The sequence below is a fragment of the Paramormyrops kingsleyae genome, chromosome 25 (assembly GCF_048594095.1).
Source record: "Paramormyrops kingsleyae isolate MSU_618 chromosome 25, PKINGS_0.4, whole genome shotgun sequence".
NCBI classification, from domain to species: Eukaryota; Metazoa; Chordata; class Actinopteri; order Osteoglossiformes; family Mormyridae; genus Paramormyrops; species Paramormyrops kingsleyae.
This window is the reverse complement of record NC_132821.1, coordinates 10,177,753-10,239,290: the sequence shown is the minus strand read 5'-3', so window position 1 is coordinate 10,239,290 and position 61,538 is coordinate 10,177,753. Positions and strand designations below refer to the sequence as shown.

The 61,538-nt window shown below is 45.9% G+C and overlaps 1 long non-coding RNA gene across 2 annotated transcripts; it reads right to left on the bottom strand.

Annotated features, from left to right (window-relative positions):
* Positions 1-24,585: 24,585 nt before the first annotated feature.
* On the bottom strand, positions 24,586-26,639 carry LOC140582822 (uncharacterized). Of its 2 annotated transcripts, XR_011985599.1 has the most exons (5): positions 26,479-26,639; positions 25,907-26,078; positions 25,518-25,682; positions 25,012-25,395; positions 24,586-24,858 (listed from the first exon to the last, which is right to left on the bottom strand). It is a non-coding gene; the product is annotated as an uncharacterized lncRNA (long non-coding RNA). The 2 variants fall into 2 exon arrangements; XR_011985598.1 differs by having other exon boundaries at positions 24,587-24,858; positions 25,012-25,682.
* Positions 26,640-61,538: the final 34,899 nt, after the last annotated feature.

Here is a 61,538-nt window from a genome sequence, read left to right as displayed (position 1 = left end):
GTATAACAATCTGCTTTCCTCAGCAGCTACATTAGGTGCTCTGTAACAAACACCGACAATTAGGCATTTTGAGTTTTTAGCATCTAATTTTACCCATATAGCTTCTGCAGTTTTACTTATATCAGTAAGCTCCCTTGCCTGCAAGTTTTCCTTTACATATACTGCAACACCACCTCCCTTCTTACCTATACGGTCTTTACGGAACAACGTGTAACCATCCATATTATATTCTTGTCCATCCTTTTCTCTCAACCACGTTTCAGTTATTGCTATAATATCATAAGAGTCCGATGAGATAAGAGCCTCTAAATCATGAAATGTATTCCTAATACTCCTGCCGTTTAAATACAGACAACAAAGGGTAGGCCTATTACGGTGCCCACTTATAATATGATTTTTTGTGGCTTTCCGTTTCCCCCCAGTTACATACTTAACTAACCTCCCTGCCCCCTCAGTCCCTAGTTTAAACATTCCTCAACTACTCTACAAATACGCCTTCCCAGTACACTGGTTCCCCTCCGGTTCAGATGCAACCCATCCGGCTTGAACAGGTCCCACCTGTTCCAGAAGGTCCTCCAGTGCCCCATAAACCTAAACCCCTCTTTCCTACACCATCCTTTTAGCTACGCATTTAATCTCCTTATCTCTGCTAACTTAGTCTGACTTGCGCGTGGCACGGGGAATATTTCAGAGAATACCACCATGGACGTTCTGCTTCTAAGCTTATTGGCGACTTCTATAAATTTATCCTGCAGAACAGCCCTCCTACCCTTGCCTATGTCGTTGGTGCCAACATGCACCACGACAACTGGATCCACCCCAGCTGGGGCAAAAGCTTGTCCACACGACCTGGAAGGTCTCCTACCTGGGCACCAGGCAGGCAAGACACCGTACGGGACCCTCTATCACGTGTGCACACATAACTGTCTACTCCCCTAATAATTGAATCCCCCAATACCACAACCTCCCTCTTCCTGGGGGGAGGGGGCTCCTCAGTGCCCAAGGGCCCACCTGCCTCCCCAGTCCCTTCCGGCTCTAAAGCTGGAAGCACCTGAAACCTGTTAGACACAGACACCTCAGGTGATGCCGCCTCTGTAACGTGTGTACGCCTTTTCCTGCGTCTACGACCTACGGTCACCCAGCTCTCTCGACCCCTCTGCTCTTCATTCTCCCTCCTCCCCGCTAGTGGCGTACACACCATCTCCCTAAACGGCGTATTAACTAGCTCCTCTAACTCACTGTTGCATTGGATGAGAGCCAGTTGCTCCTCAAGGTCGCGAACCTTGACCATGAGTGAGTCCACTAGCTTACATCGCTCCCAGATGAAGTCCGATTGGACACTAACGTCCAGAAGGGCAAACATCTTGCAAACGCAACGCTGAGCCGGCCCCATAATTAACTAACTCACTATGACCCCGTACTCCCAGCCCAGTAAATTTATATAGTGTATTTAACTATAAAGATTAATTTGCGTAACGATAAATGCAGTAAAGTGCCGAGTACCTAAAATAAGTTATTACTTGTGTTAAAACGGAACTTAATTATTATTTTTTTTAAATTGTATTTAAAATTTTAAACCTGATAAATTTACTACTACTTACCAGAAGAACTTCTGCCTGAACCAAGTATGAACTAAAAACAAGGCAAAATCGAAGTTGCACTTGGGAGGTCGAAAAACCACAAAAACCCCCACACAGCAGGCTACTGCCGGAGCGGGAAAAAAGTGGAAAATGTCCTCCCGGCCCCGACTGGCGACCGAGCAAAGCTCAGGAGCAACTGTCCTTTTCCGGCGCTGGGTAACGATACCGACGTTAGATATTATTAGTTATTATCGCCCCGCGGGTGTTTGTTTCGGAGTTTAAATGCGTACAGAAAACGCCGCTCACGCGACACTCGCAGCTCAATGTCGGTAATAATCGCGCTGTTAATTAACAGACAGGACAGACAAGCACTCACGCCCACCGAAATAAGAACAATAAACAGAAATAAAACAGCCACCCACGTAAACAGGTAAAGCACACAAAACACTCAAAATATACGTTCAAAATACGTTAAAAACACTCCAAAAACAATCCCAAACAATCGCTGCAGCTCAACACCACTCTCTCGCAGCAATCAGTCAGTGCAGATAAACTGCCCCTGTCTCTTGTACCCTTTGGTTTTCTATGAGGCCTGTGATTGATCTTACTGGTGTCATTTCAGCAGCACAGGTGGTTATGTGAGCAGACAGCCGGGATGCCACCAGTCATTTCTGTGTGTACAGTCAGAGGGGTCTAAATACCCAGCTTCATGTATTACTGCAGAAGGTCTCAGTGCTTATCAGGGGGCAAGATCAGTGTTAGGGGTCAAGGCTAAACCTGGTTGTCTTTCACTCTGCAGCAGATTTGGAGAGCTAGTTACCCTCTAGCTGGTAGAGACTGGGGGCAGCCCTGGGGGCCTCACACCTCCAGGCTTGTGGTTTTGGTATCTGGTCCAGCTCTCTGTGGGCAGTTTGCATGGTCTTCCTGTATCTTTGCTGGTTTCCTCTCAGTTCTCCGGTTTCCTCCCACAGGTTGGAATGTTTTTCCATGTAAAGGGCAGCCAATAGCGACATTTTTGCCTCTCAGTGCATTCAGTCGCGCTACATGACACTTTTCTTGATGGTGAACGTGCCCTGTGTGCACACTCCCTGCACCCTTCGCGGTGCCCTCAGCAGTCAGTTCCCGCGTAGAGGAGTCTCCTAGCTGCTGGCGAAACACCAGCCTCAAAACCACATGATCTTCAGATCATTTCCTCCCTCTGTTCTCAAAATTAGTTTCTCTTTATTCTTAACTGACTGTTTGGTAGCAGCATTTGTGCGTTGGGTAGGAGGTGCAGGTGCATCTGTGTGTGATGGAGAGAGAGAGCTGGAGCACAAAGCAGCAAAATCAGGACTATAAACAGCACTGTCCCTCCACAGTGAGATGAGTGTGATTTTTAATTTTTTTTTGGGGGGGGGATGCAAGGCAGAGTTGGTGGTAGGTAGGTAAGCAGGTATGTAGGTAGGTCTATCTGTCTAATCATGTCTAATCATGCAATATCAAAGAGAAGGACAGCCCCAGACAATTGATTTCATTATTGTGATAACTCAAAAAGTATTTGACAGATCTATGGATAATAGATGATCCGTGACTGATTTAATTTTGTGACGAAGCACTCCAGGATTGAAGCGGTGTCACGTAGTGATGGCACATGAAAGGACAGCCATAGGTGTAGATTCAGTGAACCTGGTTACATTGAGACAAGTCGCCCAGTGTAGGGCTTTCAATAATAATGATTGTTGCATAGGTGGGAGGAGTGTGTGGGGGATACAGGTTGTTAAGGGTAGGGGTGTGTGAGAGTGGGGACATTGAGTTGGATTGTCATGCCTTATAGTCAGAAGCCCATGTCTTCTGTTGCCCTTGCCGTGGTTCCCCAAAGTCTCTCTGTCTCTTTAGTTTATCCAGATATTAGATATCTGACTCATACCCCTGCCATCTCAGCACTCCTGACTGTTGGCTTTGAATGTGACCATGACTGTGTCTGTGTGCAGTTTGCAGGCTTCCTCTGTTCACATGGCATTTCTCCAGCTTCCAGTGCCCTGCAATGGACTGACATGCTGTTGAAGGTTTACCTCACTTTACACTGTGTGCTTCCTGCATTAGGATCTAGATTATTATACTAATGATTAAACAGCAATGGTGAAACATACGGCTCTTTCAGGCAACAGTGATACCCAACTAATGTATAGCGTTTGTTTTTAAGGTGAAATGAGCTACAATTAAAAGAGAGCTGAGCGTATCGATTGGCTAACATTCCCACAGTGCCTCTGCAGGAGTCCTTTTAGACACCAAGTTCTGTGGTTCCAATTAGCACCATGAAGGTGCACAATGATATTCATGGGTACCATGGTCTGCAGCCAAATCACAATTATTTAAGACGTTTTCTAGATTTTACATGTCTGCAGTGTTGGAACACACAATACACACAATATATATGCGGTGGGGCAACTTTTGCCCCCACTGTCTAAAAATGGGGGCATTTGCAATATTTGGGGACACTCTTTAAAAATTGTACTTAGAGCACAAAGTTTATGTTTTATGAGAGAAGAGCCCAGATTAAAATGCACACAGTAATCAGCACCTTGTGCCAACATGAGTAAATAAGAATAATATTCCTATCAGGGGTTTTGCGAGGCTGAGACTGAAGCTTTACCCTTTGTTTCCGCTGAGAGACGTGCGGCGTGACTCATTTCCCCAGGCCTACAAATTATCTTAGATCGGCGTTCACGGTTTGAGATTCAGATCGAGCTCTAGGTAATTTTTTTCGAACTGGTTGGTTCGACTTTTAAGAAATTCAAGTTCTAATGAGTTTGAGAACTGAGGTACCGCTCTACTAATAAATACAAAACACAAAATACTGTACATGTATGAAGTAATTGCCAGTTTATTGGTAAAATATTTTTGTTAAAGCTTTTTAAATATTACATAATAATATGTGATATAAAAACCTGTGAGAATCCAAATACTATCTACAACTTCATAGAGTATGATACTCAATGCAGCCTCTGCAAATGTTTCCAGAATCTAGCCGGGGCAATTTCTTCTGATGTAGCAGCAGATCTCCATCATGATCTCCAAACTGCAGCTGACAGTGTGTGAGGAGCAGGAGAGAGATCTCTACTCAGTACCACTGTAATGAGAGACACTCACCTGTGAGCCCAGCAATGAGAAGAAATAGGAGCATCAGAGGATCCATACGTGTGTGTGTCACTGAGCCCAGATCTGTGTAGACTGACACTCACTTCCTCATCCTCTGTACCTTCACTGTCTCTGTCGTTTCTATTCTCACACACAGCAGACAGAGTGAAGGGGGAGTGGACACTTTAAACAGGAAGTGACAAAACCACAAGGCTGAATGTTTAGCACTTCAGCAAGACATAACATCCATCCATCCATCCATCTTCTATACCTGCTTATTCTGTGCAGGATCCTGATGGCCCACAGTCTATCCTGGAAGCTATGGCATAAGGCCGGGAATAACCCAGGATGGGGCAGCAACCCACTGCAGGGCAAACACACCATTCACACACATGCACACTGTTAGGAATGGCTGAGGCCCGAGGCTTCAGGAACCAGAGAAGGCCATGGAGTTCCAAAACGTGCAAAAATGTATTGTCCTTGTTCACAAAAGTGCACAAATACACAGTATTAACAACAACAAAATCTCAATCAAACAGGCTATACCCTAGCAGACCCTGGATCCATAACAACAATCTTTTAGCCCATTCTCCAGGGTTTATATAGATTTCTTAACCCCTCTCCTTAGGACAACTAATCTAACAATTATCATCCTCAAAACAATACATCCCACATACACAATTCGAAAATACACTATCCAAAACCACAATTTTATTAAAATTTATTCATAAAACCAACAAAGGCTAAAATATCAATTTTATTGTAATGTGCAAAAATCCCCTCCCCAACCACTTGGTTTAACCCAACAAATTGTGAACACCCTTCCCCTCCAAAATCACACAATTGTAATGGAAACACCCAGCTGGACAATCCTGGATCGAATCCATATCTACTACAAGGTAGAAGGAAAATACCAAAATATCATTTATAAGATATCCGCATCATGATCATCACTATGTTTAACTTAACATCGCGCCGACATCGGGGGAATATGGGCTCAAATGTTCGATGGTGATGTTTCTGCAACAGAGATGTTTGCCGATGGATTTTCAAGCACCGCGGAGATATAGTGCTAATGCATGTGTGCTCTCTGGGTACTGATATTACTTTAGTGTTGCTACTGTGAGCCAGACAATACGACTGTCTAATTGTACCTATCAGCGTACCTATAATATCACCCATTCATTGCGCCACGGTAAGGTCGGATGGCGTTACATCATAAACAGGAAATTAGGGGAACATGCTGCCTTTATCCATTAATATTTTCACGCAAGACAAAGGTAACGAGTCCGTTGAAATTTCAGTACCTTGCGTTTTTTAATTTGAAATGGTAATTAGTTACATTACTCCTTACAGACAAAAGTAGTGGAATTACAGTAACGCGTTACTACCAACATTCCTAGGTAGCTAGGTTTGCTAATGCTAAGGTTAGCAGTGCAGCCTTATGCTACTTCCTCTCGCAAGATAAGACAGCCTTACTGTCACTGTGCAAATACAATAAGATGTCTTTGGAGCAAGCATGTTAAGGATAAAACCACAAGTAAAAAACAATATGAAATAAAAGAAATATTCACCAACAGTAAAGAAGAACAAAGATGAATAAAATACTGGTACTAGAAGCAAAGAAACCAGTAAAACATAGTCAGAGAAACATTGGAAAGCTCGGAACAGCTGCGAATGTGCCTCCATCATTGTTCATAATTCTTCAGTTGACGTTGCTACAGTGGAAGAGTGAAATGGCTGAAGATTAATTACAGCCCTGCTGCCTAACTGTCCGGGGGTCAGACAGAGCAGAAAATAAACCACCGCGGGAACCTTTCCATGAAAACTATTAATTAAAACCGATACCTGTACGAAAAACACAACATCGCAATAAGTGTATCGACATATCCCTAGATTCTTAGGAATATTAGCACTACACCAAAATTTCCAACTGTGCTAAATATTCAGTTGTAAATCAAAACCACAAGTGAGATAAGAACGTCTCCCGCTCATTCCCCTCCATCAAATCTTCCACTAACTGAATGGGTCGCTTAATTGTCGCTATGAATTCTGGGAGTCTGTGGAAGGTCACGACCGCAGCTCTCGCGTTACTTGCTACCAGGAAGAAATTGTATTCAAATACTGTAATAGCGACCTAATAATTTTAACAAACGATCAAATTTTATTTAGATATATATATATATATATAAATCAATTATACAGACACGACCTGTATTGTGTCATTCTACATCTTGTTTTGATAATATATTTGTATTGCGTAAACATATTCGATATACAGCCCAGCCACAATTGGTTTCTTTGTCACCCGGAAACTTAGCAACTGTGTTGTGAGCGGATCTGCAGCGCTTTTCTCTTTTTAAACGTGTCTTCTAAATTTGCGGTGCTTCTATTATTTTTCCGCGCTTTTGTTAATGTACATCGTGTGTGTTGTCATTTGGTTAAAGTGTTTGACGACTTTGCAGCGCGCTGACACTAATTGGCCACAGTACCATAGCAACCGCATCATAACAATTGTAGTTGCACTTCGAGTTAATTTGATTTGAACATTCAAAGCAGCTCAGATTTGCAGCTTCCCAGCGAGAGACAAGACGTGATCGAGATGTCTGCCCTGAACGCCACTGTGTGCCTCTGGAGAATCGACTGGCTCCTGCCAAATGGGGCAGTCAGTGTCCGGATTGCTCCGGAAGACATCCCCGGTTCAGTTAGCCATGGTACGGACGGCAAAGTGATGCCCAGAATAGCTCAGCACTCGAAGAATGAAAGTCCAGAATAGGGTTGGCTGGTCTTGTTGAATCTTGCAGTCTGTGATAACTATCTTATTTTGGAACTACATGTCTTAGGATACTAGATAATAAAATGGTTGACTTTTAGGCAAACGGTGATTTGTTACCATGAAGCAGTAAAAATACGGGGCTCTTTTCGGCATGTCTGCTGTATTGTATAATGAAATCAGTAAAATCTGTCGCTGTGATGTGTGGATGGATGAAGTTTTAACTTCTTTTTTTTTGACTGGCTATATTTACCATAATATAAGCTGCACAGAAATGGTCCTCATATTGTTTTAAAGCTATTGTCCAGCTCTATAGGTTGAACAAATAATATGCCATCCCCATACGAATAATTACCATGGGTTATTAAAGTATTAAAAATTCAATAACAAAACACCTGTATTTCAAAATTGATAAATTTTTTAAATAAATCTAGCAAATAATGTCATGAACATCTCCAGAAAATTTGGTCTTTGGTTTTTACGTTGTTGCTGAGACATCATTACTTAATTATGTGAAATGTCTATCAAAACCACAGTTCCTTACAATGCTGTTAGCAGTAGCAGAATAGCAGTTAGTGATCAAGGCATGGTACAGGGTTATTATTTTTCATGACAACTTCAACTATTGCCAGAACTAGCTGTGGAAATATAATTTAAATGAAAACATTTCAAATTACTATCAAAATTGAATAAAAAGACAATATTGCCAAAGTAACTGGGGAAAAAAGAGAATTAATGACACAGTCAGAATAGTTTATTTTCCTCTTAAGTTTACACCTTTGACTAGACACTGGCCTACTAAAAAGGGCCTTCATTTGTCAAAAAGCCTGAACAAAACAAAAATAAATAAACTAGATTGGCTTTTATGCTACTAGGGCGAGGAAAGCATTTCAACATTGGTGTAATAATGCATAAGATACATCAGTTTCCAGTGTGTTTTTTCGCTGTTGTTCTGCATATCAGGGAATCTGTGCACTAACTGGTGTGTTTTTATAAGTCAAGTTCCCCTGTTGAAACGCAGGCGGCCCGATTCAAGACCAGCGCATAAGTCTCCCAAGCTTGCGTTTCCTGTATCCAATAAGATGGCAGAATTTTTCTCAATGTGCAATACTGACTGCCAAGTGTGATATCTGTGATGTATGTGATGTAGTTTTGTTGTAGAGTGACATAAGGATTCACTTGAATTAAATGTGCTGTCCCCTGTCTTTTTAACCCCAAAGGACGAACCAGCACCAGTGGTGGAGGCCATCGGAGGAAATGCCGCACTGGGCCGCCGGCACCCAGCTCCATCACCGTGTCTGCCGCCACTTCGTCTACTCCCTCCCCGGTGGCAACCAGCAGGGGTCAGCAGGGCTCAGGACGCCGTAGAAATACGGCGGGAGGCCGGTCAGGACGTAGAAATTGGCGTAAAAAACAAAAGGGGCCATTTACAAAAAATTTACAGAATCTAGTACGCTTCAGTAACTGCAAATTGGGAAACCCGTTTGACTCAACCCAAGTGGGTGAGAAGATCCCGTGTGAGGATCTCACCCAGAGTGACGACGAGGTTGCAACCATCCTGTGTCGCACTCCATCTATGTCAGAGCCTGAGCCTGAGCCCTGCTCACCGGCCTTCTCCTCCACTTCATTCTTAGTTCCGTCACCCATCCCATCCTCTTTTGTCTCCTCTCCATCTCCATCTTTTTTTACAGACTCTCCTCCTCCGTCACCACACGTAGTCTCACATGTAAGCCCAGCCCCACATCCATCTTCAGCTCCGGCCATGGTTCATCCCACCCCTCCGTATCAGGTTCCAGCGCACCCCTCATCTCAGCTGGTTACGGGTCCGACACCCCCATTTATGTCCCCTTCTGTTGTTTTTGAAAAAATGGAAAGATTCAATAAGTTGCATGACTATTATCTTAGCAACTACCCTAAAATGACCTATGAGGCCAAGTGCTTAACTTACCATTGGTGTATTCAGTTTTGGAGTGAGTTTTTAAATGCAATTTCCATCTGCAAGCAGGGGAGGGACCAAAACCTAGAGGCTCACTACACGTATGTTGACAATTGGGTTGATGAAGCTGAGGTGAAATTTCCTAATGATGCGCTGGACCAGCTGAGTGCCATCCCCGGGGTCCTGGAGTTGGCTGTGGAGATGGGCTATCTGTGTGATGTAAATAGTTTTTTATAGAACCTGTAAATAATTAGGTGAGAGATCTCACAAGTACTTAGGATAAGATAAGATTAAGATAGTTTAACCTTAACTTATCCTAAGTTTGTATGACATAAGATTAGAATAAGATAAGACTAAGATATAAATAAATGTGGATTATTTTGCATTTGGTTTGTGTCTGTGTGGCTATTTAAAACATTGTGAAGTTTGAAACAAAATTTGATTAGCTTAAATAATGATTGGTTAAACTCATGTACATGTAGAGAATTGTAGTGGACTTGCCATTGAATTAAAGGTTTCTTCAGTTCTCAAGTGCAATGCAAAAAACAGAGGGGCAATTCATTAAATGATGCAAGCACAGGGACATGATTTTGGTGTTAAACCCAAATTGCATGACCATTCTGCCGCAAATACAGGCCTTTAAGGTTAAAGGTGCCATCCAACTCTACTTTGAAAACTTGTGAAACTGATAAAGTACATGTTTCTTTGTTTTCTGCACATGCGTCCACCAAACGGAAGGGGCCTGAGAGTGGCATTAAGAGTCTGCAGCTGTATATTATTATTATTATATATATAAAATTATATTTATATTATAATATTATATTATATAAGCTAATTTCCTAGATCCTTAAATTTGCAAGCATAGTGGTGACATAGTTTCATGGACAAAGAGCAAGCCCTAAATGACCAACAGCAAGCAGTTATGAAAGAGGAAAAAGAGAGAAAGAGTCCGACGGAGTCACCACTAGATCCAGTACCAGGGGGGTCAGCCACGTTTCCGTGAAACGTGATATATTGCAGTTTCTTGCATCACGCTGGAACCCCAACCTCGCTCTTAGGTCACCTAGTTTAGACTGGACGTTTGCGAGCGGGACTCTGGGCAGGCGATGTGCTCGTTTCCTCAGTCTGTTTCGGACGCCGGCGTGTGTCCCACAGTGCTTCTTTGTTCGGCGCCGCGGGGTCATGCGGCCGTGTCCTTTGTTTGGTTTGTTTTACACAAACGTAAAAGCATGGACTATACCCCTAAAGGGAGGCCTTATTGAAATAATATGGATCATTTAAGGCCTGCATTCAAATATTACATTAAAATGACTAAATTAAAATTATTAAGTTTACCCATCTTTATCACTCTGCCTTAAACAAAGGAGACGCCTGAAACTCATTCCGGTCCATCTCCTCGGTATACAGAGTACACTTTAGATGGGCAGTAAGTGCATTTCCCTGCCACTCCAGGGAAGCCGGTGTGGATGTGCAGGCTAGCTGTTTGGTCCCTATTTCAGGTTCATGCGGCAGAATCTGCAAAGGCGCCCTGCTTGTAGTGAGTCTGGCCTTTTCCTCCTTTTCTCCATCTTCTTCTCCACCCGTTTCTTGGCAGCCTCCAGCTCCTTCTGGAAGAATTCTGTCTCTGCAAATTCATCTAAGGCCATTTTGGGGTTAGAGAGCCCCTCAGCAAAAAATGTTACGTTTGTAAACAAAAATCAGGTAACACTACTTAAGGCCATTGCTTTAGCAATTTATAAACACATTCATAACTAATAATAATGAATCTGTAAAGTATTAGAAACATGGCTATAATTATTTATCAAAAGGCATAACACATTATACCCATGTGTATTATGCATTATGAATGATTTATGAAGCTCTCATCTGGAATGCACTATAGATACCCTCATAATGCATTATGATGGTCGGAATAATACAGCTTTCTACTGCATTACAAAGGTATCTATAGTGCATTATAGATGAGAGCTTCATCAGGCAGTCATAGTGCATAATAAACATGGCAATGTGTTATGCCCTTTTAGAAATATAGCCGTGTTTATAATGCTTCATGAATGCATTATAATGCATGGTCAATGTGTTTAAAAATGACTAAAACAAAAAAAGATGTTACCAAAAATAATTTATGGTTCTGCCTGTGATGCTATCAACACTCAAGCTTTTCTGGTCAGTGCAATTTATAATTGTTCAGACAGATAATAGTCTACCATGTGAGCGATGCTCAGGTCACTGATCAACACAAGTTTGTCAGAAACGGACTGACAAGATTTTTTAACGTTATGACAAAAAACTATACACACAAATATGTAAAACGATCATGTCCATTCATTATCCCATGTGCCATTTTACTACAAGCCATGGACACATAGGCTATGCGGCAAACCTAGCTTCAGCCTCTTACCAAGTGAGCGATGCTAGCTAATTGGTGACACAAAATTACTATCAGTACCGTGGCGACAAGATTTTATCATACAACAACATAAAAACCACACACATTATCAAATAACGGTCATGACAATTCATTATTTAGTGCATAATTACAGGGAACGTATGAGAGACTAAAGTCTGTCAGTTCTCTCTCGTCAAACAAGTGAAATGGATGCTAGTGATAATGTTACTATAAGCGAGCTGTTATGAAAACACCTGGCGGTATAACTGTAAATTTATCCTGTAGTTCTACATTTATCTCAAACATGTCATTCTGACACTGATATGTCTTCAAGCCATCATTAGTGGCTCCCTCATCTGGCCTCAGTAGTGGTTGCATCCCAGAGCCACCAGCAGCCTGCTGGTCTTGGTGGCACCCCAGTGTTTGCTTGTAGAGGAGATGCTCAGTGGCAGTGATGGTGGGAGTCCCAGATGAGACAAGATGAGCACAGAGCTGTCCAGCCCATTGTTGCCAATGGTCACATTCTACCAGAATGCCCTGACACTAACATCCAAACATCCCACGGACCCCAGCTATCCACTGTAGGGAAACTGAATAAGAAGCCTTTACCTTGGGCAGAAAATGCTTTGTTTGTGTAGTACGTCTTAGTGACAGAGTAGCAATTTCAGAGGCCATTAAGTTGAAAAATATGCAGTGAAATATCTAATGATATCTGAACATTCAAACACAGCATACAATTCAGTTTGCAAATTTAAACAATTCTATTTAAAAGAACAGTTTAATTTCAGAGCCGACGGCCGTGTGACCATGAAATGAAATGCCGACAACATTCCTGGAGCCTTCAATTTAGCATACACAGTGCCCTCTACAGGATTCTGTCGAAACCGCATCCCCTTCAGCCTCGTTCACAAAACGTGCGAGTTGTTTTCAGCATACGTTTTTCTTTATAAATCCCAAAATCCTCTTAGATACGTACCTATGAATGTTTGGCATCTTTTTCGGTCACATGAAGCCTTTATAAATGAATTCCCGATTAATGCCTCTACATGGCTAGTGGTGTAATTGTATCATTAGAAACACATGAAAACATCTTAATTGCGTTAAGGTATGTAACGGTATAGTCACATGACAAAAGATAACTTCGTGACTTAGCAAACTGCATGTTCTTCATCTCCTCTGTATGGACCATAGAGCTGTGTATAGGAGAGTCTGGCAACACGTCACGTTTCAAGATACAGGGATTGCAATTCAATATGTTGCTATATTTTGCAATTTTTAAATCTGATGTTAGGAAAACTTGTCATAGTATAAAAAGCACACCACGTACAAATGGAAGAAATCTGAGTAAAAATGTTAACTTTTTTAAGGCAACCATAATAGGGGGCTCGATTTGCATTTATCACAGTCCCTGTAACAATCTAACGTCATATATATAGCACCACAACTATTTCAGAATCAGCCAACGGTGGTAACGTTACTAGTCTGCAGCGTACGTTGTGCAGGTTACCAAAAATGACTAGTTATTAAATACTGCATATAAAAGTAATTATAATGAGGGTGGGACTGGACCGTGTGTCCGTGAGGAGTTTCGACGTGTGGTGCACGGGTGCGGCGAAACGTGCTGCATCGATCAGCGCATGCTCCTCCAGCCTGACCTAGCGTGCCTGTGTCTTCTTGCACACGGGGCAGAGCAGGAAATGCCTGTTGGAAGTACTGCAGATTAAAAAAAAAAACAAAAAAAAAAACAATTAACAGTTATGTAACAGTCAAGGAAGTGTTACTTAAGATTAGATTTAATTCATGATTTTCAGGACCCATTCCAGTCATCATCATCAACATTGTTCATTCCTCAGTGGTTTGGATAAATAACATTTGCTTATCTATTGTCATCCTGATGGGTCCCAGACTGAGAAAAGTAATTTAGTAAACTACATGATCACAACTACTGAAACATGTTTACGAATTAGTTACATTTATATCAAGCAATACAAGCCCTTTGTGAACACTGCAAATAAAAAAATGGTATTCTACACTTTAATACCATATTTACTACTAACTTAAAGATAATTAGAATAAAATACTTATTTGTATTGCACTTTATATTTTAGCAATCTCAAAAGTGCTACAGAGAAAAAAATAGAGAGATAAAACAGGAGAATCTATAAAGTAACTTAAAATGTCTTTCTAAAACGATGAGTTTTTAGTAATTAATAAAAGTTGCTTCGAAATATTGTTTTCGTTTTGTAGTGGATGCAATTTAAGTTAACAATAGTAGTCAGTTTAAGAGACTTAAGCACAGTGTCAGTAAACTACATACAAGGACGAACAAGTTTATCCACAGTTTCTACACATTCAAATGCAATAATAAATTGATCATAACTTACGCCTTGGAAGCCATTCTTGACGAGTTGTTTGACAAAAGATGAAATCTTGAGCAGAATCTGGAGCTCTTGTCTCGCTGGAAGCAGAGGTAGAGTAACTGTACATGCGGAGGTCTCCTCTTAATATACCATTCTGACCGCGTCCCCCTCCCCCCCTCGTAGCCCCGCCCACCCCAGCCCCAGTGTCATTCTGAGGGACACTTTGAAAGACAATTTCAAAAAATGTAACTTTTAAAAAGGATAAGAACTGAATTTATATTTATAAATAAAGTGATAAATCCATAGTGCAGTTCTAAAACTTCTGCACCAATTCGCCACCACACCACAAATATATAGTGTATACTATAATATAAATTTACCCAAACAACAGATCCCTTATGTCGCTTGCTCATATACATTTGATTTGTGTCTGTGTTTGCCATTTCGAAATCATGTTGTGACTCTTGGGTGACTTTAATATAAGCTATTGGAGCTGTAATATTGTCCGTTTTACAATCTCTTGATTAACGTGGAAGATCGTAATTTAACATACATAGGATGATAATAAAGAATGTTTGCTTTCTTATGCGTCGGTCACGCTAAGCAACCGCAACGCCCCGCATACCATCGGAAAGCTACAGCGATTCTGAGCAATTGTAGCGGAGAAATTTCGCCCCGCCTTGGTAGGGGAAAACTGGCGGTTATTCTACCCAGCGAGACTAAGTAATGAGAGGATCTGAGTCCCTCACCCCGAGTTCTTTTAGTCCCAGTATTTGCGTGTGCAAATATGTTTTACCCGTCCTGCTGCGGGAGGGTGTTGGAAGGCAGGTTCAGGGGACAAAAATGGACACGGTGGCACCCTGAAGTATATACGTTTTCGGCCGGGTACCGATATAATCTGCCGACAACCCTGCACTCCCAAAACCTAGCACGTCGGGTGCGACGCCCCTACCCCCGGGTAGTTACACAATGTTTGAACGCATAAACCACCCTAAACACAAACGAGTGATTTATTGTAAACGGAAAGGTCGCTTCTCTTTCCGCTGTCCTCCAACCTTAAACAGCAAGCTATAAAACGGACGGCATGAAAGAAAATACTTCAGGCCACAGAGCTGAATTAGGCCCCGATGACGCAGAGGAAATTGAATAATTCAAACATCCCCTTTTTTAGCAATTCACCAATTTGTCCCGTTGTCATCAATAACAGAAAAAGACAGATTTAACTCAAAACGGAAAAAAAAGAAAGAAAACATCTCAGGGTTACACAGCAAAGCATAGCACAATACCAATCGTCATTCACCTATTCAAAATACAGTGCGTAAATGACATTAAACAAACACTTCGACTGCGCTTAATTACATCCAACACACACTTATGCATACAATTGTCCAGATCTGCAACTTTGCCGAGACCTTCACCCGATTGAGGAGAGTGAAGAAAAGGAGCAGGTTTACCAGTCAACGACGGAATGGGTCGAGATGAGTTGTAGGGGGAGGCCTCTGTATGGCAGGGGGTCGAAATCGCCCGCGTATACGCCCGTGTAACACAGCTCCGGGGCCCTGGATCTCAAAACCGGCGCGCGCTGCCTCCACTTCAGCACCGCTAATCCGGGTGCCCTCCTCCACGATATTCCCCAGCTCCTTCAGTTCCACCGGATGCCAGGACACGACTTAGACTCCCGAAGATGCCACTCGTCATACCCGCTGTCGTCGACACCACTCAAACAGCCCCTCCGCGTCTCTGTCTTCCGCTGCAGACCGAGATGGCGTCCGGCGTATGCACACCAGGCTGCCCGCCACGCTCTCCGCTTGGGATGGCGCAGCCCCAATAATCCCCAACTCCAACACAAAGGAAAAAAAAACAACAGACTTTCGTCCTGCCAAAAAGGAAGCCGGGCTCCAACTATACTAGCCGCAATTCCTTGTAAAAAAAAAAAAAAACTTCACGCGACTCTGCTTCCACTTCGCCCAACCGACGTTATTTTACCGCTCCCCTCACCACCAGAGACCCGCCCAGCAACGCTACTCATTAGATAGGCTAAGGCATGACCGCATGATCCACCGAGCCCAGAGACTAGCAGGAAAACTTTAAAATAAAAACTAGGGATCTTTATATCCGCTACACAATATTGGCAGTATGATCTAATTTCGATTTCGCCGTATTTACCCTGAAATTTCTGCATGAAATTTCTGCACGAATTCGCCACCACACCACATATATATAGTATAGGCTACTATAATATAATTTACCCAAACAATAGATCCCTTATGTTGCTTGCTCATATACAATTAATTTCTGTCTGTTTTTGCCATTTCAAAACCATGTTGTGACTCTTGGGTGACTTTAATATAAGCTATTGGAGCTGTAATAATTTATGTTTTACACTCCCTTGATTAATGTGGAAGATCGTAATTTAAAATACATAGGATGATAATAAAGAATGTTTGCTTTCTTATTTGTCGGTCGCGGTAAGCAACTGCAACGCCCCGCATACCCATCGGACAGCTACAGCGATTCTGAGCAATATTGCCAGTATGATCCAATTTCGATTTCGCCGTTTTGACCCTGAAATTTCTGCCTGAAAGCACTCGCTCACTAATTGGACCGAGCCAGCCTTAAAGGGCCCAGATCGCATTACTGATGGTACCACATATTGTTCTAATCCGTACTGTTGTGACACAGACATGACATACAGTGACTACTAATATTAGCAGGTGAGGGAATAATTAATAAAATAAAAGGGAATGATTCTATAAGGCTGTAACTAGTCAAAACAAGAACTGACTGGCGCACCAGCAAGGCAAGGCTACCTAATCGGAACAGATAGGGGGGGCGACAGAGAATATCAGCGGCCCCTACTTATCTTTTAGCCTTCCAGAAGGCCAAGAACAGTACGAGCCGGCTGGAACCATACATGTGGTTGTCACGTACACGGAAGGTACCGAGAAAGGGGGGGGATGCCCAAAGGGCTTTAAAAGGGATACAACTGATACATATGGCAGAGCCTCCTCCTGTACATGCTGAATGTATGTCAGACGGCCGCTCCCGGATTGCAATCTGTCAGACAATAAACCGGTGATTTGCAACTTCTCCCCGTGTCAGCTGTGAATCTCTTCTCATCCACGGACCCGGTGGAGACGCCGTGCTCCAACAATTTGGGGGCTCGTCCGGGATCCCCAGGAGATTCGCAGGATTCGGCTAAGTGGTGACGCGGCCTACTTGGACACAGAGAACTGCAGGGCCCAACCAGAAGAGGTAAGCAGAGCCTGTTATATCAAAATCTGCACATTGGATATGCCAAATTGAGCAGTTTGAAGTGTCCAGGGGCCCGTTGGTAAATTAAGATGGAGGAGAGGTTGCACGCACTGTGTTTATACAGTATACTGTGTTGTCTATGTGTTGTGTATGCATTGTGTCTAGGTATCGTGCGCAGAGAGATAGAACCTTAAGGAGCGGAGGGTACGGGACCCCCACAGGGAAATAGAATTTTAAGGAACAGAGGGTACGGGACCCCGCAGGGAAATAGAATTTTAAGGAGCAGAGGGTACGGGACCCCGCAGGGAAATAGAATTTTAAGGAGCAGAGGGTACGGGAACCCCCGCAGGGAAATAGAATTATAAGGAGCGGAGGGTACGGGAACCCCCGCAGGGAAATAGAATTATAAGGAGCGGAGGGTACGGGAACCCCCGCAGGGAAATAGAATTATAAGGAGCGGAGGGTACGGGAACCCCCGCAGGGAAATAGAATTATAAGGAGCGGAGGGTACGGGAACCCCCGCAGGGAAATAGAATTTTACGAGCGGTAGAAAAGCTGGGTGGGAGACCCAGGGAATTCAGGACCCCGAATTCTAGATTGGGAGGAGGGAATAAGGTCCCCCTCTCTAACTAAAAAAAAAAAAAAAAAAAGAAGGGGTGAATCAAAGCACCAGCTTGGGTGCAGTTGTACTGGTTTGTGTGTGAGCAGTGTTGTGGGTTCTTCCTGTCCTGGGTGCGTATCGCTTGCTCTCTGTTGGTTGAACTTGCCCGTGGCTCTGCTGTCACTGCTTGCGGTCTTACAGTTTGTCAGAACCGAAGGGGAGTTCTCACAGAACACCCCCTTCCAAGTTGACATTGCTGGAGATCGGGGGGGTTTCGGCTGGGAGCGGGCCTGTTTGACTGGGATTGAGCTTGTGGGACGTGCCCTGTTCAGGGGGGACACAACAGTAAGCTGCTTTGAATATAGTCTTATTATTTTAGAAGTTGTTGATTTATGTATTGGTGGTGTTTGTTAGTAGGACATTCGACTAGGATAAGGAGGTGTACTGAGTGTGGGTGGCTGAACCCACATCCGGAGGCAGAAGGGCTGCTAGACGAGGAATTAAAACAGTCAGGACTGATTAAAAATGGACCGCGAGTTTGATTGGGAGCTAGATGACGGGGGATGGGAGCCCCCGGAAAATGCAGTGTGGAAGCCACTAGTAAAGCAGATCCAGGTGGTGAAGGAAGCTATAGAAGGGGCAAGTGGTGAAGGAGATAAGGATAAGGAGGTAGCTGACGCCTGGGGGCGTATGTGAGCAGTGGTCCGGGGTGCTGGACAACAGATAGGAGACAGGCGCTCATTGGGAGAGCTATTGTGGAAAACGGAGAGAGAGCATGCTAGGCAGAGGGACGAAGCAGCACGCCAGAGAGCGAGCGCTTACAGTATTTCATGCAGAAGTGGGGAAAGTAATTACGTACGCAGTTTTGGGCTAAATCGGGGGAAGCCCACGTATACGTTCAACGGATAAGTTGCAAGTAAAGATGTATAAAGCAGAAATAAGTACAAAGTAGAAGAGATCAAGTTAGCAGGGGTATACATAGAGCATTTGTGCATTTCCATAAAACGTCATTGACAGTAGTGGAAGTGCGGGTTGGTAAATTTAGAACTTTGATAAATCTTAAAATAATGTATTTGAATAAAATATTGTGATTAATAGATTTTATGGATTATAGAGACTAAGTTTAGAGATAAAGGGTATTAAAGCACATCTTTGTGAGAAAAATAACAGTTTATAGACAAGAGGTTTTAGTATATGTGTGCCCGTAGATAATTGGGTGCAGTGTTAGGGATTTTAGTTAGGAGAGGAAATAAGTAGAAAATAAATAATAATAAAAATAATAATAAATAATTTAGAGCCACACATCAAGGTGAAGTAGCTACAGTCAGGGAATAGAATTCAAAAAAAAAAAAAAAAGAAGAAGAATAGAGCATGGGTTGACTGTGAGGAACTCTGTTAATTTTTAGACAGGAAAACAGTTCAAGTGACAGTAGAGTGCAGAAAAGCATTAAAATGCAGGCCCCGGTAAAGGCAGCAGAAACACCAGTACAGCAGTTGGGGAGAGAGCACCCCCTGCTTAAAGCGAGGATAGAAAAGATGTCTAAAAAGTGGGGGAATAGAACAAAGGCCCTGGTAACTAAGTGGCCTAAAGGGGGCACATGGGATGTGGCAGTGTGTGAGGAGATGGAGACTCTGATAAAGTATCATAAGGCTAATAAGAACACAGAAAGGCGTAAAAAGAAAAGGAGTGAGGAACTGGAGGTACTGAGGTTATTTAAAGCAAAGGGAGAGGCCTGGAGAAGGGAGCAGAAAGCCATGAGAAAGGCAATAAATGAGAAGAAGGGGGGTGAGAAAGAAGAGATGAGACAGGAAGAAATATGGCCACTGTCATATCAAAGTCAGTGTCCGTTAGTGGAAGCCCCCCCCTCCTTCATACAAGGGTCAGTTTCCAGTAATAGAGGGGAAGGTAGAGGTCAGAGGTGAGGTGACACAGAAGGATGAAGGAAGTAGGGAGCAGAACGGAACGGCAAGTTGTTTAGATGGATACAGGGAAGTGAGTGCATTGCTGCGGCAGGCAGTGCAGGAAGGACTGCGAGGGAGTGAGAGAAGAACAGAAGGCCAGGCATGTGGGCCTGAGAAACAAGGGAGTGAGATAAAGGTGGGGTACGGAGCAAGTGGTAGTAATGCAGAAGGGCTGGTGCATCTGCTGGACACCCCTAACCCTCCATCTAAAGCATGGAGTCAGTTTCAGGAGAAGGAGACAGAAACAGAGAGTGAGGAAGGAGTAGAGGAAGATAATGCAGATCATAGAATAGTGAGAAGCAGGAGGGCTGTGAAGCCCACTCCGAAGGTACACTCCGATGCTTCCGCTGAGGGTGAACGGAGCACAGACACAGTATGTGCCGTGGGCAGGACAAGATCTGGAGGGCCTGATTCTCAGACTCCCAGTTCTGGCAGAAGGGGCCGGAAAATGGATAAAAGCATTTGAGGAGGAAACTATGGGTCGGCTCCTGGCGATAGGGGACATAAAGGTGGTTCTGGCTTGCGTTTTGGGGTAGACGGTGTAGGATCACGCAGGCCCCACAGCCAGTATTTTATGGCCGCTGAGGGAGTGAGTCGGCCATGCCAAGATCTCCCTCCGTACCTCTTTGACCCAGGGCCCCTCTCCAGGAAGCCGGAGCCCGCATTCCAATGTTTATGGCCCTCAAACGGAGGACCCAGATAGTGGAAAGGGGGGGAGATCCTGCATCTCTCTGGAGTGGGACAAAGCTAAAATCATATGCCATCTATTGTGTATTTGATTGTGTGTTATCCTCACTATTAGTTGGCATCATTACTGTAAACTTGGTGGATGTGTATGTGTCAGTCACAATTGTCTTTTATTTTTCTTATGAATGTCCCATTGTATCTTTGCCACTTGGACAATTATATACATATATATATATATATATATTAATATGCACAGATAGGTAAACACTGGGGTTATCCAACCACGTGCTCACACCTCTCTCAGAGAATAGGGGAAATGAGTTTAAGTGGTGTAACCAAATAGGTAGAAATGTTTGAGCACATAGTTATTTAGTTAATAGAACTAAGGAAGGCCCCCACCCCTCACCAAAAGGGGGGGGGGAAGGGGTAGAAATGCGGTTGCTTATCTATGCCTTACAGTCGTAAATCAGAGATTCGCGCTCTTTTCCTGCCTCCCTTTGTCTGAAAGAGACTATGCAATGTATGTGAAAACTTGTGTACTGAACCCCTTTTTAATAGCCCGATTTGCTACATTTTATAATTTGGCAATGTATAATCAACCCTGTTCTTTTACTGAAGTAAAGAAAGTTACCCAAGCCATCCTTAATTAGGACACACTGTATGCAATGGGGTACAGCTTCAGTAAAATATACCTGAACTTGTCACAGCTGTGAGGTATGCCACCTAGCCATGTATTCTGTACATTGATGGCAATAATAAGCATGCACCTCATAAGAGGAATTATAAATTAATCAATGAAAATTAGCAAAGGTTTGGATCAAAGGTGGAATATCATGTTTGGTATCAATGTCATCCTAAATTATGTCCGAATATGAATCCGGGGACGGATTACTACACAATTGAACCTATCCAAAGCTAAATTACTGAATTAAAATCAGCACAAAATTTGGCAAAAGACCACCATAAATCTATGGTGCCATTCGGGGAGCCTGCAACCGGCCCCTCGGATCCAGGTACCAATTCTCATTGGGTATGAGTTGGACCCTGGGTCATGAATATTCATGGGACCCATGGGGCATAAAAACCTCACACCCAGAGAATCAGGAGGAGGAGGAGGAGAAGAAGTCATCGAAAAACGTCATCGAAAAAGGAGAAGAAAACGTAAAGCCTCCAATCCAAGACTGCGGGAGAAACTACGCGCGGAGAAGATTAAATCTACCATCGAAACTACGAAGCCTCTTCGCCGCGAGTTTCAACAAAAGACAAAGCTGATCCCCGCTGCAATCACGTAAACTCACCGACAACTCTCTAATAAGCAACTAGTACCGGCTGATTTACACTGAAATCTGGGTTGCCTGTTTAGATCCTAGGCTTGCCGTTGCAGAACAGTATTTAATCAAAGCTGATCACTGTTTCCTACTGTAAATCCATTTTCCGTAATTTCGTTATTGTGTTTGTATGTATTATGTTATGTTTAATGTTGGTCCTGTTTTAGTGTAGTAGTAGAATAAACGCATGCTGTTCACATTTTAAATCTCCCTCTCTGTGCTTACAATAAGTCACTTTATTGGTCTGAATCCCGTTACTGAGCTTTGAAGTCCCACTCGCGTCCTCAAGTATCGCGAGACTCTCTCTTTGGCCAAGAGCTGAGTCGCTAGGTTACAGAAAGAAGCTAACCCGGTGGACGGGCAGCTATCTTTAGACTGAGTAGTGATACCAACGAATGAATTCCATTCACATTCTGGACTTAAATCATCCAGATCTTTACCAAGTGGGACTAATATAAAGACTGTGATATCGGAACAACAACTCAAACCTAATATTCCCTATTTAATTGTGTATGAATTAATAATTAATTAATTCATAATCAATTCCCCTGAACATTGGTGGGAAACCATCCCCATTTGAGCTGTTCAATTCCTACATAATTGGTGGAGAATTGCGGGTACCGATTTAAACTTATTGTGAGCACAAAATTTAAACTTTTACAAGCAGACAGTCGAATAGGCATTACTGTTAACGGATTGCATTGGTTGACGATTGAGCGAACCGCAGTCAAAGGCATCAGAACGGAACTACGCGGGTTCCCTACTGTGCCTTACTAGTAGTAGTTTGTTTAAATTTTGCGTTTTATTTAAGCATTTTATTTTAGGTTTCGTTTTCTTAACTGCAGTAAACGCTTATCCTATATCTGACGAGATTCTCAGGTATAGTGCGTTGTTTCCAGGATAGATTCGGACGAGGTTCTCCGTCTCTAACATCCTGCCAGAGATCTCTAAATTAGCCAATAGGAATTTTTGTTACGAGGATCTAACCTGAATTCCATTGTGCTTAGACTCCCTGAGTTAAGACCGATAGCGTAGCTAACTATCCTCTTACTCATACGTTTGTGCCTGCTTTAGGAAAGAGCGAGCTTAACGCCACCACGGGCAAATAGCCGGAGGGTGTGTGTGTTATTTAACGGGAGTCTGGTGCAGAAAACCCGCCGTGGTATAAGCACCATTCGCGACGTGACGCGACAGCACATTCGCTGCTTGGATCCGTCGCCAAAAGGCAAGCGCCGCCTTGCTGTCGTAGTAAGGTTCAGAGGTCTTAAGCCGCGCACCGCGCAGACCATAGTGTGCTTGCATTAAAGGTCGATTTTCTAGCATTGGCAAACCAGCATTGTCTAGCGATCGCCTCGATTACGAGTGCCGTCCACGAACGCCACCGTAATCACATCTGGGTCGGATAAGGCCGCAGGCCTGCCCCGACCAATAGAGTCTGGCTGCAGATCCACTGAGACTCATGTCCACTGAGACGCAGGAAGTGATATCACGTCCACTGACACGCAGGAAGTGGCATCACTAATCCACTGAGACGCAGCCATAGATATCTTCTATTATACATCTTACTTTTAGTTCATTTAAAAATGGTTCGCAGTTATCACTTGTTTGTATGCATATACAGTCGTCCCTCGCCACTTCGCGGCTTCACTCCATCGCGGTTTTTTGTCTATTGATTAAAAAGTTGATCGAGACAATGAAAATGATACATCGCTACGCACCGGAAGCATCTTTGCTCTTCGTAATTAGATGTATAATAATAACAATTATAATGTCTAATATTTATTTTCTATTATTTTTTCTAATATTTTGGGTAATACGAGTGTAATTTTCATGACCTACCTGTCCGATCCTCTTGTGTGCCACGCCCCCTTATTAACCACATATGCAGCCCTGATTGTGACCAGTTGTTTTCAGTCAATTTGATTCTGTTTCTGTCAGTGTCTATAACCCCAGGTCTGTCGTTGACGTTTTGATGTTACATGTTCCTGTCCCGCATGTGGAGTGATTCCAAATAAATCCTTCAATCCTGACTCCTCGTGTCCCCGTTCCTGCTTCCCTGTCCAGCAGTCATAAACTATTGGTGACTAAAGGATGTTATTCCATGTCTAGAGGGCTCTAATAATGTTAAAATCCGTATTTAGAAGGTCGTAAACAGGTTTCCAATGCTCATACTACGAAAATATTCGATTTCTAAAGAATCCTATTTCGCGGATTTCGCCTATTGCGGGTTATTTTTAGAACGTAACTCCCGCGATTAACGAGGGACCACTGTATTACTAAATCATAGATTATTTTAAAAATAGTTTGTGCTTATCACATTTGAATTATACATTTATAAAAGTAGTTTGTACATATAATTAAGAATTGCATAACTTAAAATTTAATAAAATTGTGTACTTATCAAATTATATCACCTGTAGTCCTGATTGTGACTGTCAATGGTGACCAGATTTTTTCCCCCCTCAGAGTATTATATTGAAGCCTTAAAGACTGCAGAATTATGCTTCTCGCAGAGCTTTACTCCATACTTCTGTTATTCGAAGATAATGTAAGTGTTACATAAATAAATCACTATACATAGATAATTTGGCAAACATTTCTTGTAGTGTATTGATATATAAATTTGAACAAACGTGCAAAAAAAAAAAGTATATGGAACAGAATAAAAAGAATACAAATTTTTCCTTATGTAAACATGGCATGAATTTTAAGACCCATCCTATCAACGCAATTGGAGAGCAAGGTTTCCATGTCCTCCTTATTATTAAAAATAAACATGAATGGATCATTCCTGTTGTCACTTTGACCCTCCAGGACCTCTTGCGAATCCAGCACACGGCACTGCAGAGGTCCCTCATGATGCACGACTCCTATATGACATTGGAAGTGAATATCAGGGATCGAATAAGTTAATCAGGTGCAGCTGGTAATCAACAGGAAACCACCTAAGAAAAATGAGGGACACACACACACACACACACCACTAGCATTCTATTCTATTACACTTTGTAGAGCAGTCTCACCCTCGAGAGAGGCTCCAAGTTTGCTTTCAGCAGGTGTGAAGCTTCCTCAGTCTTCCTCAGTCCATGTCTGAGTAGTACAAGTACACATCATTTACACTACCAAGACATAATGTTTCAATATCTCAATGTATCAATGGTGAATTACCCATATATGCAAAACCTCTCCATTAGCTGAATGCACTACCACTGATGAATTAATGGAATATCACCTTAAAAAACCTCCCTGCTGAGCTTATTCTATATCTGACAAACCTCCTTCACTGCAAAGAAAGGGCACGTGATTCTGCATCTGAATGCATCTCAATGTAAAACACGATGCTTTCCATACATACTTTTCCAGACCACTGTTAGGCACCACCATTTCCTTATCCTTTGCATGTTAGACTGAATATAAAAAGACAAAAACCATGCATTCAGAATGTTAGAAAGGGCACCTTTTTCTCGTATAGATAACTATGCAACATTCTACAGCGTCGCAAAGAATATCTTCTTAATGACGTACTTACAGCAGTAAAGTGGAATGGTTCCCCCAAGGCCATGCAGAGTGCATACTGACAAAAACATCAATTGAAAGTATATCACAAGTGTTACACCCGACAATTCAAGGTGGTCCTTCTTACCATCAACATGAACACACCACAGTCCACAGATCCAATCTGTTTTGGAACATCCTGCAAAATACAATGCATGATACTAAGGACAGTTGTTTCCAATAGAAACATACGATGCATGAAATGGTACAACACAAATGGGTACCAAGGAATGCTAAATGTTAGTAAGATGTAGTTAAATAAACACTGTTCTGAGAACATATCTACTTCATACACCAGAGTTTAGGAAAATCCAGTTATGTTAATATGATTTTACAAACCAGAAATTCCTATAGATTACATACCTTGGAATGAAATTCCATTCTTTGCGTGTGAATCTAAATGCACCTGGGCTCGCAGTAACGTTGTCGGTTTAAACATCGTTACTGGGCACAAAGGGCAATGGAAACTATTGCAACAGTTAGCACATCTTGCTAACTGAGGCACGGCATTCCTTCGACAAATTGACCTGTGCATCTGTTGGTCAAAATGAAAAACAAAGCACCGTGAAAACGATTGTGTATGCATTTATGGGCTTTTGAAGGAGTTAGAGTACTTGAATGCAATTAAGCAACACAGCGATTTGAGTCTGGCTAACTTACATTTACTGTATATATGCATTTCAGTTGCATGAAAACACCATTCAACTGATCAGAGTAATCCACGCATGAAAATAAGTTATTAAGTTAATGTAGCAACAACCTAAGCACGAATTGTGTTTTATAGCAGCCAAACAATAGCGAACAAAAAAACAATTCCAACCGTTCTAAACATAACGAACAAAAACCATTCCACTTCTAAACATAGCAAACAAAGTTACCATCCTTCCTGAATAACTAATAACTGAACATATATAAACAATTAAAACTGAACTTACCGTTCTACTTTCCTTCGCCAATGTCTTGCTAAACAATGGACGCGCTGCTAATGCTCGTGAAAGTATCCACCAAACTTTATGCGTGACGTCATTTCCGGGCGCTCAGTGGACTTCCTGCGTCTCAGTGGACGTGAGCCTCAGTGGATGTCTGCAGCCAGACCCTTCTCGCCCCGACGCCACTGCAGGGGTCACAAACGCCTCCCACCGAGGGAGTAAAACCCCATAGAGCCTCTAGTGGGCCGGCCTGGAAGTACCACGCCATTTTGGATTGCGCCTCTAGGCGTCAACCATAGAAGTACAACGCCATTTTGGATCGCGCCTCTAGGGGTCAACCATAGGAGTGCTACGCCATTTAAATTGCGCCTCTAGTGGTCAGCTCCGAAAACACTGAATTGGATCCAACGGCATTGTACTCTGAGCAGAGGTCAACCATAGGACTACTTTTATGTAACTTGGTGGCATCTAATTAGTTAATTGTTACACAATCAACTTGTGTTTATGATAAATTAATTAGAATCTCATTTGATTTAATTTTACTTTTACTTTCCCTGTTTCATTTTAATTTGGGCTTTTCACATTTTATGATTTTAATTGCTCCCTTCCCCCACACAAGGACTTATGCAAGGGTTGAATTAAATACATAAAATCAATAATAATAAATCAGTTACTTGCCCTACCACCTCAGGCAGCGGTTGGGGTTCTGAGTGTGATCAGTCAAGCTTTTCCGGTACTGGGTGTTTACCATCCGCTCTAATTGGTGGAGCTTGTCCGAGTTGCTGCTGTCACTGCTTGCGATCTTACAGTTTGTCAGAACTGAAAGGGAAGTTCTCAGCAATTGGATGCCCAAAAGCGCGCCAGCTGGGCTGCACCCACTGACTCATTAAGGGCAAGGTTGGCAGGTATCTCGGGAGGTCATTACAAGTTTGAGCAGGACCTCGTCTAGGGCAAAGTTCAGGAGAACAGCCCTAGCTTGGACTCTCAATCGGTTGGGTGACACCCGAGTGCCGTTGCGCCGTCTCTTGTTCGAGTCAGGGCCAGGCAGTGCGCCCAATAAGCTGAGCCCCACCTGGGTTGTCTCAGTTGTGCGTACAGAACACGCCCTTTCCAAGTTGACATTGCTGGGGATCGGGGGAGTGGGAGCCGGGCTCGGGCCTGCTTGGCTAAGATTGAGCTGTGGGACGTGCCTGGTCCGGGAGAGACACCTGACAGCATTCAAACCCCTCCACTCCAGTAAATAGCTTAACACCGCGACACACCGCATAAAGGCAAGCAGAACAGAACCTGCCAATTTTCCCTCTTCTGGTTGAATCTGATCTGCAACAGCAAGCCAGGTTTTGAACGCGGTCCCACTGCTATTGCCGCTGGAAATTCTCCTTGTTCCCCCAACTTCCCTTCTTTCTCTTGACAGCCCATCAGTAGTCACACACACGGCCGGTGGTGTGACTCCTTCCAGACTTAGCTGTCGTTTCTTCTTCCTACCACAGACGCTCACAGGGAACAACTTTTCTTTATTTATTTTGTCTGGGTAACCAGTTTCGTGGTTCAATACACCCGCCCTGTTACCCATTGACGGGCCCTAGTCCTATTTGTTTTCTTTTCCTTTCTTTGATTTGTCACCTCAGTTTCAGGTAGCAGGCCACCCGCCTAGCCCATACCCGTCTGAGAGCAACAGACCTCTAGTGTCACCCTTCAGTTAATCAAGTCACTATGGCCCACAGAGAAAGCCCCCTGGACCAATGGAAAGCCTTAGGCACCTGGCTGGACGTCATGACTGGCGATTTCCTGCCCGGTCACACGGAGCTCATACAGGGAAAAGGCATGGACCAAATTGATGAGGACATTGCTGAACTCATGGCCACGCCCCCTACTCAGAAGCCCGGGAGCAAAGAGCTAACCAAAGTACTCGGCTCCCTAGCACACAAGCTTCTAGCCAGGCTGATGATGGGTGAAGAAGAAACATCCCGCCTCCAGGAACAGGTGCAAATCCTCGAGCAACGGGATGGAGACACCCGAAGACTACTGGCTGAGAGTCATCAAGATGCTATCCAAGCACAAGATCGCATCGAGAAGTTGGAGCAAGAACTCCAGCAAAAGAGGACCCCATCCCCAGAGGGGGAGGAGACCATAGAAGATGACACACATAAACTCAATGAAGAGCTTCAACAGGCCCTGGAAGAGCTCCGAGTTCAGGCTGATCAACGAGAACAGAAAGCCAAAGCCACCCGAGAGGACCTCACGGCCAAACTCAACCAGGTTGAAACCCTGTTGGATAGAGCCCACAAAGAGCTCCAGGAAAGGAACAACCGAATCCAATCCCTGGAGGACCATCGGGGAGAAGCCCAAAGGCAAGTCCGCGAGCTCAGGCACCAGGTGACGGACCTCCGAGAACAGCTCAGTGACGCTAAGAGGAAGCACCAGGCTGATGCTACGGAACTTGACCAGTTGAGCCAAGAACTCGAATGGGCGCGCGCAACGAAGGCAGAATATGAAACGCCGTACAACCCAGCGAGAGCACCAGGGTCCCCTCCTGCCACACGGCCACCCCGAAAGCAGTTGTACTCGGCCCCCATAACTACTCACAGGGTGGAATCTCCACCCCACCTATCCAGCAACTTCAAGGAACCAAGCGCCTGGAGGGCCCATTTCAAGGGAGACTCCCCAGACGGCACGAGCCTACCAAGACCAGTCCCTCACTACCACAGACTCACCACCAAAGAGCTGGATAAGGTAGCCCGGAACGTGAACAAGTTCACCCCTGACCCTACGGGCGGCCACGACATACATGCCTACTTACAAGATGTTGACTTCCACCTCCAAAGGCTGGACAATGTGACCCATGAAGATAGACTCTACCTCATCAGGATCACCTCCAGCCTAGAGGTCCGCAGCTTCTTGGATCGACAGCCAGATCAAGTCAAGATGGACCCCAAGCTGCTACATGAAGCACTGACTCGAGAATTCTCTGATCCAGAGTCAGAACAAGGTCTTACTACGGCACTCGACGTCAGACAGAGTAGACAGGAAACGTCCCAAGTCTACTACAACCGCTTACGGCGAGCCTACTTCGGGTCCAAAAATGAGCCAGGCATGGAAGAAGATGTAAACTTCAAGATTCTCTTCCTCCGGAATCTCCATCCCACCGTGAATCATCACATCGGGCTCATGGCGTGCCCCCACACCATGACCAGCCAGCGGCTGCGAGACTTGGCAATCAAGGCCTATAACAAGCAACGAGCAGCAACAACAGAGAAACCACCCAAGCCTACCACAGTGCTGAACCTGGTGACGCAAGACCACAGCCTACCCTTAGAAGGTGGCCACTCTCAACCCCCTGCTCCAACCCGTAACCATGGTTGGAAGGTCACGGGCCCCAGAGAGCGATACCCCAGCTCACGCCCTCAGCAGGCAAAGACCCAGCCAGGTCAGTGGGAGAAACGACGTCACCTTAACAAGGGCAAGCCACAAGCACGGGATTCGTGGAGCAAGACGGAAGACCGGCGTCCTAACTCCGGCTCTCCCCCGAGACCGCGAAGAACCCTACCACGGAACCAGTCCGATGGAACAAGGGATTTGGAACGGGATGCAAAGCCGGAACCGTCCAAGAAAGAGGAGGAGTCCGCCCTGCTTCAAATGCTGCGCGACTTCTTCGAACAGAATCCTCCCAAGAGTCCCAGGAATTTTCGAGAGAAAGATCCCAAGTGACTAGGACGAGAGAGCCAGCCGTCACCTGAACCCGCACCTGACCATACCCGTGAATTGCCCTGGCCTTCAACCCCAGGCAACGTTCGAACCCCACCAGTCATTCCTATCATAACCAGGGAAGAAGCCCTGCCTCCAATAGGAAAAGCTGCGGACTCACACCTCGTTGTCACAATTGATGTTGCTGCCCCCACCACAGAACCCGACCAGGGAGATGAGCCCTCGCCTGTGCCTGACAGCGTTGTTCTTGTGGTGTGTCGTGATTCGGAACACCAACCCGACGATGGCAACACCTCGCCAATCTCCGTCCAGGCCCCTGCACCGCGATTCCTGGGGGACTTGGTGGAAAGGGGGGTTGCCAAGAAGCTGTATCTATCCCTCACCCTAGAGGATGTGATCACCTTGGAGGCCCTCATCGACACGGCAGCAGACATCACGCTCATGTCTACCAGCCTCTTCCTACAGGTGCAACACCTAGCGGCTTGGGAGAACAAAACCCTCCAGCCCAAGAAGTGCTCCCGGGACGTGCAGGCTTATTCACCAATAGGCACCAGGATCGAACACGTGATGCCACTCAACTTGTCCATTGGCCCAATGAACGTGATGCACCCCATATACATTTCCCAACTCGAATCCATCCCTCTTCTCATTGGAAAAGACCTCCTGAACCGGTTTGAGCCACTGCTGGACCTGCAGCGCTTAAAAATCTGGGCTCAGGTCCGAGAACCACTGCCCTTACCGGCATCCAACACCGTCATGGGAGAATGCCAAACCCTGGCTGTCTCCCCAGACTTCACTCCGCACCAAGGAAAAGACTCCCCTCCAGATCAGCGTCTCAACGCAGGAGACCCATACCAGCGACATGACTCCTTCCTGTGCAGCCTGGATCCTACGCCGGGACCCTATCGTCCCAAGGTCAGGGACGGCATTCGGCTCCAAGGCATGGAAGTCATGGACGTGGTGATGACTTTGGGGGTGGAAAAATCCGCTATTAGCCAGAAACTGTACGAGGAACTAAGGCAAAGAGACGTTCCCGTGCCACATGCCAGTAAAGCCTCGAGGTTCCCGCTGAGCACGGACCCGGAGTCCACTGTCTCAGCCACAGGCATCTGTGCCCTGGACCTCGTCTGGAACCAGCGATCTCTGAGGCATTACTTCACGGTCATCCCAAGTCTTCCACACTCGGTCCACATTGGTGCGGATCTACTGGTCAGAATGGCCATCCAAGTGGACACAATCAACAACGTCCTTTGGACCTCCCTACGGGGACAAATGCACCAATCCAAGGTGAACCTTGACAACCTCTGTTCAGGACAGACCATTCCGGAAGCATGCGCAATGGTCACCGAACGAACTGTGACACTCCCCGCATACAGGAAAGGCATCTCGATGCGCCTGAACATGCAGAAAGGCCAAACGCTAGACCACTCCATGGCCTTTTTCCAGCCGTCCGCCCAAGCAACGGAATTGGGACTCACCCTGGAGGCCATGCCGCTCCTGGAGGTAACAGGTCGGACAGTGTATGTGCTCGTCAATAACTGCACGGCAGCCGACATCACTGTACCCAGGGCAACCAGGGTAGGATGGCTCATCAGCCAACAGTTCCATGATTTTGACCTAGCACTTCCGGTGATTGGTCAGATCCCCACTAACTTGCTGACAGCCCAGCTGAACAGAGATCGGCTGGTCACAGCACCGACCGGCGCCATCGCCATTACTTCCACCGTACCGGTGACGAAGGAGGCGGTATGTAGAGTTGAACTCACAGATGAGCAACATCTCACAATTTGTGCCATAACCACAGACTCAGAAGCGGTCAAACCCCCAAATCAGTCGATGCCGAAGTCCACAGAGGAAATCAGTGAACCCTACACTGGATTTGAGGCGGAAGTACGGCAAATCCTCAAAGACGCCGACGCTATTGACTGTGATGAAGATCGCCAAAAGCTTCGTCAAGTCATCTATAAGTACAAGGACTTCTTCGCCAAAGACTCTCTGGACTGTGGACTCACGGACATTCACATGGTCCGCATCCCCACTCGACCAGGGGCCCCGCCAACATTCGTGAAGCAGTACAAGATACCCATCGCTTCATACGAGCCTGTGCAGGACATCGTCGATGCCATGTTGGAAAAGGGGGTCATCCGACCATGCAACAGCACATACTCAGCCCCCATCTGGCCAGTTCTCAAACCGAATGGGAAATGGCGCCCCACCATCGACTACAGGAAACTGAACCAGCAAGTGCCTCTGTCCCGTTGGCCCATGACACAGCTGGAACAAGACCTCCCCAGAGTCGGTGGTGCCAGAATCTTCTCCACTATGGATGTGGCCTCAGGATTCTGGACCATCCCAGTGCACCCTGAAGACCAACATAAGCTGGCATTCACCTTTGCCAACAGACAATACACCTTCACCAGGTGCCCCTTTGGTTATGCCAACTCGCCGGCTGAGTTCAACATTTTCCTGAACAAGGCACTGCCTGACGCAAGAGCTCGAGGAAACCTTGTCTATGTGGATGACATTCTGGTCCGAAGCACCACAATGGACGCTCATCTGCTTGAACTTGACCATGTTTTAGGACAACTGGCTACAGCAGGTGCTAAAATTGCCCTCCACAAAGGCCAGTGGTGCAAAACCAAGGTCAATTATGTTGGCCTGTTGGTGGGCCCAAACGGTGTTGAGCCCCAGTCCAGCCGCACCCAGGCCATCCAGAACATCAAGGCGCCCTCTAACCTGTCAGAATTGCGCAGTTTCCTAGGGGTGTGCAACTACTCCAGACAGTTTATCGAAAACTACGCGGACGTTGCCAGACCACTGACCACCCTTCTGAAGAAGGATATCCCATTTCAGTGGACCACAGAACAAGAAGAGGCCATGACAGAACTGAAACGGCTTTTGTGCTCAGCACCCTGCCTGGCTTACCCAAACCCGGACAAGGAGTTCCACTTGGAAGCAGGCTTCTCGAAGGACTGTCTGAGCGCGGGGCTGTATCAAATCTATGACCAAGACAGGCGTGTAGTTGCCTATGCCAGCAAAACCCTTCTGGCACCAGAACGCAAGTATTCCGATTGTGAAAAGGCACTACTCTGCACCGTTTGGGCAATGACGCATTTCTCCAACTACATTGGGGGACAGAAGACCATCATTGAAACTAACCATCAACCTGTCACGTTCCTCAACAGCCAGCGCATCAGAGATGGGGTGGTCACTAATTCACGCATAGCCACCTGGCTGATGACACTCCAGGGCCGTGACATCGACATCCGGTATGCCCAAACCCAAAAGCTACCCCTTGGGACAGGACTAGCTAGCTGCCAAAACTGCTCTCAGGATGAACCATTAGCAATCAGTGTCCCTGACCCACAGACGGTGATGGAGCCATCTCACCATCACTACTTTGATGAGAACGTCTGTAAGGACATGGCCACCGTTTATGTGGACGGGTGTGCTTTCAACCATCAAGGAAACCTGAAAGCCGGGGCAGGTCTCACATGGCTCCGAGACGATCCACTCCCACCACAGCAGTTCAAGCTGGGCCCCCGCACGTCACAGTATGCGGAACTAGCAGCGATTTTGATTGCCTTGGAATTGGCTGCCAAACAGGGCATAAAGGATTTGCTGATCTGCACGGACTCCAACTATGCACGACTCAGCTTCCTATGCCATCTCCCTCACTGGCAGAAGAATGGCTTCAAGACATCAGGTAACAAGCCAGTCAAACACCAGGAACTGCTGCAGACGTGTGACGCACTGATAACATCGCACGACATGCACATTTATTGGAAAAAGGTCCGTGGTCACTCCAGACTCCCAGGCCTGGACAAGACCTACAATGACCAAACAGATGCGCTCGCCAAAGCTGGAGCGTTGAACGGAGATCCGTGGGAGTTTCAAGCCCCCCCACCCAACCCTGCTGTGCATGCCATCACTCGCCGCCAAGCTCGTGAGCTGGCCTTGGCTCCAGCATCTTCCTTCCTGGACCTCGGCCCTCAGCTTACTGACTCAGACGTTGTCTCCCTCCAATCTGCTGATGCTGTGCTCAGCAAGATCTCCGATCACCTCCGCGACCCCGCCACCAACCCGATTTCGGCCACGGATCTCGACGCCCCCGCAGATCTCCGCGTCCTCATCCAACTCCTCGCCTTTCTGCGTCTGGTCAAGGGCGTACTTCTCTACGTCCCCGAGGATCACACTTCGCCAAGGCTCGTGGTCCCTCGGGACCAAAGGGGGGTGATGCTACTCTACGCCCATGACGCACCCTGCGCGGGACACCGCAATGCCAAAGCAACCTATCAAGCCCTCAATCAGGTAGCTTACTGGCCTAACATGCGGCAGGACGTGACAGAATACGTGAAAGGGTGTCTGGTTTGCTGCCAATTTCAGCCAGCAAACCCAAACCACAAGGCCCCTCTACAGCGCCGAGGAATCAACTTCCCGTGGTCAGATCTGCAGATCGACTGGGTAGGACCCCTGACGAGATCGACCCGGGGAAACAAGTATTTCCTGACTGTCACCTGCCAGTTCACCAAGTGGGTAGAATGCCTACCAGCACCCAATGACACAGCCCAGACAACGGCATACCTGCTCATGAACCATGTGTTCTCCAGATTTGGCCTCCCGCTGAAGGTCAACTCAGACCGAGGCACCCATTTCACTGCCGAAGTGATGAAGGACATCTGGAAACTTCTGGGCATCAAAGCACAGTTCCATATCAGCCACCACCCTATGGCATCCGGCCAAGTAGAACGGACCAACAGAACCGTAGTCGGTATGCTCAAGAAATACGTGGCATCAAATCAGAAGGACTGGGATGTAAAGCTACCGCTGGTACTCATGGCCATCAGGGCCACACCCCACAAGTCCACGGGAGTGTCACCCTTCGAACTAATGACAGGACGACAAATGACACTCCCTCTCCACCTCCTCTACCAAACAGGTGACCACAGCCTTGTCACAGCCTACACCACGCAGCAGTATCTGGACAGTCTGCACAAGCACCTAAGAGCTTCCTTCGCATTCGCCCAGCAGGAGTTGCAGAAGGCAGCAGAAGGCAGGAAAGCCTACTATGACCAGAAAACCTCACAGGAAGAACTCCAAGTGGGGGACAAAGTCTGGTACTACAACTTCGTGCAGCCGAGCAGTCGGAATTCCACACAACGACTCTCCAGGAAACTCCTGCCACGCTGGTCAGGACCGCATGAAATCGTGGACAAACTATCCCCTGTAGCTTACCGTATTAAAATGAGCCGGGGCACTCCAGAAACATGCCTCAAGTGGGTTCACCGCAACCAAATCAGGCAACACCGAACCCAAGGAAGGCTGGGAAGACCCACTGATCATTCCCCAGTGGACCGTGGTCAGGATCAAGCCAGCCGTTCCAAATAAACCACAGCCAACCTTCAACCTTAAATATGTCCCCAAGCTCAAAACAAAACAAAAAAAAAAGGACAAGGAAACTCAGATGGGTAGACTAAGGTGGTGAGCCTGACTACTGGTATCTGAGTGACATTAAGTTTTCTTTTTAACTATTTATTTCATTTGGTTGTTGTTTTTGGTAAGGACCTGGGGTGGCTCACGCGTGCCCGGGAAATTACTGAAGAGGATACGGTTATGCATTTTTATTTGTCCCGTCTATTTGATTTCAGTCGTTCCCTGGCTGAGTGTTAGGGTTTTCAAACTCTCTGTCCCCTCTGCACCGGTGTGCACAATCCTCTCACTATCCTACCCTCTTTCACTACTCCTTAACCCTACTCCAGAAGCTCAACCACCCGAGGCTCTGACCTAGCTCAGTGCCCCTCATAACACGACCTTTCATTGTCTACCCCCTGCCACTAGGAGGATGCTGACCCTGCTCCTGACGTTACTCTGGATGGGAAGAGCAAGGACCCAGTCTGAGACGGTTGTTCCTGGGCCTGCATCAGGCATCGTTTTGAGGGAACAACCGGGCCTATTGATTACCAACTGCCGTACCCACACGCAGAGGGTATTCGTCCGTCTCGACCCCTACGAGGTCTACCGAACCCATTACCCCAATGAAAAGCCCCAGGCTAGTTGGGCGGGTGTCAAGTGGACTCAGGACGCCCTTCACCACGCTGCTGCGGACACTACCTATATGTTGCAGCAGTTACAAAAGATGACTGTGACCCAAGCCGAATTAAGCGGTTCCAATCCCCGGCCAAAGAGGTTCCTGGGGGCGCTGCTAGGGGCTGCCGCAGCTGTAGGCACCCTTTTTAATATTGGGTTTACCACAGTCAATGCCATAAATTTAGCCACCGTACGGCGTCACGTCAGCGAATTGCAGGACGAAATTCCCAAACTTCAAGAACAGATTCGTGCCCAGAAGGAGGCGTCCCAAGCTATCGGTAAAACCGTGCAGGGCACCATCGTTGTGGTAAACACTCATAGTGTCATCCTCAACCAGACAGTGAAGGCCGTAAACCAACTTTTTCACGTTCTTCAGAACGACTATGCGCACACGCAAGTCGTTTCGTTGTTGATGGGGGACATGCTTCGCGAGATAAGTTCCTCTTTGGATAGCTTGGCCATGGGTAGAATACCACCGTACCTGGTGCCCTTGAGCCTAGTGCAAGATATCCTGGCCGGGGCCACACTGGGAGCTGTACAGCCCATACAAGCCCATTTAGCTTATTCCCTGGGAAGCGCTATACCATTATACGTTGATCCCATTCTCCGGGAAGTAGCATCCCTCGTGAACCTGCCCATTATAGACCCAAACAGCATCTACCGCCATAAACCGGTGTTGTCCCCACTCACTCCTGCCTCCAAAGCCTGATGCCAACGGTCGACTCCCTTCTACCATACTACCCAGGCTGTCAAAAGGATGGGAAGTTTCTGTGTCGTGTCTTGTGATGGTGATCCCTTTTAGCTCTTTGTCGCCTGAATGATGGCAGTGCCATAATCAGCCGAAAGGGGGGATATGTAGGATCACGCAGGCCCCACAGCCAGTATTTTATGGCCGCTGAGGGAGTGAGTCGGCCATGCCAAGATCTCCCTCCGTACCTCTTTGACCCAGGGCCCCTCTCCAGGAAGCCGGAGCCCGCATTCCAATGTTTATGGCCCTCAAACGGAGGACCCAGATAGTGGAAAGGGGGGGAGATCCTGCATCTCTCTGGAGTGGGACAAAGCTAAAATCATATGCCATCTATTGTGTATTTGATTGTGTGTTATCCTCACTATTAGTTGGCATCATTACTGTAAACTTGGTGGATGTGTATGTGTCAGTCACAATTGTCTTTTATTTTTCTTATGAATGTCCCATTGTATCTTTGCCACTTGGACAATTATATACATATATATATATATATATATATATTAATATGCACAGATAGGTAAACACTGGGGTTATCCAACCACGTGCTCACACCTCTCTCAGAGAATAGGGGAAATGAGTTTAAGTGGTGTAACCAAATAGGTAGAAATGTTTGAGCACATAGTTATTTAGTTAATAGAACTAAGGAAGGCCCCCACCCCTCACCAAAAGGGGGGGGGGAAGGGGTAGAAATGCGGTTGCTTATCTATGCCTTACAGTCGTAAATCAGAGATTCGCGCTCTTTTCCTGCCTCCCTTTGTCTGAAAGAGACTATGCAATGTATGTGAAAACTTGTGTACTGAACCCCTTTTTAATAGCCCGATTTGCTACATTTTATAATTTGGCAATGTATAATCAACCCTGTTCTTTTACTGAAGTAAAGAAAGTTACCCAAGCCATCCTTAATTAGGACACACTGTATGCAATGGGGTACAGCTTCAGTAAAATATACCTGAACTTGTCACAGCTGTGAGGTATGCCACCTAGCCATGTATTCTGTACATTGATGGCAATAATAAGCATGCACCTCATAAGAGGAATTATAAATTAATCAATGAAAATTAGCAAAGGTTTGGATCAAAGGTGGAATATCATGTTTGGTATCAATGTCATCCTAAATTATGTCCGAATATGAATCCGGGGACGGATTACTACACAATTGAACCTATCCAAAGCTAAATTACTGAATTAAAATCAGCACAAAATTTGGCAAAAGACCACCATAAATCTATGGTGCCATTCGGGGAGCCTGCAACCGGCCCCTCGGATCCAGGTACCAATTCTCATTGGGTATGAGTTGGACCCTGGGTCATGAATATTCATGGGACCCATGGGGCATAAAAACCTCACACCCAGAGAATCAGGAGGAGGAGGAGGAGAAGAAGTCATCGAAAAACGTCATCGAAAAAGGAGAAGAAAACGTAAAGCCTCCAATCCAAGACTGCGGGAGAAACTACGCGCGGAGAAGATTAAATCTACCATCGAAACTACGAAGCCTCTTCGCCGCGAGTTTCAACAAAAGACAAAGCTGATCCCCGCTGCAATCACGTAAACTCACCGACAACTCTCTAATAAGCAACTAGTACCGGCTGATTTACACTGAAATCTGGGTTGCCTGTTTAGATCCTAGGCTTGCCGTTGCAGAACAGTATTTAATCAAAGCTGATCACTGTTTCCTACTGTAAATCCATTTTCCGTAATTTCGTTATTGTGTTTGTATGTATTATGTTATGTTTAATGTTGGTCCTGTTTTAGTGTAGTAGTAGAATAAACGCATGCTGTTCACATTTTAAATCTCCCTCTCTGTGCTTACAATAAGTCACTTTATTGGTCTGAATCCCGTTACTGAGCTTTGAAGTCCCACTCGCGTCCTCAAGTATCGCGAGACTCTCTCTTTGGCCAAGAGCTGAGTCGCTAGGTTACAGAAAGAAGCTAACCCGGTGGACGGGCAGCTATCTTTAGACTGAGTAGTGATACCAACGAATGAATTCCATTCACATTCTGGACTTAAATCATCCAGATCTTTACCAAGTGGGACTAATATAAAGACTGTGATATCGGAACAACAACTCAAACCTAATATTCCCTATTTAATTGTGTATGAATTAATAATTAATTAATTCATAATCAATTCCCCTGAACATTGGTGGGAAACCATCCCCATTTGAGCTGTTCAATTCCTACAACGGAATGGAGAGACTGCTGCGAAGCAGTGGCCTGGCAGCGGCGACAGGGACTCCTGTGAATGATGCATGTCACTTTGACGGTTACTGTGCTAACTGCTGGCATCAGCTGCGACTTGCGATGTTTCCTCCATGGCTGAGTGTGGTTGAAATGAAGGTGGAGCCCATCAAGGAGGGGGAGAGCCCAGCTGCCTATCTGCAAGCTCAAGAAAAGCGGTGGCGCACTGAGACGGAGCAGGACCTGCAGAATTCGGCATTCAGAGAGAGGAGGACTTTGCTAAAGAGCGTGAGAGGGAACTGACAAAGAAATGGAATCAGATGCAGCTGGAGGAGCTGACCGCTAAAAAGAAAAAAGTCCAGGCACCAGTGGTCTCTCCGGACCCAAGCCCCGGGGGCAGCCTGTGGACAGCCGACAGTCTCCTGTCGCTGGGGCCCCCCATGATACTAATTGGCCTCAGGTCCCTAATTGGAACAGAGTGAGTAGATACAATGGATGGGGGTTTCCTCAAAGGGCACCCATTTACCCACAAATTTGATGATCCCAGACTCTGGAGAGACTGGGGAACAGGCTGGTTCAGCTGGTGTGCTGGAGCTGTGATCAGCCAGGACACACCTGTATGTTCCAAAATCTTGTTTAGTGGAAGTTCAGATAGGTTACAAACATGTAAATATGCCCATACTAATATTAGAGCATATCCCAGTGAATTTGTCAGGCAGAGATGCTTTGTGTCAGCTGCAGATAGACATAAAATGTACAGAGGAGGGCGTAGAGGTGCTCAGTGGACAGTACAGCCTTCTGCGACAAAATTTGTTGTTCAATAGGGGACAGCATAGTTCATACGGGATTGAAGATGTTACTGATAAAGTTGGGGAAATTCTAGAACAGTGGGGCCCATTTATACAGGAACAATATAGCAATAGGCTGAATTGGACATAGAACAAACATACTTGTTTGTTGCGATGGAGAGATTTCAGTGTGATGGAATGCAGGCTGCTACCGAAGGTGAGTTGGTGAGAGTCAGTGGAGTGAGCAGAGTATGTAGGAGACTTAAGAGGTTTGTGGCTGTGGAGCATGATAGGAGTGCAGTGTGAAGGGAAATAAAGTGTAGAGGAATGTTGGCAGGAGACAAAATGTGGAGGTTAGTTTATGATTTGTGTGCAGCGAAATAGTTAGTGGAGGATCAATCAGTGGGAGATCCCAGTCCTCACACCCTGCTAACAGATGTGCCACCCAGTGCAGAGTGGCTCACAGTTGTGGATTTGTAGATGGAATTTTTCAGGGTGTCCCTAACACAACAGTCACAGTTTTTGTTTGCGATCACCTATAGGGGTCAGCAGTTCATCCATGCGAGGATACTGCAAGGATGTGAACACATGCTTAGGGCAGATTTGGATGGATTGAATATAAGAAGCACAGTGCTACAGTATGTGGGTGATCTGCTCTGTGTTATATACACAGGCACTGAAGCCGCCGTTGCTGAAGGTCTTAGCGAAAGGGGGGCTTGCGGTGCCCAAAGCTAAGCTGCAATACTGATAAGAACAGGCTGCATGCTTGGGGTGTGAGTTCAGCCACGGGAGGGGCCTTATGAGGCCTCTGTGTGGAAACAAAGGGGATGCTAAGGACTCTGATGGTCTGTTTTACAACCGTGATGGATTTTTGGTTGTGCCTTTGTCGTGTGGTTGACACCCTAATAATGCATGCCCATTGCGCAAGGGGGGAGTGCTAGGAAAAAAGAAAAAAAAAAAAACAAGGTTTATGAGTTGAAGTTGTACATGGGGTGTCTAACTCAAATATGCAAAGTTATTTTCAAGCAGGAAGAGGGGAAAGCAAGACGGCAAGAGAAGAACAGACACAGGAGGTTTGCAGGCAGGGTATGCAGTGGTGGCCAGACAAGGCCAGGATTATGTAACCTTGAAGGCAGACAGGCTGGGGGGAGCCCAGTCAGCCCAGAGAGCCGAGGTGATAGCGGTTATCGAGGCCCTGAAATTAGCAGAAGGGAAAGAAGTTACCATATACTCAGACTCAGCATATGCTGTAGGCGCAGTGCATGTGGAACTCAGCCAATGGCTGAGGGCAGGATTCTTGACCGCAGGAAACAAGCCAATAAAACACGAAGCAGAAATGAGGGAATTGGCAAAGGCCTTGATGCTTCCCAAAAAAGTGGCAGTGGTCAAGTGCAAGGGACATGAAGGGTCAGGAACAATGGTAGCGAAAGGAAATCAGGCCGCAGATGAGGAAGCAAAGAGGGTCGCAGGATACGTGGTGTCCAAACAGATGATCACGGTAGAGAAGGAACTTCACCCGAATTACCGACTGACCCTGGAGAAAGCGTTGGGATTGAGACATGCGTTCGGAACTGTGTATCATCCGCAGTCCCAGGGAAAAGTGGAGCGAATGAACCAAACAATAAAACAAAAATTGGCAGAAATCTGCGCGCAGACCAAAATGAATTGGGTTGACGCACCCTGATGTCAGTGAGGTGTTCCATAAACAGGGGGACCGGGTTCACCCCCTTTGAGCTCCAGACAGGCAGGCAGTTCCCAGGACCCCAGAAAGGGTTAACCTGGACCCCCGACGAGAAGGGGGAGCAAAATTCTAGAGCATATTATGATTGTTTGCAAGGTCTCGTTGCAGATTTCTCTAAACAGATCCAGGAGGCGAGACCAGAGAACCAGCCAGCCAAACCACACACGGCGGAGTGGGTCCTACTGAAAGTCATCAAACGGAAGCGGTCAGAGCCCAGGTGGACGGGCCCCTTCCAGGGTACGGAGAGGACGTCACACGCGGTTCGTCTGAAAGGCAAACGCGACACGTGGTTTCACTGGAGCCAGTGCGCGGCTGCGGAGGAGCCAGGGAGAACCACAGCAGAGATCCAGGAGGCCCTGAGGGAAGGAATCCAGAGTGTCAGTTCGGCTGAACTAGACACAACTCAGGTCTCAACAGAAGGGGCAGAATAATCCCCTGACCTGAGCAACCAGAGCAGGGTAGTCCACCCCTGCTCCAACGACCAGAAAGAACAAAAGCACCTCATCCACCACCAGACAACGCTAGGACCAGGATGAAGATCAAGATAAAAAGAGGAATGTTGGGGGAAACAAGTGTGTTATGTGTGATGCTTAAAATGCTTAAAGTGTTAATGATTAGTGGTTTGTGAGCCATGCCAGCCATGGACCCCGAAGGGGGGCCGCGCCTGTGGCGGGCTGGGAGTGGAATTTCCCTGAAGCTCAGGGTTTTTGCCCTCCTTCCTAGGCTGGATGGACAGATTGTGTGTGGAACTCTTTGGAGTCCTAAAGGGGGGAGTGTGCGCTATGTTTGGGGAAGTATGCTGTACTTGCATTCCTAATAACACAGCACCAGACGGCTCAGTGACCAGGGCACTCGAGGGTCTCCGGACCCTCTCCAAAACAATGCATGCACACTCCGGGATCAATAACATCTGGGATGCTTGGCTGACCTCAGCGTTCGGACAGTGGAAAGGCTTAATGGGCTCGCTTTTATTATCCTTTGCTACTTTTGCTGCGATTTTAGTTACTTGCGGGTGTTGTTGTATTCCCTGCCTGCGCGCACTGTCAGTTCGTCTCATCACTACCGTGAAAGAGAAGCGGGATGGCACCTATGCGCGGATGATGCCTCTCCTGCCTGTCGGGCCGGAGAGGGGCAAAGGTCATTTGGACAGCTTTGAACTACAACTCCCCCGCCAATAGGGTGATCTCCTTGTGGAGACCAAAAGGGGGAATGCAAAATTTCATAAATAAGGGAAAATATTACTAATCAGCATAATCAGGGTGATCTCCTTGCGGAGATCAAAAGGGGGAATTGAGGGAATAATTAATAAAATAAAAGGGAATGATTCTATAAGGCTGTAACTAGTCAAAACAAGAACTGACTGGTGCACCAGCAAGGCAAGGCTACCTAATCGGAACAGATAGGGGGGGCGACAGAGAATATCAGCGGCCCCTACTTATCTTTTAGCCTTCCAGAAGGCCAAGAACAGTACGAGCCGGCTGGAACCATACATGTGGTTGTCACGTACACGGAAGGTACCGAGAAAGGGGGGGGATGCCCAAAGGGCTTTAAAAGGGATACAACTGATACATATGGCAGAGCCTCCTCCTGTACATGCTGAATGTATGTCAGACGGCCGCTCCCGGATTGCAATCTGTCAGACAATAAACCGGTGATTTGCAACTTCTCCCCGTGTCAGCTGTGAATCTCTTCTCATCCATGGACCCGGTGGAGACGCCGTGCTCCAACACAGGATAGGCTCAATGTATAATGTTCCGAATATTTTGGTATATTGCTCGGCATTACTGGTTCTTTAATACATTTATTTGAGTCACTCTGTTTACGTGACCTGATGTTTACGTGATCTCAGCCTAATAGTTGCGTTGGCAGATTGTTGGGGGATGGGTAGCCCTGCATGTGCATCGCAGAGAAGTGCAAAACAGCAATCAAGGAAACAATAGCCCTAGGCTGGCTAAAACCTAGGGGGAGGTGGATGTGCTAAACCCGTCACACCAGGGAGAGAGCTAGGCCTCAGCGGCCGGACGCAGAAGAAAGTAGAGGTGCTGGGCCAGTTGTTAGGGTTACTGGAGGAGGAGGAGACAGAAGTGGCCCTACAGATAGACGGACTCAGCGAGGAGTACATAGAGGGACTGCCAGGCCCGTCTGGAAATAGATACGGCCTGCGCTCCAGAGGCAAGCAGCTCCCCCTATTGAGGGGAGCAGGCAATGGAAGGGAAAGGTATAAACCTTTCTCTATAGGAGATGTGCAGGCCTTGGCGGATAAAATGCCCCCCCCCCCCCCGGCAGAGGGGGGAGGACAGTGGATGGAGAAGTTAGACCAACTCACTCAGGGCATGACGCTTGCACTGGGAGATTTCCGGGCAGTGGCAGCCCGCTGCTTGACTAAACATTCCCTACAGGGCGTAGAAGACAGAGCAGGGACTATTACATATGCAGACAATATGTGTCTGACGATGGTGGTGATGCGCTTGGGTGACGCCATGCGGGAGATGTTCCCCGCCCCTAGTGGAGCAGCCGTCCCAAAGTTTACGTGGGATCCTAAGGTTCACCCTAGAGAATATTTGGATAAATGTAAAGAGGATTGGACCCGTCGAACCGGGTGCCACCCGGGGCAGGAAGGGGTGCAGCGGGAGTTGTTTAGGCGGGCAGTAATGGAGGGGGTCCCAGAGGCAGTTAGGTCAGCTATACTGGGCAACCCGGAACTCCCGGGAGCAGACTCCCATGTGTGGGACCGGCATGTAGTACACCATCTGCAGAGGGCACAAGAGGAAGCAGAAAAGGAAAAGAGTAACCTTAAGGAACTACAGACACAATTACTGAAGCTGCAGGTGGGCGAAGCGAGGCAAAAGGCTAATGAAGCTAAAAGGAAAGAGCAGGGAAAGCAGATGGTGGCGGGGGTGTCCCCAGGGGACCACCCATATACCCGCCCGGCCCTTGGAATGGGCCACCCACCTACCAACAGGGGAGGTGGGGCCAGCAATGGGGAAGGGGCCGAGGCGGTTGGGGTCGGGGATACAGGGGCCGGGGCTGGGGAAGGGGCTCGACATTGCCCAGCACCTGTCCCGGCCAGTATACGCGGCAGGAGAGGACCTCCTGGAGTCCAGGGACTGTCAACCGATCCACAGGTGATGGCACCCAACCCCCAAGCGGCTCCCACAGCAGGACAATATCCAGCAGTGGAGGCAGGGGAGTGGGACTGGTACCCTTCCGTCGCGAGCGGCCCGGGACGCAGGGGAGGCAGACCCTATGCTGTCCCTTATGGTCATGGACAAAGAACTGCCATTTCTGGTAGACACGGGAGCCACGTATTCCACTCTTAACGTGGTTCCACAACAACATCATCTGTCTACCTCAACAGTGACCATTGTGGGCTTCTCGGGGGAAGAACAGAGACTGCCAGTGACTAAACCGGTGAAGGTTGCGGTGGGAAAACAGACCTTTCTCCACCCCTTCGTGGTGTCTTCTTCCATTCCAGTGAACCTCCTGGGACGGGACATGCTGGTGAAGCTGGGGGCCTCGATCCTGTGTTGTGCAGACGGACTGGTGGTCACCCTGCCGGAGGGCACTCGCCTGCGGTGCGACGCCCGCACTGCGGGCACGGGACAGTGGCTGGTACAGCCGGTCCAGAGTCAGGCCCTAGCAGACATCTATTGGGGCCTACTGGAACCCAGCCTGACTGGCATCCTGGCGGCCTACTCAGCGTGGCGGCCCTGGATCTCACTCCTAGAGCCCTATGTACCCCCACCTGACCCTCCTCATGTGGCCCTTTCCTACGACAGGGATAGTACTGATTGGTATGAGGAACTGTTTGTTGAGCAACTAGAAGGCCAGCAGTGGCAAGTTGCCTCTGAGAACTTATATGTGGGTCCCGAAGGGGTAGCCTCAGCCACACTGCTTACCCCAGAACAGCTGCCCTGGTACATGATGGGACAGGAAGCTGTCCCACATGTCTCTCTGGCCCTCCATCCTAAACACCAGGCCAAGGATTTGGGCCCGATGGTGAAACGGGCCAGAGAAACTGAGGACTGGGTGCAGACCCAGATCCCACAGGTCTCCTTCTCGCCCTCCTGCAGTACCTATCGCATACAGGTCACAACACAGGACACAGCCCTCCTGCAACATGAGCAGATAGCTAGAGATCACGGGTGTGAAAAGATGGACCACCCAAAGGCGTCGGCCCTTCTGGCGTCTCTGCCAGATTCGCTGTGGTCCACCAGCCCCACAGATGTAGGTCTAATATCCTGCACGCCAGTGCAGTTCCAACTTCGATCAGGGGAGGGTCCCCTCTGGCTCAGACAGTACCCGCACAAGCCGGCGGCTGAGGAAGGGATAGCTGAGACTATAGAGGGCCTCTTGCGTGCCGGGGTGTTAGAGCCCTCCACGTCTCAGTGGAACACCCCCATCCTCCCAGTGGCAAAACCCGGCACAGGCAAATATCGGATGGCCCACGACTTACGCGCCATAAACAACCTCCTGCTGACCCCTACTGTTCCAGTCCCAAACCCATATGTTGCCCTAACTAATCTGACCCCGCAACAAAAGTGGTTCACATGCATTGATCTAGCAAATGCTTTTTTCTGTTTGCCCCTAGCAGAGGAGTGTAGGGACATATTCTCATTCACTTACAGGGGCTGCCAGCTGTGGTACACCAGCCTGACTCAAGGGTTTGCCCTTTCTCCAGGTATCTTTAACCAGGTCCTGAAGCAGGCTTTGCAGGGGTGTCCTCTCCCGGACGGTGTCACCCTCGTCCAATACGTGGACGATCTTTTGATCGCGGCCCCAACAGCGGAGGCGGCCCTACAGGCCACCCAGTCAGTGCTGCGCCTTCTGTCAGAAAAAGGCTTTAAGGTCAGTAAAGACAAATTGCAGATTGCTAGGACAGCAGTGACCTTCCTAGGACGAGTGTTGTCGGGGGCAGGAACAGGCCTCTCCCCAGCTCATCGGTCGGCTATCTTGCATTACCCAAAGCCCATCACAGTAAAAGACATGCTATCTTTCCTAGGGCTCACAGGTTACAGTCGCACCTACATTCCAGATTACACGGGAGTTACACAGCCCCTGAGGGCGCTTGTCCGAGAACACGGCCTACGTAACCTCAGGGCGCCCCTTAACTGGGACCAAGCATCTGAGGAGGCGTTTATCACCTTAAAGCAGAGGCTAGCACAGGCCGCGGACCTAGCCCTCCCAGATTACTCTCTCCCGTTTCACTTGGATGTGTCGGAAACAGGAGAGGTCGTCAACGGCATCCTGTTTCAGAAAAAAGGGGGAGAGAGGAGAGTGCTGATGTACGTCAGCATAAAACTCGATACTACAGAAAAAATACACCCCGCCTGCACAAGGCACGTGGCGGGAGTGGCCAAAATTATTCAGAAAACAGCACACATAGTGATGGGACATCCGCTGCACATTCTGACCTCGCACAGTGTGGTGGCTTATGTGAATTCACAGACGTTTACCATGATGTCACTCAGGCAACAGAGACTTAGTAAAATACTAGAGGCACCTAATCTGAATTTTTCTCACGAAGGGATCAACATGGCAGACCACATGAGCGGGGGAGAACCACACGAGTGTGAGTACCGAGTTCAGAAGGAGGAGAAAGTCAGACCAGACTTAGGGGCAGAAAAAATAGAGAAAACAGACGATTGGTTTACAGATGGGTGTTGTTTTAGAACAGACACAGGAGGGTTGCAGCCAGGGTATGCAGTGGTGGCCAGACAAGGCCAGGATTATGTAACCTTGAAGGCAGACAGGCTGGGGGGAGCCCAGTCAGCCCAGAGAGCCGAGGTGATAGCGGTTATCGAGGCCCTGAAATTAGCAGAAGGGAAAGAAGTTACCATATACTCAGACTCAGCATATGCTGTAGGTGCAGTGCATGTGGAACTCAGCCAATGGCTGAGGGCAGGATTCTTGACCGCGGGAAACAAGCCAATAAAACACGAAGCAGAAATGAGGGAATTGGCAAAGGCCTTGATGCTTCCCAAAAAAGTGGCAGTGGTCAAGTGCAAGGGACATGAAGGGTCAGGAACAATGGTAGCGAAAGGAAATCAGGCCGCAGATGAGGAAGCAAAGAGGGTCGCAGGGTACGTGGTGTCGAAACAGATGATCACGGTAGAGGAGGAAGTTCACCAGAATTACCGACTGACCCTAGAGAAAGTTAAGCACGAACAGGACAAGGCCTCCCCAGAGGAGAAAACGATGTGGAGAAAGAAAGGGGGGCACAAGATGGAGGGGCTATGGCAGAGTAAGGAAGGGAAGCCAGCCCTTCCCCCAGGCCTTCGCCAGACAATCTTGGCAGAAGCCCACGGGGTGGGTCATGCAGGGGTGAGACAAATGTTAGAGAATCTGATGTAGGATCACACATGCACATATCACAGGGCCTAAATTCCAGGTGGCCTGAGACAAGGCCGAGCCTGGTACGAGAGGCACCAAAGGGGGGTTACACACACAAACGCACACACACACAGATAACCAGGGAGGCTAGCACTCCAACTTTTATTGCCCAAAGATTTAGGGACCTACAGACAAGCAGAGTGGACTTCACGGACAGGGGTCCCTCGACTTGGCACACAACCCCCTCCCCATACATTCTGCCTTACATCTCACTCACCCAACAGACAAACACCCTAAAGGAAATTTCATTTAAGTTTGGCTTTTGTATACCCTGTATATTGATTTACTCACAACTACTAGTCTCAATATACAGATACGTTATGTTTGTATGTGTCCTTAGACAATCTCAGTGTTTTGTGTGCCACCCTTATAACCATGTTCACGGAGTATCACCTATTTTACCCCTTTACACTTGAACACGTATAAATTTAAATAAATAGATAGGTATAGCTACCATTGTATAAATGTTCTCATGGTATACCAGAAGAATCTGGAAAGTGAGTGTAAACAATGTGTCCTAACTTTGTTAAAAACCCCCACTTCTCTTCCAACATTCCTTTGTGGTCCTTATCTGATCTTGGTGGACCTCACCAAGTTTCTTTGTTTCTACCATGCTATGTTAAAAGAACTGAATTAAGGTGTATTTTATCCATTCTGGAGAAGATGAATTGGCATAAGCCACACCAAACAAAATATGTTGTTTCCAGATGTGCAACTTATATTGTTATTACCACAAACTAACGGCCACGTCTATCTATGGATAAGATGTGCTGTTTGTAATATGAATATTTGATGTAATATCTGCACAAAGTGTAACATCTGTTGAGGTGCAACCCAAAACACCTGTATCCCATACTGATGTGAATCAGTCACATAGATAAAATAATTAATTGTTTAATCAATTAATGCAGATGGTATGAGGTATGTACCTGTGAAGCTGGTATGGCATGTTTGGTATCAAACTGATTGTTAATCACCCCTGATTCCAAATCTGGTCAGTGATTACCATAAAAGTGGATGTATCAAAAGTTATAACAGCTTAATGAAAATCATCAGTAAAGGTAGAATCAGGCGGGCCATAAATCTCAAAAGGACTGATACAGACCCCCTTCCGAAAGCCCGCCAAATGGATGGCCAGCCATTGGGCCAGGAGTCGAATTCCTGGTCATCCCTATTCATGAACTTTAGACCATAAAAATCTAGCACCTCAGAACAAAGGCGAGCAGAACAACCGCCAACCAGCGCAGAGAACAACCAGCAGCAGCGCAGAGAAAACCATCCGCCCGAAGGAGAACAGAAAGAAGCCCGGGAGAAGAGAAACCCACAAGAAACCCTCCGGTGAAGGCCCAGCTGAACAGAGAACAGCACCCAAGACAAAGCTTCACCAGGAGAGAGAATCTAAAGGGACTCCACTCCACTGCTCCAAACACCGCGCCTTCCCGAGTGCCATCAGCTCAGCAGCTCTGCCATCAACTGCCAAGACCCCCCCCCCCCACTCTTCAACCAAGTAAACCAACTTCCTTTCATTCTAACAACTTAAGCTGTTCTGTTTAACCTGCTATAAGACTTTAGGGTCGTGTTTCCACAAACTATGCTTGCTTTGCAGAACAGTATTTCCCATTTAAGGTTACTCATTTAAATCCGGTCATTGCATTTTCATAATTACATCGTTTGTTTTATTCCGTTATTTCGTGTTTGTTGTTTGTGTTAGGTGTAATGTCTGTCTTATGTTAGTTGTAGTGTTAGTTAGGAATAAATGCATGTCTTTTACACAACTTCAGCCTCCGTCATTGAGTACTCACACTAAGTTCCTGCCTCTGTGCGATCTTGCTACACGCTCTGAACCTCAAACTCGCCTGAAACATCGCGAGACTCTCTCTCATTGGCCGTGAGGGGGGGCTCCGCTACCAATCGTGTACATTACCTGGTGATGCAGCTCGCTGGACGAGCCTTCTAACCCAGGTTACTAAGCGATACTGGTAATTAGTGAATCCCATTTAAGTCTCACATTAACAGACTCACAGGGATACCGCAATTGAGTTTGGAGGAGCCGACCATTCGGCATAACAATTGATTAATAATTAATTAAACTTTAATTAATTGAAACATATTGGTGGAGAATATTAAAATTTATTTGAGCTAATAATTCCTACACTGACGAGCTGGTGGCATCCATTTATGAAAGAGATGGTGGGGGGATATGTACGGAGTTGCGCTACCTGTACCTTGTATAACTCGCGACCCACAGTCAAGCCTGAGAAAGGGCAGTTTCCAATGTGTACCAGGTCAGAGGAAGAAATCATTATAGATTACACAGACATGGTGATTCCAGTGAGAGGGTTCAGATATGTGTTGATGTGTGTGGACGCATTCTCAGGATGGCCAGAAGCATGGCCCACAAAGAAGGAGGATGGGGTATCCGTGATAAAGTTTCTGATTAATCAGTATATACCACGACACGGGTTTCCAAACAGGATTCGGTCAGACAATGGGTCCCACTTTAAGAACGAGGACCTCCGGACGGTAGAGAAAGCGTTGGGATTGAGACATGCGTTTGGAACTGTGTATCATCCGCAGTCCCAGGGAAAAGTGGAGCGAATGAACCAAACAATAAAACAAAAATTGGCAAAAATCTGCGCGCAGACCAAAATGAATTGGGTTGACGCTTTACCACTGGCAATGATGTCAGTGAGGTCTTCCATAAACAGGGGGACCGGGTTCACCCCCTTTGAGCTCCAGACAGGCAGGCAGTTCCCTGGACCCCAGAAAGGGTTAACCTGGACCCCCGACGAGAAGGGGGAGCAAAATCCTAGGGCATATTATGATTGTTTGCAAGGTCTCGTTGCAGATTTCTCTAAACAGATCCAGGAGGCGAGACCAGAGAACCAGCCAGCCAAACCACACACGGCGGAGTGGGTCCTCCTGAAAGTCATCAAACGGAAGTGGTCAGAGCCCAGGTGGACGGGCCCCTTCCAGGTCACTGAGAGGACGTCACACGCAGTTCGTCTGAAAGGCAAAGGCGACATGTGGTTTCACTGGAGCCAGTGCGCGGCTGCGGAGGACCCAGGGAGAACCACGGCAGAGATCCAGGAGGCCCTTAGGGAAGGAATCCAGAGCGTCAGTTCGGCTGAACTAGACGCAACTCAGGTCTCAACAGAAGGGGCAGAATAATCCCCTGACCTGAGCAACCAGAGCATGGTAGTCCACCCCTGCTCCAACGACCAGAAAGAACAAAAGCACCTCATCCACTGCCAGACAACACTAGCACCAGGATGGAGATCAAGATAAAAAGGGGAATGTTGGGGGAAACAAGTGTGTTATGTGTGATGCTTAAAATGCTTAAAGTGTTAATGATTAGTGGTTTGTGAGCCATGCCAGCCATGGACTCCGAAGGGGGGCCGCGCCTGTGGCAGGCTGGGAGTGGAATTTCCCTGAAGCTCAGGGTTTTTGCCCTCCTTCCTAGGCTGGATGGACAGGATTGTGTGTGGAACTCTTTGGAGTCCTAAAGGGGGGATTGTGCGCTATGTTTGGGGAAGTATGCTGTACTTACATTCCCAACAACACAGCACCAGACGGCTCAGTGACCAGGGCACTCGAGGGTCTCCGGACCCTCTCCAAAACAATGCATGCACACTCCGGGATCAGTAACATCTGGGATGCTTGGCTGACCTCGGTGTTCGGACAGTGGAAAGGCTTAATGGGCTCGCTTTTATTATCCTTTGCTACTTTTGCTGCGATTTTAGTTACTTGCGGGTGTTGTTGTATTCCCTGCCTGCGCGCACTGTCAGTTCATCTCATCACTACCGTGATAGAGAAGCGGGATGGCACCTATGCGCGGATGATGCCTCTCCTGCCTGTCGGGCCGGAGAGGGGCAAAGGTCATTTGGACAGCTTTGAACTACGACTCCCCCGCCAATAGGGTGATCTCCTTGCGGAGACCAAAAGGGGGAATGCAAAATTTCATAAATAAGGCAAAATATTACTAATCAGCATAATCAGGGTGATCTCCTTGCGGAGATCAAAAGGGGGAATTGAGGGAATAATTAAAAAATAAAGGGAATGATTCTATAATGCTGTAACTAATCAAAACGAGAACTGACTGGCGCGCCGGCAAGGCAAGGCTACCTAATCGGAACAGATAGGGAGGGCGACAGAGAATATCAGCGGCCAACGGAGAAAATAGCAGGCCGAATCTGCAGCGACATTACACAAAAAACATACAATGTACATGGGGAATCAGGGTTCGATTCTGCAGAGGGAGTCTGAGAAACGGCCCCCTCTCATTTGTAAATTTCTTATGTTCTTATGACATTTGTGAACAAACATACATTGGAGACTGATGTGTAAGCATGTTTTCACTCTATTCATTTAATTCTATTTTTTATAAATAAATCAGTCTTTTGTTTCAGTATATTTTGTGAATATGTGTCTTTCATATTTGCAGGTCAGTCAGTGTGTGGGATATTTTGTATAGATATGGCAGGCTTTTGTGAAGGTTTCCATGTCACACACAAAGGCTTATTTGAGCTACCAGTCTGAGTAAATGCAAATGTGCCAGGCTTCACAGGTAATTGGTGTGTTTGCACAACAAAAGCAGGAGGGCAATGGAGCTAATGGCTCAGCGAGAATCTGCGGCAGGCCTAGTAGTGCTAGAAAATTTAGGCAAATTTGTGCGGGTTTAGTAGTTCTAGCGTTAATGACTTATTTTGGAAGCTTTTTTTTTTTTAACCAGTAATGCCGATAGCCCCATTGGATGAAGAGCAATACACCAAAATTTTAGGAAGATTTTAGACTGAGCCTATCCTCCTGCTAATACTAGTAGTCACTGTATGTCAATTTGTCTGTGTCAGAACAGTACGATTTGAACAATCTGTGCTGCCATCTGAAATGCGATCTGGGCCCTTTAAGGCTGGCTCGCTGCAAATAGTGAGCGAGTGCGAGTGTGCGTTAGAGCAAGACGGGGGCGGGGTGGCAATTTCAGGCAGAAATTTCAGGGTAAAAAGGGGGAAATCGAAATTGGATCATACTGGCAATGTTGCTCAGAATCGCTGTAGCTTTCCGATGGTATGTGGGGCGACACATAAGAAAACAAACATTCATTATTACATTCTATTTACGTTAAATTGCGATCTTCCACATTAATCAAAAGGTAAAACTGACATAATTACAGCTCCGATATCTTATATTAAAGTCACCCGAGAGTCACAAAATGGTTTTGAAATGGCAAAGACAGACACAAATCAAATGTATATGAGCAGCGACATAAGAGATCTGTTGTTTGGGTTAATTATATTAGAGTATACTATATTCATATGTGGTGTGGTGGCGAATTGGTGCAGAAATTTTAGAACTGCACTATTCATTTATCACTCTATTTAGAAATATAAATTATAAAAGTTCTTAAAAGTTACTGTGTTTCACATTTGAAATCGTCTTTCAAAGTGTCCCTCACAATGCCACTGGGGGTGGCGTGGGCGGGGCTACGTGGGGGGGGGGGGCTACGTAGGGGGGACGCGGTCAGAATGGTATATTAAGAGGAGACCTCCACATGTACAGTTACTCTACCTCTGCTTCCAGCGAGACAAGAGCTCCAGACTCTGTAGAAGATTTCATCTATTGTTGAAGAATTTATCAAGAATGGCTTCCAAATGGTAAGTTATGATCAATTTATTATTGCATTTGAATATGTAAAAACTGTGGATAAATTTGTTCTTCCTTGTATGTACTTTACTTATGTATTTTTGTATGTATTTTTTTTAACTTAAAATGCATCCATTACAAAACTAACTATTACAAAACTAAAACAATTTTTTGAAGCAATTTAAGGGTAGAATACTATTTTTTCATTTGCAGTGTTCACAAAAGGCTTATATTGCTTAATATCAATGTAACTAAATAGTCAACATGATTATGATTAGGCCACTTAAAATTAATAAATTGTTTTACATGGCCACCCGCCTCAATTTTTTGGTGCCGCCTCGATTTTTTTTATATTTTATATTTTTCAAAAAATCCGTTTTTTTCACCTCAAAAACTGTGGGTGAAAAATCTTGAATGTCAGCCTCGGATTTTTCCAATTTGACGCTTCTCGGACAATGGTTTTTATCGTTTGTCAGATTGTGTTTGGGCCCACGGTATTAAAATCTTGGCAGGGCATCAAAATACCGAGTAATATTACCCTTCGCGAGCTGTTTGAGAACTTTTCTAGTTTTAGTATATCTCTGTTGCCGTTCGTCTTTTCGCTAAAAATATAAAATCCCCTACTCACCAATATTTTAGAAGTTTGAGTCATGTAAAACAATTTATTAATTTCAAGTGGCCTTAAGAAATTTATTGTCATATGCATGGTAAAAACAGTCAGTTACACCATACAATCAGTGCTTGAAGTGGGAAAAAATAAGTGCAGGAACTCTAATTTTCCGACATTTGACATTTGTGCGGTGAAAAAAAAATCAAGTCTTTAGGATGTGTTGGTTCAAAAACTATTTTAATTTAATCATTCTTCCAAGCAATAACCTATAGGCATAGGCTACTTATCTCTAATTCACAAATGGAATACTGAAAAACCATTAAAACAACATGAACCAGACCAGTGTGATACTTGTAGTCATAGCAATAGACTAGGGCTAAAGCTGATGCGATTGGTTGGGACTCAGTGGATGCATATGATAGGGCACTGTCGTGGCTCGTGGGTAATGTAGTTTTTTTATCGGTCTTGTGATATTGTCTATTCTCGGGCCACTGTCGCTGCGTCGGATCAGTTTCAGTAAGTACCGGAAAGCAGAAAAAAGTGGCGGAACCCAAAAGACGAAAATACAGAAGTTCCGGAACTGCGTTCCGCTGCGTTCCGGCCCACTTCAAGCACTGCATACAATGAAAATCTAACTCCACATGTTCCGTCGCATCGCCCTAAAGATAGAACAGTAAACACACAGTGACAATACAATGTGCATTACAAAAATAAATAATATTTAGACAAAGGCTATTGTGCAAACACATAAACCTTCAGAAATAATTTACAGTATTGTGCAAAAGAGCAATTAAATGAGACCTGAAGTGAATATAAAGTTCACCGACTGGCCGATGTGGTGTACAGAGTCTGCAGAAATTGTTCTGTGTGTGTGTATGTGTGTGCATGGGTGGAGAGTGGTTATGGTTCTCCTTGTTCAAAGGGTAATTGTCCTGACAATTAAGTCAGTGTTATGGGGGGAAGGGATAGTGGGTGTGAATCATTCACCGGCCTGATGGCCTGTGAATAAAAACTGTCCTTTAATCTGGTGCTTCTTGATTTCACACTTCTGTAGCATCTGCCTGAAGGCAGAAGTGTGAACAGTCTATGCTGAGGGTGGCTACTGTCTCTAATGATGCTACGGGCTTTCCTGATGACTCTAGGGTGATAGTTGTCCTCCAGTGATGGTAGAGCGGCTCCAATAATGATTTGGGCAATTCTCACCACCCGTTCCAAAGCTTTCCGGTCCTTTGCAGTTGAGTTCCCAAACCAAACTGTGATGTTGCTGGTGAGAATACTCTCAATAGCACTTCTGTAGAAGTTTTAAAAAAATCTGGTTGCCATTCCAAATTTCCTCAGCCTTCTTAGGAAATACAAACGCTGTTGAGACCAGCTTATTGATGTTGTGAGACCAAGTGAGGTCATCCCTAAAGTGAACACCAAGATATTTAAATGTCTTCACTCTCTCCACCTCCTTCTCTCCAATATGCAGTGGTGTGTGTTATTTTTGTTTCTTCCGTGGGTCTACAATCATCTCCTTGGTTTTGTCAGCATTTAGGGGGAGATTATTGTCCTGACACTAAACTCACCACCTCTCTCCTATATGCTGTCTCATCACTACCAGTAATCACTCCAGTGACCATTGTATCATCAGCAAATTTGATGATACTGGTGTTGTTCTGTGATGCAGTACAGTCAGAAGTAAAGAGGGTATAAAGCAGGGGACTAAACACGCAACCTTGAGGAGTCCCTGTGTTGAGAATTTGTACAGCAGAGGAGCGGCCCCCAATCTGAACTGACTGTAGTCTACCTGTACTTGTTTCTGTAGTTGTGATAGATGTAGTTAACTAATTACTTTTCTCAGTCTGGGACCCATCAGGATGAGAATAAATATGCAAATGTTATTTATCCAAACCAGAGAGGAATGAACAATGGAGAGGATGACTGGAATGTTTCCTTATTCAACTAAGAATCATGAATCACATCTAATCTTGAGTAACACTTCCATGACTTAACTGTCAATAAATGGTTTTTTTTTTTTATCCCCAGTGCTTCCAACAGGCATTTCTTGCTCTGCCCCATGTGCAAGAAGACACAGGCAAGCCTCTCAGTGCATCTGACTAGGGTGTGCATGAAGAGGTCTTCGAAGAAGGACATCCATGAAGTAGTGAAGAAGGCGAAGCAGGATTCGCTTGAAGTTCTGCAGTGTGGCAGGGTGTTTAGCTACAGGCACCTGCGAGAGATTATGGACGATGCTAATCCAACTAGCAGGTTGGTGGAAAAACTCTTAAGTCTTTTACACATCTCACGTCGTTTCTTCTGTATGACATTTACCAACAGTTTTTTTATTTACTTATTTATCTGAAAGGCTGATCCAGGAGCTGGAGCGTCGGCACATGGTGGTGACAGACACACCCTCCCCAGCAGTGGTGGCGCAGACCAGCAGTGTTCCTGTGGTGGCTGGTACAGTCACAGCCGGGCAGCGACCGGAAAGCACTGAGAGTGAGCAGTCGGAAGACATTGTCAGTGTCAGCAGCGGGCAGCTTGAAGAGACCTTTCAAGTGTGAGTATGAGTATCTCGGCTTTACAGCTTCATTGATATTCTTTGCTTTTGTTTGTGAGCCAATTGAATGTGCGATTTTATGACAAAATATATTTTCCCCATGGCAGTACCCGGGAGGTGCAGTGGACACAGACCTCCAGGCACATGATGCAGGAGAAGGGACTGTACAGGAAACATTCTCTGGACCATCCCCTCCTGAAGGGCTTCGCCACATACTTGGAGAAGGATCTCCTGAATGAAAATTTTAAGCAGGAGGTGAGGATTCCCTTAAATGCACTTTAGCTTTATAGTAAGTAATATATTCATATTTTCATTCATGTTTTTTTCTTTTTAGGTGGAAAATGTCAGCAGGTTCATGTTTTATATGAACCCTCTGAAGCCTTCCCTGGAATTTGTCAGGGAGAGGGAGAAGGCCAGGCTCTTCTTTCGGGAGCTGAGTGAGGCCAGGCTGTCCGGGCAGACCCAGGTGAAATACCTGAATAGCTTGAAGAGGTTGGTAGCATGTTTTGTATATTTTTTTTAATAGTATTTAATGTGTATTTTATATATGTGTTTACGTGTATATGTATATATGTGCATATGAACATGTGTGTATATCGTACATATGAATACTTAGATACCCGTACTTCCTCTGACAGATTCCTGAAGTACCACACTGTCATGACCGACCTCCGGCAGGACAGCAGAGGACTGTGGAACGACGCCAAGTTCTTCATGGAGGAACTGAGCTCACTACAGCTGAGCTGTGCTAAGCTGGCATGTAAGGAGATCATTCAAAGGAGGTAAGTTCCATTGTTATATTTCATTTGACATCATGATTTGCTTATAAATTCTGCCCATAGTCTCCTCCGTCTTACTCGCATTTTAAAATGTGGACTGTATAAATCAGGATTGAGAATAATTGATTTTTCTATAGGCATGCCATTCTGACAGAGAAGAACCCTCTGAATCCAGAAGATTGCTGGGCCGTGCTGAGGGCTGCCAAGCACGACTTCTTGGCGATCGTCGGAAAGGTTTATCCAGAAGAAACACCCCTGGAGCTGAAAGAGTGCTGCCTCCTGCTCTACTACCTGGAGGCCATTGTCATCCTGAAGCATCTCCAGCAAGCAGGCGTGGTGGAGCACATGACTGTAAGTATTGTACTCTTTTTTTGTCTGTCACTGACACTTTTGCCATTACCTTTATTAATCAGTGTGACGTCCTTGTTTTGTGCAGGTCCAGGAGTGGATGAAGAGGACCAGAGATGAGTCGGGCTACACGGTCATTGGGGTAAAGGAGCACAGATCGTCCACACGACGAGTGGCTGCATTTGCCCTTTCCTCTGAGGAGGAGAAGGTAAGTTATTCAAACTGGTCCAGATTTATTTCATATTTTCTGCCCCAACCAAACAGCACCTTTTCAAAATTAAATCCTTGTTCATGTTTTTCCTCTGCCGACAGTGGTTTGATACCTACTTCAGTCACGTGCGTCCGCAGCTCCTGGCCTCCAATTGGAGCAAAAGAACCACCGATCACCAGGGGGGAGATGAGAGGTTCTTTGTCTCCTCCTCAGGGAGGCCGATATACAATGCATCAGCCGACCTCCACCGGCTGCACCAAAGGTAAGCTAACCATCGTGATGCATTTCCCCCACAATATGTTCTGATTACACGTTATCAGGCGTCATGTGAGAAGTATTAATAAAGGCCATGTTAATTTTGCACTTTAGATACCAGCTGGACCCAGTGACCAGCCAGACTGCCCGGCGAGTGTTTGGGACAGCCACCAAGAACATGACAGACTCTGAAAAGACTTTGGTGGCTGATTATCTCAGTCATTCTGCTGCGACGGCTAAAAATGTGGTGGCAGCCAGTAAGCTGCTGAGCAAGCTGGCAGGTGACTTAAGGTAAGCATGTTTTATGTTTGCTGTCGGACTTTCAACACACACAATCAAAGCCCTCATAACTGAACACTAATCTTAAACTGTTTGTATTTCAGTGCCTCCTCTGCAGAAGAGGGAACCATCCGTGCTACCCGTGGCGCTGTCCGGATCAAATCAACGGACCGACGTTAAAGATGTTGCAGTTATTCATGTTACACAGTTTACATACCGCTGACATCAATGCCAACTGAAACCAACCATGATGGAGAGAATAAAACCGCTATCAGTCCTACAGCCGAGTCCGAATCCTATGGATGAGACTTTTATGTTGCAGAGAATCAATATGTAAAAAGCATTTTCTCATATGAAAGGTAAACTTCAGTGTCTGGAGCTTATCCCAGAAGCTATGGAAACAAGGTGAGGAACAACCCAGGATGGGGGGCCAGCCCATCGCAGGGCACACTGACACTCACTCACACATGCACACCTACGGGCAATTCAGTAATTCCAATTAGCCTCAGCATGTCTTTGTACTGTGGGGGGAAACCAGAGTACCTAGAGGAAACCCCACGACAACATGGGGCGAACATGCAAACTCCACACGCATGTAACCCAGGGGGAGACTCAAACCTGGGTCCCAGAGGTATGAGGCAACAGTGCTAACCACTGCACCAACATGCCACCCCAGGAGACATTTAATAGTTATTTAATTAAGGCAACACGTTTTGAAAAGCATTCAGAATTGCAAGAATGTTTTTATTTTAGTTACAACTAGTAAGTAAACAGTCTAACATCACACAAAAAGGAATAAAAAATATCTAATCATTCATTTCATTTCCTATGACACTGTTAACGAGTCAAAAGACAGACCAAAAGCTATTGCATTTGTTATCACACACAAGTCGCATTGGAGGAATGCATTATTTTCGTGGATTTCCATTATCTCAAAAACTAGAACCAATTCAGCAAAATTTTTGATTTCAGCACCCTCAAAATACCCTAAATCCATTCAATAAACCTTGGCACCTGAATTTTTTTTTGTAGACCTGTGTAATATATGCTCACCTACAGCAAAGACTCTTAATGTTAATGCTTCTTAATATGTAGTTGTCCTTCATCCAACTAGTTTTAGAGCAACACATCAAAATGTTAGGCACATTGTAGAAAGAGTCTGTCCTCCTGTTGCTGCCAGGACTTTTGTTTGATTGATGCAGTTTCACACCTACATATGACCTGGTTGAGAGATCCCGAATTTTTGGAGTTCATTGATGAACAGATAGATTATTATTTTGAAATGAACACAAATTAAACATCTGCTTCAGTCCAGTGGGAAGCATTTTAAGCCTTTATAAGAGGATGAATGAGTAGCTATACAAATTATAAATACAAACATTGTCAAGTAGAAATGGTAGACCTTGAAAAGAAAATAAAGAAAATTGAATTTGAAGTATACCAAAAAACTTCACCTGATCTTCTTCTGGAGCTGCACAAATTGAAGATGAATTATAACAAACTTTCATTGGAACGCGTAAAGAAAAGCTCGCTAAGACTGAAACAGACATATTATGAAGGGGGGGAGAGAGCGGGCAAGTTACTGGCTTGGCGTATTAAGCAGTTACAAACTGAAAGAGCCATAAATTCTATTCAGATAAAGGAGAGTGAGGTAACATCGGATCAGACTGAGATAAATGAGGTCTTTAGGAATTACTATCAGACCCTTTACAGCTCTGAATATTCGGAAAGTGCTGCAGTGAGAGAAAAAGCTTTTCTAGATGCTTTGGACTTTAAATCCACAGGTTCGGGCTTCATGGCATCTCTTGAAGAGGACCTAAAATCTGAGGAGCTGTCTGAGGCCATTACCAGTATGAAAGAAGGGAAGACCCCAGGGCCTGATGACATACCAATAGAGTTATATAAAATTTTCCATCATAAATTAATTGGCCCCCTTTTAGACATGTTCCTGGAATCCTTGGAAAATGGGGCTTTGTCTCCCTCTTTGAATATGGCCATAATAACTCTGCTGTTAAAACCCAGCAAGCCACCAACTGCTTGTGGTTCATATAGACCCATCTCCCTTCTGAATAATGAATTAAAGATTCTTTGCAAGGTGCTAGCAAAAAGATTAGAAATACATTTGCCTAGGCTTGTGAACATGGATCAAAATGGCTTTGTTTGGGGGAGGTAAGGATTGCATAATATTCGTAGAGTATTAAATATATTACATGAGAAATCGAATACTTGTGATAATGTATTTCTGTCATTAGACGCTGAAAAAGCGTTTGATAGGATTCAGTGGCAGTACCTGTTTAAAACTATGGAAAGAATGGGGTTTGGGGATGGGTTTTTGAAATGGGTACGGATCCTGTATACTAACCCTTCAGCTGAGATAATAACAAATGGAATAATATCTGCCCCTTTCAGACTCCACAGGGGAACACGCCAGGGCTGCCCGCTCTCTCCCTTACTTTTTACCCTAGCGACGGAGCCACTGGCTATGGCAATCCGTAACATATACACATTTCAGGTATTACAATTGGCCCTTCAGAACATCGTATCTCACTATATGCAGATGATATTGTTATATTCCTTTCCAATTTAAAACAATCTATCCCAGCATTGCTAAATTTGATTGAAACATTTGGAGAATTCTCAGGCTATAAAATTAATAATTCTAAATCTGTGTTGATGTTCCTTCATAAAGCGGAAATGCTTCTCCCCCCAGTTCAGACACCCTTTAGAATTTCACAAGACGGTTTCATTTATCTTGGGATTGA